Genomic DNA, 72,089 nt, shown 5'->3' with positions numbered 1-72,089 from the left:
ATCCCTTAGGTCAATCCTTAGGAATGAATGAATGAAGGATAATTGACTCTTAGGGTAAAACTTTAAGAAACAGAAGAAGATAATGGGAATGAGTAATTTGGGTTGATTTTCTGATGATTAAATATAATATAATATCTTACTGTGGGATGAAAATCCTATATGGTCACCAGGCTCCCAAGCATGACCCACTCAGTTTTCTTTGTATTATAGGTAATGACACAAGAGTATAAGTTAAAGGACTTGATGAGAGATTTTGGATAATAGACTAGTAGTTGTAAATAATTGTTGTAAGGTCGAATTGTACTGTTTATGCTTTTGGTCTGTATCGGAACATGACATCCCGAGGTTTTATTATTCAATGATAATACATTTCATTAAGAAGTGCTTTGATAAATTCTTATCATATTTTGTTTTGGGAACAAATTCCTCAGCTCTTTTAACCAAAGGAGTACTCTGATTTTATAAAACAAAGCATAAGCAAATCGGTCTTTTCTGGCTGTGAAAATGAGGATGTCATAGTCTAAAAGGTCAACTCAGAAGATCACCATGTCGTGGCCAACCCATGGCCATGTGGTGGCGGCTAAACGCCAAAATAATCATGCAGACTATGCTCTCCACGTCGTGGCGAGCAAACCACCATGTTGTGGAAACTACAAAAAAGCCATCTTAATGGGATTAAGCTCTTAATTTGTTAAGCCTTCTGATCTAACTTTTCGAGATGCTTCTAAGGACTCCAAAGGCTCATAAAAATCCAAAGTTTATGGACATGCATGCCACATGCATGTCGTTCACTCAAACTAGGTCAAAATAAAAATAACCTAATCCACATGCATGTAATACATGTTTCCTAGAATGGATCTGATAGTGCCATATTTATACATATTTTTAGACATTATTTTAATACATTTTAAACTATAATTTGGTTAATTATAAAGATATTTGGTACTTATAATGTTTAAATTATATTTAAAATGGAAATTCTCAAAGAAAAGAACTAAAACCGACAAAAGGCTAGATATTTAGAGGAAGAGGAGCTGAAAAAGACACAAAAATGATGTTGTTGGACAACTTGACCCCTCGTCAGTATTTTAGCCATATCTCATGACTCTTAACTCCGATTGACTAGATTCAAAATGTTCCAGAAACTAGACAAAATTTCGGATAACTTTCATTTTTTGTGAAAAATACGAATTCCTAATTCTCACAACGTGATACCTCTTACCTCAGGACGTGAGAATAAAAAAAATCACCAAAAACGCCCTGTGTCAGTCTAGGCAGGTGTGCTGCCCCCTCCAACATTTTTCATTTTACTTATATACTATTACTTATAATTATAAACCCTATTAATTACTTTTTGCCAAAAATAAAAACTAATCCCAAGCCTAGCGTCTCGCTTAGCCCAATTTCCTTAATATTGTGGTTGACAATTATAATTTGCATATTCAATAACAAATACATCAATTACAATTTGACGAGAGTTAAAAATCATCGACAATTGGCAAATGGACTATATTGCAAATTACATTCACCTCATTTTCTTTTACAAACTTCAAGTTCAAGAAAAGATAATTTCTAATTCTTACTTTACTAGTTAATACATATTTACGTTATTTTTTTTACTTATGATTAATATTATTTTTAGCAATATAATTTGTAATTAATGACAATATTATGATTAGTTGATTAGTTTCTAAATTCTTATAATAATAGGGTAAACCATGTGTAAGAAAATAATTATTGATTTTTTTTCAAACATAAAAAGAAAAATAATTATTGAATTCTTGAAAAAATTAATGTAGTTCCTAGTTATACCATTTTTTTTTGAAAAAAATTAATTTAGTACCTATTTATATCATTTTTTATTTATCATTTTCTGTTTCAGTTTTACAAAGTCGATTATGTTATTTGAATAATTTTTTAAATATATATAAGCCCCTTTTATCCTAAAATCCTAGCTCCGGCCCTGAGTCTAGGAGTTTATATATATATTCGAACATTAGGTCGATTCCAGAGGTTGAAGGCCAGAGGGATGTGATAAATGACGAATAAAAACCCTTCCAAGAACCATGGGAATGTGGAATTCGATTAGAGAACAAGGGATAAAGACAATGGAGCAAGGATCCACACATATTCATTCGGGTTTCCTAGTTTAGTCATGTTTAACCTAGTTTTCCTTTTGTTTATATGTTTTTTCAGCCGTGATTATGGACTAATAACCCTTGCTTTCATTTAGATTAGATGAACTCTTGATTACTATGTGTTGATTTCTTGTTTGATAGATTGATTAAGTTAGTTTTGCTTTAAATATTGTTTGATAAATCTAAACTTATCTTGTTAAAGTTTCTATCTTTATTGTTTTGTTTCAAGATTGTATGGTTAAACTGCAGTTAATTGCATGAAATTGACTTGCCTATTTATTTATGATCATTAAATTGCTAGAGATAGGATTGGCCATATCCTAGTATAGGTGATAAGTTAGTTGCTTAACTGTGTTAGAGAGCAATATTCGATCATAATATTTTCTCAATTACTAGACTTGACCAACAAATAGTAGTCTGTAGATTCTATCATTTAGAGTCCAAATTACCTTTAAAATCAATTTAGTGTCCTTGCATGATCATTGGGGTTAAAGTTGTTAAATTGACTTATGCTAGTTAGTCGGATCAAGATAACTAGTAACTTTTATTTGTTAACTAATGAAATTAATCCATTGTCTTGAAATCAAACACAGGAAAAAGGAGGGATTCAAAACTAAACGAAAGTATCATTTATTCTTGATTTAAAATCATTTTTCTAGTTGTTTACTTTAGTAATTAGTTGAGTATTTTAATTAATTAAGTTAATATGAACTTGTAAAATCAGATAAAACCCCTATTTTTAGTTGTTTTCTTAGTTTAGTTTTTAGTAGTTATTTTATTAATTAAATATTGTTCCCTGTGATCGACACCTGACTTACCTAAACTTTTCTATAATATGACTAGATACATTGGCTATAAGTGTATAATTTAGTAGTGGTTGTCGAGGCCAACAAAATTAATAACCCTAAATATTACACACTAAAATAGTGTATAATGGTAAATGGATCGTATCCACGAAGATTGGTCCAATTTTATAAATCTATGAGAAATCTCTTTGTAAAAATACCTGTAAAATGACAATAAATTAAAAATGGGGGGGGGGGGGGTTGGTCTTTTGAAATACTTGAAATAAACTAGAATTAAACTAAGATTTAAATAAACAATTTCAAAAAAAATAAGAGTTTGATGTAAAATCAATAAGAGAATGATGGTTGACTTAAGGTTTCCTCACTTTGACTTTTGATGAACATATCATTAAAATCCAATGGTGCAATACTTGTTTTAAATCCTCAAATTGGCTATAGTAATCCAAGAAGCTTGAGATTACCTAGACTTTTCTTAGTTATTAAAATGGTTAGAGAAGCTCATAACAATTTCCTTAGTCAAAGTCACAATCTCCATTAAGCATGTGATTAGTGAAAGTCAACTAGCATTAAAGACCAAAAAGTCACCAAATCCAAGAGGAGTCAAATGCTTTCACTACCATGTTGGAGAAAATGTTTTTATGATTGTGTGAAGCAAAAACAACACAAAAATCATTTGTTGCTTGCTAATTTGAGGATCCTTTACTTAATCAAGAAATTAGCCAACTAATCACCACAAACACATTTAAACTCATGAATAAAAACATACAAGTAGTGATAAGATGTTAAAACACAGAAAATTTTCATAAAGATTCAAACACAAGTTCATGGAATCTTCAACATTCAACAAATAGTCAAAGTATTTCACCAAAGTCAACCAAGATTAGTTTAGCCAAGCATGGCTAAACTCAAAGAAACAAAGTTAGAGAAGATCGTACCAAACATTAAACAAGAATCAATAGGTGAAAAGATGATGTTCTTGGCCTTCAAAAGTCTCCAAAACTCTAGAGAGAATGCTCAAAAATCGGATGTCCAAGATTCTCCAAAAGATGGGCACCAACCTTCCTCAAATAGCCTTCCAAATGAATTTCCGAAATTACCCCTATAGGGCCTTGCCCGACCCACATGTTGTTTCGCGGGTGGTTCCTGAAATGGGCTTCTTTGAGGTTTGGGCCTCCATAGCTTATCCCACTTGGCCCAGTTCGAGTCCAATCAGCTCTTAGCCCATTTTTCTTCATGTTTTCTTCATTTTAAGCCCAATTTGGATTCTCTAAATGATCCATAGCTCGTAAACTCGCCCGATTAATGATTTACACACGCTTGAATATTCTCCCGCGTCTTGTAATTTAAAGCTTATTTCTTCCAAGCCTTCAATTTGCAAACCCACTCCAAGCATCAACTCCATTATCACTAAGCCCGAAATTCTTGTTTTCCTTCAAGTCCAATTGCTTCCGAAAGATCTCGGTCCTCTAGTCTCCAAAAAATCTGCAATAATGCTCAGGAAACTAGAAAGTACCCGAAATGGTCATAAATAACAAAAAGGAAAATATGCATGGAAATTAACTAAAATGCGATTCAAATGTGCTAAAATAAACTATAAAAAGAAGTAAATAAAATGAAGCTATCATTTAGATAAGTAGTTAGGTTTATAAATTTAAAGCTAGATAGGTATATAAAGTACACATCAGGATCGGTGAATGATATAAAGGAGTTTAATACATGGTTTTTTGAGGAAAAACATATGCGACGACGTGACACATAGTGTGTCACGACGTGTCATGCAAGATGAAGAACGCATGTTTTGCGTAAGAACCACGATGTTGCAAGACAGTGGCCATGACATGGTGAGCATTGCAGCCCAACCCATGGATGAATAGTTTTTTTTTCAACATGGGCATGTGTTTTAAATTAGACTATGCTTATTGCTAAAACTTCAATTGGTCTTCAAACTTGGCTTTGTCTTCTTTCTAACTTCGACCAACGACACGTCTTGTCCATCTTCTCTCCATAATCTATGCTCCATCATCCAAGCTCCAAACTCCATGCTAGCCTCCAATCGAGGTTGTAGAACTCGTTACCCGGTACTTGTTCGGCCGACTACCGAGTAGTGAGTACTTAGAAGTACTTAGGAGTACTCGGGGAGTACTCGGATTTGGTAATTGATGTAGAAATATTTATAGGAAAATTATATATGTCAAAATCAGAAGTTAAAATCATATGTTGGCTGAAATATATAACAAAATTAGATACATTTGAATACACAAAAGCTAAAAAAATGTATAATGGTCTCACTTTGTGGATAATTACTGAAAATTTAAGATATATATATATATATATATATATATATATATATATATATATATATATATAGTAATAATCACATGTGTGTATTAAATAATAAATCATTAAGTATATTATACATATTAATCACCGAGTTGACCGTGTTTTACAACACTATTCAGTTCAATATGGGGTCGATTGCGGAGTACTTGAGATTCTGTAACTCGCCTCGGTAAGGGCCGAGTAGCGAGTACTCGCAGGAGTAATCGGCCAGCTCAGCGAGTTTTACAACACTACCTCCAATGCTCCAAGCTCCATAATGCCTACAAAATAAGTCAAAAATAGAGAAATATTAGGCATTCCAAATAAAACATACAATTGCACAATAGTTCACTAAAGACAATAATTAGAAAGTAAAATACAATGAAAAGATAGAAACGAATGTGCAAAATATGTGCATAAAATGCACCTAACCAATTTATATTTAATCGTATAAGATAGATTTTGTTTCAAATAATGAAATCCTAATTATTAAAATATATTTATATTTAATTGTGTAAGATAAATTATCAACAATTATAAATTTGATCTATTTATTTAAAAAGTATTTAAGTTAATTTGTTAAAATATAAAAGTTTTTTTTTTGTTTTTATTTTTTTTTTGTTAAAGGGTAGTCCAAGTAGGTTTTGGATTTAAAGTTTGAAACTCAAACTTAAACAAAAATGTACAAGGGCTTTTTTCGTAAGAAAAGTAGATTTTTGTCACAATAGTTTAGTATATTGGCAGGTTTGGTCATTGTCTGGAAAATAAATTACAAAAGTTGTCATTGTAATTTACAGAAAAGATCTCGATGTAACAAATTAAGAAAAAACATCATAAATGGTCCCTGTGGTTTCCTAAAATCTGAAGTTTAGTTTGTATGGTTTAAAAACATCATAGATGGTCCCTGTGCTTTCAAAACTTTTGACGATGGGTCCTTATTGCTAACTCCGTTAAGTTTTGTCCGTTAACTGAAGGGCAATTTCGTCATTTCACTACTACAAGGACCATTTATGATGTTTTCATTATTTAAAAATAAAATGAAATAATATTCAAAGGGGTCTCTCTCTCTCTCTCACACCCCAAACACAACTTTGACCTACACATAAACACACATGGTCGGTTGCAAAACAAATTAGGACCAAATATCATCATCGATTCACTCGATCACAAACCAAATCTCCAAACTAAAATACAAATTAAACTATTGGTTCATCAACCATGTCATCCTTCTTTGTAATCTTCTCCAACTCATGTGCATCCAATCGGATCCCAAATTGGTTGTCTCCTAATTTCATCTTGATCAATCAATTGTGTTTAGTCATCATCTCTTTACGTCTACACCAGATAACTCAAAGGCTCAAACTTAGACAACTCAAAGGCCCAAGATGATTGTTGACGTTTTCCTGTGTATATAACCATGTAACACCAAACCCACATCATACAATTTTACAATTTCAACAACATTAAAAAAAAGTATCTGAGAAACATAACTGATGAAGAAGATGACGACGATCGTGACGAAATTGAAGACGACTTTGTTGGTTTATTAGGTTTTAGGGTTCTCCACATTTGGTATTCGATTCTAGATTTGGGTTAATTTGGAAATCACTGATCAATAACCCACGTCCTACATAATGAATCATTCCAATATTCCAGATTTAGGTTTATGATGGAGTTCGATATAGCTACATCCATTTTCACACACAATCAATACAAAATTTCAATCAAAAGGTTACAAAACCAAACTATAGAAATCCATGTGATGTTTATCGATAGACACTATCATCAAATTCGAAGAAACCAATCGAAATTCGGATCTCAAATGAGTCCCACTCATCTTCTACAGACGCAACAAAGAAACCCTAATCCTAATTTGACATCTTCTCCAAGTCTACAAGAAGCAGTTGTTTCAAGAGGTTCAGTGGAAATTGAATCCGTTTGAAACGACCCAAAAATACGACCCAAAAATTTCGTTTTTCAACATAACCAAAAACCATAATCTGAGTGTCATATCATAAACCATACATGATGTATCTCAAAATCATAATAAAAACACTATGCGGAAAACTGTATCATATCCATGTTATATAAAAATCAAGAACCAATCAACTCCCAGGATAAAAGCTGAAGCTGTGGTGTGTGCGATGCCATCATCCCGAGCTCCTCTCTCTACAAGCGGAAGTACCTGAAACAACACTGAAACTGTAAGCACGAAGCTTAGTGAGCTCCCCCAAACTACCACATACCATACAATACATATAAATCACATACTGGGCCTTGCCCACTGCATCAGACCGAGGTCTGGAACTAGCTGCATCGGACCGAAGTCCGGAACTGACCGGGACCTTGTCCCCTGCATCGGACCAAAGTCCGGAACTAACTGCATCGGACCGGAGTCCGGAACTGACTGCATCGGACCGAAGTCCGGAACTAACTGCATCGGACCGAAATCCGGAACTAACTGCATCGGACCGAAGTCCGGAACTAACTGCATCGGACCGAAGTCCGGAACACATAACACAAATATGCTTGAATCACAAAGACGTCAAGCCAGCTAGCTACTACATCAAACTAAAGACCGGACTACTGATAATTACACGGGCCGGCATTGTGGCCGTAGACCCGATCCTACTGAAGGGAGACTCACCTCGTGAACTGGCTGCTGAGTGAATAGCTCTGAGGGCTAACTGCTGCTGCTCCGGTATCTCCCCGGCTACAAGACCATAAACATACTTAATCAAATACTAAACACTGCACTGGGTAAAATGACTCTTTTACCCCAGGTCAAAGTCAACTCTCAGACAAAGTCAACTCTCGGTCAAAGTCAACCCACAGTTGACCTGACTCGCCGAGTTGGGCCGCCAACTCGTCGAGTCCCTATTCTCACTCCTCGACTTAACTCGCTGCTACTCGTCGAGTATGGCATCGACTCGACGAGTACTCTCCCGATCCAAGAACTCAGACAATCTTCATCCGACTCGCCGAGTCCTATGAACAACTCGACGAGTTGTTCTTGAGCTTAAGAAGATTGCCTTGGACTCGCCGAGTTGTATGAACAACTCGCCGAGTCCCTCCATCACTGAGTCTACTCTCAACTCGCTGAGTCCACTCTCTAACTCACTGGATCCACTCGACACTGATAAAATGAAGGAATCGGGGACTCGCGACCCAACTCGCCGAGTCGTTCTTCCCGACTCGCCGAGTTGCCGCCATGCAACTGATTTTTACTCGATTTTGTTTGAATCCAACACATACAATTGATAGATTTGAGTCCAATAAGCTGATTTACCACGTAAAGTTTCCAACTTTACGTGTACAACCTCATGAATAAGGGAAATAAGGCTAAAAGATGCACAAAATGGGTAGATCTATGGTTAATATGCAAAGTAACTCCAAAAAGGCAGTAGATCTGGGCTCTACAACACCCAATCATTCAGATCTATAGATATCTCGACTTATTAAAGCATCCATGCAAACATAAGGCTTGGAACAAGCATCAACTAGATCCTAGGAGGGCTCTAATGGAGGTTCAAAGCATATAACAAGAGGGAAAATCCGAAAATACCTCAAATAACTCAGATTTGCCCTTGGATCTTTGCACTACACCTCTTCTCCTTGCTCCTTGCTTCTTCTCCTTCTTCAAACCTTCACAAAATGGCACAAAACACTTAGCTCACACAATGGAGGATTAGGGTTCTTTCTCACAGTGTTCTCAGGGTGAGGGAGGCGAGAATGGGGCTATAATGTGACTTAAATAGTGGGCAACCCGGGGATTTAGGGTTTCACCCAGACGGATGGACTCGCCGAGTCAGGGATATGGACTCGCCGAGTCCCCGGCTCACACGTGCTCGAGATCGCGACCCTACTCGGCGAGTCAGGCTATGAACTCGCCGAGTCCCTCTTGCAAAACTTCAAAATGAATACCAAGGAATTACCATACCGGACACGGGTCGTTACAATTCTCCCCCACTTATCTCAGACTTCGTCCTCGAAGTCTGATACGGCTGAATCTGCAAATAACTCTGGGTAGTGCTCCCTCATCTCCTCCTCAGTCTCCCACGTCCACTCAGACCCCTTCCGGTGCTGCCACTGCACCTTTACTAACTGAATTTCCTTGTTCCTCAAGGTCTTGGTCTTCCGGTCCAGAATTGCGACCGGTCTCTCAATATAATTCAGGCTGCTATCAACCTGAATATCCTCTAGGGGAACGACTGCTGACTCATCCACCAGACACTTTCTCAACTGAGATACATGGAAAGTGTTGTGGATCTGACTAAGCTCCTCAGGAAGATCTAACCGATAAGCAACCCGACCCACCCGGGCCAAAACCATGAAAGGATCAATAAATCTGGGGCCCAACTTGCCCCTCTTCCGGAACCTGATGACACCCTTCCAAGGTGAGACTTTCAGAAGGACCATATCCCCCACCTAGAACTCCAAGTCCGAACGCCTCCTATCGGCGTAGCTCTTCTGCCGACTCTGAGCAGTCTGCAGTCTACTACGGACCTGCTGGATCAACTCGGTCGTCTTGAGCACCACCTCGGTGCTCCCAATGACTCGCTGACCGACCTCGCCCCAACAAATCGGGGTCCTACACTTCCTCCCATACAACATCTCAAAGGGAGGTCGATCAATGCTCGCATGATAACTGTTGTTATACGAGAATTCCGCTAACGGAAGATACGTATCCCAACTGCCACCGAAATCTAGGACACATGCCCTAAGCATGTCCTCGAGAGTCTGAATCGTCCTCTCGCTCTGCCCGTTTGTCTGAGGGTGGAAAGCGGTGCTGAAATGGAGACGAGTACCCATCTCGTCGTGGAACCGCTTCCAAAATCTGGATGTGAAACGGACATCTCGGTCTGACACCACCGATACCGGCACTCCATGACGTGCCACAATCTCACGCACATAGATATCGGCTAACTTCTCCACCGATATACTCTCCTGGATCGGGATAAAATGGGCACTCTTCGTCAACCGATCCACTACTACCCATATCGAATCCACTCCACGTGCGGTCCGGGGAAGCTTGGTGACAAAATCCATGGTAATGTCCTCCCATTTCCACACGGGAATGTCTAACGGCTGCATCCTGCCGTGAGGTCTCTGGTGCTCCGCCTTGACCTTCCTGCAGGTCAGGCATCTCTCGACGTACCAGGCGACGTCCCGCTTCATGCAGGGCCACCAATAATCGGGTCGAAGATCTCGGTACATCTTCGTCGCCCCTGGGTGGATAGAAAACCGAGACTTATGAGCCTCATCCATCAACACTTGCCGTACTCCACCCCAGTACGGTACCCACACTCTCCCGTGAAGCGTCAGCAAACCACGACTATCATAATCAAATGAAGCTACTCGGCCCATGATTCTCTCACACTTCTGTCTCTCCTCCTTGAGACCCTCTACCTGAGCCTCCTTGATCCGCTCCAACAACGGAGTGATCACTGTCATCCTCAAACATAGATCCCTAATAGGGGCCGCCGACGCCTTGCGGCTCAGGGCATCGGCCACCACATTGGCCTTCCCTGGATGGTATAGGATCTCACAATCGTAATCCTTTAGCACATCCAACCACCCTCCTCTGCCTCATATTCAGACTCGGCTGATCCATAAGATACCTCAAACTCTTGTGATCCGTATATATAGTACAACGGACCCCATAAAGGTAATGCCTCCAAATCTTGAGGGCAAACACAACTGCCCCCAGCTCCAAATCATGGGTAGGATAATTAGCCTCGTGAGGCTTCAACTGTCTCGAGGCATAAGCTATCACATGGCCTCGCTGCATCAGAACTGCTCCCAAACCTGTGATCGAGGCATCACAATAGACTACAAAGTCCTCTACTCCCTCTGGCAAGGTAAGGATCGGAGCCTCGCACAATCTCTGCCTGAGGGTCTCGAATGCTGTCTGCTGCTCCGGACCCCAACGAAATACCACTGACTTCTTGGTCAGTCGGGTGAGCGGCACTGCTATCTTGGAGAAATCTTAAATAAATCTCCGATAATACCCTGCCAACCCTAGGAAGCTTCGAATCTCAGATGGAGACTTCGGGACCTCCCACTGCATCACGGCCTCTATCTTGGCCGGATCTACCAGAATACCCTTCTGGTTGACGAGGTGACCAAGGAACTGCACCTCGCGCAACCAGAACTCACATTTGGAGAACTTTGCGAAAAGTCTCTCCCTCCTCAAAACTTCCAGCACCTCCCGCAAGTGCTCCTCGTGCTTCTCCTGCGTCTTGGAATATACCAAGATGTCATCTATGAACACTATCACTGACCGATCCAGCATCGGCCTACACACGCGGTTCATGAGATCCATGAACGCGGCTGGAGCATTGGTGAGCCCAAATGGCATCACCACAAACTCGTAATGACCATACCTGGTCCTGAAAGCAGTCTTCTGCACATCCTCATCTCTAACCCGCATCTGATGATATCCGGAGCGTAGATCGATCTTGGAGAACCAAGACGCTCCCTGAAGCTGATCAAACAAATCATCTATCCTCGGGAGTGGGTAACGGTTCTTCACCGTTACCTTATTCAACTCCCGATAATCGATACACATACGATGCGACCCATCCTTCTTTCTCACAAACAGGATCGGCGCTCCCCAAGGCGAACTGCTCGGCCGAATGAAACCCTTGTCTAACAGCTCCTGCAGCTGTGTAGACAACTCCTGCATCTCAGGGGGAGCTAGTCGATACGGTGCCTTGGCTATCGGAGCCGCTCCAGGGACGAGGTCGATCCTGAACTCAACCTGTCTCTCAGGAGGTATCCCCGGCAAATCCTCAGGAAACACGTCCGGGTAGTCTCGAACAATAGGAACATCATCTACTGTCGACTTGCCCTTCTCCCGGGCATCCAAAACGTAAGCTACAAAACCGGCGCAACCCTGCTGAACATAGCGCCTCGCCCTTGCGGCGGAACAAAAGGTCGGTCCTCGCTGTGGCCTCTCGCCCTGAATCACCAACTCTCCCCCACTGGGAGTGCGAACCCTCACTAGCTGAAGCTCATAATCAATCACCGCCCCATTGGGGCTTAGCCAATCCATACCCACAATAACCTTATTCCCTCGCAGGGGAATAGGTACCAGATCCACTGAAAACTGCTCATCAAATAACTGAAGAGAACACCCTCTGTGCACTCTGCCGACCCTCACGGTCCTATCATCCGCTATCTCAACCTCTAATGGACAATCCAGCTCCCCTGGAGCTCTACTGAACCTCTTGCTAAGCGCAAGAGATACGAATGATCGGGTAGCCCCCGAATCGAATAATACCAAAGCAGAAATGCCGTTCACAGAGAACGACCCTGAATAAAACATACAATCATAAGCAACATTTAATCAATAATAATAAAGAGATAAAGGGAAGATACATACCTGTCACCACATCAGGAGTCGCTCGCGCCTCCTCTGCTGTCATCTGAAACGCCCTACTCTTCGCCACTGGCGCATCAGCTCGGCCCTGCCGGCCATCTGTAATCCTCAAGGTAGCAGGGGCAGGTGCAGCCACCTTCCCCGCTGAAGCTAAACTCGGACACTGGGACTTTTTATGTCCCCTCTGATTGCACTGAAAGCAAATCAGATCTGATGCTGCGACGGCAGTAGCAGGGGCCGTACAATCCCTACTCAAATGCCCAATCCGACCGCACTTGTAGCAGCCGGAACTCCCTGCCTTGCACGCTCCCTCGTGCAATCTCCCACACTTTCCACATCGACCGTGGCTCTGCTGACTCCTAGATCTGTGATCCGAAACCTTGGGCTTTTTGCCCGAACCGCCTGAACCCGAAACCGCCTCCGGTTTCCTTTTCTTCTCCATCTCAAGATCAATCTCCCTCTCCCGAGCTCTAGCAATCATATCTTCCAGCGTTTTACAGCTGGACCGGCTCACAAACTGGCGGATATCGCTCCGCAACATCTCATGATAATGGGCCTTCTTCATTTCCTCATCAGCTACATACTGAGGAACGAGAAGAGCCCTCTCCCTGAACTTGGCGGTGATCTCCGCCACTGTCTCTGTAGTCTGGGTGAGGTCCTGAAACTCCCTAGCTAGTTGTTGCACCTCAATGACCGGTGCAAACTCCGCCCTGAGCCTGGTAGAGAAATCAGCCCAGGTCATGGCGTCCAATGCTGCATCATCCCCAATGGCATGCCCGACCTCCTCCCACCAATCTCGTGCCCTGTCCTTTAGAAGGCAGGACGCCAATCTGACCTTGTCCCCCTCGGGACATCTGCTAGTGCGGAAGGCGTTGGCCACATCCGCCAACCATCTGCTGCTCGCTATGGGGTCTCGCGCCCCATGATAGTCCGGAGCTCCACATGCCCTGAACTCCCTGAAAGTAAGGGTGCGCGACCCCATCATGGCCGCCACCTCGGCACGGAAGGTGCCCAATCTCTCATCCATCAGCTCTAGAATCCCCTCCTTGATCGAACCGAAGATCACAGGAGTCTGCTCTATAATGATGCGCGTAATCTCCGAAGAAAGAAACTCTCGGGTCTGCTTACCCATGCGCTCATCCCCCGAACCTGAACCTGATCCCTCCCCGGCACCTCCGCTGCCGGCTGCTGGTCTCGAACGCAGAACCACCATTCTGAAACACATCACAACTACATCAGAAAACAGAAATATCTTGAGGGATCATTGATACTACAACTAGCTTCCTGGTCTTGTCTCAGCCTTTCTTGATTCGAGTACGGATCCTCTGCTTCCAGTAGTACGGGCCCATACTACCTTCCACATCTATCCGTACTTTCTTCAAGAACTGCCCTGACTCCACCAAGTCACTTCTACTACTACTGATCTCTGCTACTCTCATCCTAGGCTTGCCCCAGAGAAACCTCAGACTCAACTCAACTAGTCCTCAGCTGCTGCAGGTCTCCTTATAATGCTAATTAACCATCACCTGAACACCATCACATGTGACGAAGATCAGATAATCCTTCAAGTAAAAGACCCGTCCCTATAACGGTTGGACTCAAACAAGAGCTGCGCAATAGGGCCAGTTCCAGCACTCTGGGATTATTTAACCCTGATCACATGTGGTGTAACGTGTTCACCTAATGGCTAACTTCCATCACTCAGAACTCCCACAAAGCACGAAGCAAGCAGCATTCAGAATAAGGGAACATACTCAGGCAAAACTATTCTCAAAACGAGAAACTGATCTAGCATGCAGTGCTAAGCTCATACTATCAGGCATAACCTAAACAAGCTATCCTACTGCTGTCTACTCAATACTAGCATGCAATACTCATAAAGATGTAACACATAAAGCAGGCACATAAGGCATTCTCCTAGATCCTTAGTCTTATACTAACATGCTGTTCTACTGAAACTGAAACTGAACAAATAACTTGTATGGGTAATTTGGGAGTACTTACTTGAGCTCGGCTGATCGCATGCACCACACCCTTATCTTGTTTAAAAATTTCTTTCTTTCTAAGTGCTTTCAAAATTCTTTTAGAAAACATTTTCCTTTTAAAAATCTTTTTATTTCCCCTTAGTTTGAGTTCAGATACACCCGGAAGTGTATCCGAATCCCTCAAACCAGGGCTCTGATACCAACTTGAAACGACCCAAAAATACGACCCAAAAATTTCGTTTTTCAACATAACCAAAAACCATAATCTGAGTGTCATATCATAAACCATACATGATGTATCTCAAAATCATAATAAAAACACTATGCGGAAAACTGTATCATATCCATGTTATATAAAAATCAAGAACCAATCAACTCCCAGGATAAAAGCTGAAGCTGTGGTGTGTGCGATGCCATCATCCCGAGCTCCTCTCTCTACAAGCGGAAGTACCTGAAACAACACTGAAACTGTAAGCACGAAGCTTAGTGAGCTCCCCCAAACTACCACATACCATACAATACATATAAATCACATACTGGGCCTTGCCCACTGCATCAGACCGAGGTCTGGAACTAGCTGCATCGGACCGAAGTCCGGAACTGACCGGGACCTTGTCCCCTGCATCGGACCAAAGTCCGGAACTAACTGCATCGGACCGGAGTCCGGAACTGACTGCATCGGACCGAAGTCCGGAACTAACTGCATCAGACCGAAATCCGGAACTAACTGCATCGGACCGAAGTCCGGAACTAACTGCATCGGACCGAAGTCCGGAACACATAACACAAATATGCTTGAATCACAAAGACGTCAAGCCAGCTAGCTACTACATCAAACTAAAGACCGGACTACTGATAATTACACGGGCCGGCATTGTGGCCGTAGACCCGATCCTACTGAAGGGAGACTCACCTCGTGAACTGGCTGCTGAGTGAATAGCTCTGAGGGCTAACTGCTGTTGCTCCGGTATCTCCCCGGCTACAAGACCATAAACATACTTAATCAAATACTAAACACTGCACTGGGTAAAATGACTCTTTTACCCCAGGTCAAAGTCAACTCTCAGACAAAGTCAACTCTCGGTCAAAGTCAACCCACAGTTGACCTGACTCGCCGAGTTGGGCCGCCAACTCGTCGAGTCCCTATTCTCACTCCTCGACTTAACTCGCTGCTACTCGTCGAGTATGACATCGACTCGACGAGTACTCTCCCGATCCAAGAACTCAGACAATCTTCATCCGACTCGCCGAGTCCTATGAACAACTCGACGAGTTGTTCTTGAGCTTAAGAAGATTGCCTTGGACTCGCCGAGTTGTATGAACAACTCGCCGAGTCCCTCCATCACTGAGTCTACTCTCAACTCGCTGAGTCCACTCTCTAACTCACTGGATCCACTCGACACTGATAAAATGAAGGAATCGGGGACTCGCGACCCAACTCGCCGAGTCGTTCTTCCCGACTCGCCGAGTTGCCGCCATGCAACTGATTTTTACTCGATTTTGTTTGAATCCAACACATACAATTGATAGATCTGAGTCCAATAAGCTGATTTACCACGTAAAGTTTCCAACTTTACGTGTACAACCTCATGAATAAGGGAAATAAGGCTAAAAGATGCACAAAATGGGTAGATCTATGGTTAATATGCAAAGTAACTCCAAAAAGGCAGTAGATCTGGGCTCTACAACACCCAATCATTCAGATCTATAGATATCTCGACTTATTAAAGCATCCATGCAAACATAAGGCTTGGAACAAGCATCAACTAGATCCTAGGAGGGCTCTAATGGAGGTTCAAAGCATATAACAAGAGGGAAAATCCGAAAATACCTCAAATAACTCAGATTTGCCCTTGGATCTTTGCACTACACCTCTTCTCCTTGCTCCTTGCTTCTTCTCCTTCTTCAAACCTTCACAAAATGGCACAAAACACTTAGCTCACACAATGGAGGATTAGGGTTCTTTCTCACAGTGTTCTCAGGGTGAGGGAGGCGAGAATGGGGCTATAATGTGACTTAAATAGTGGGCAACCCGGGGATTTAGGGTTTCACCCAGACGGATGGACTCGCCGAGTCAGGGATATGGACTCGCCGAGTCCCCGACTCACACGTGCTCGAGATCGCGACCCTACTCGGCGAGTCAGGCTATGAACTCGCCGAGTCCCTCTTGCAAAACTTCAAAATGAATACCAAGGAATTACCATACCGGACACGGGTCATTACACCGTTTGAATCGGAGGCACATAAAGGCAAGAAGGAAGAGGTGAAGATGTTGACGGAAGTTAATGTGTTAGAGAACCAGATGGAGGCTAAAGTGGCTGAAGCAAATTATGCGGATGAACACACACATATACACACACGATCTACATCTTCTCACACATAGACACGAAGAGAGAGAGAGAGAGAGAGGGACCCTCTTTGTATATTATTTCATTTTTTATTTTTTTTTAAATAAAAGAAAACGTCATAAGTGGTCCCTTTAGTAGTGAAATGACGAAATTGTCTTTTAGTTAACGGACAAAACTTAACGGAGTTAGCAATAAGGACAAATCATCAAAAGTTTTGAAATCATAGCGACCATTTATGATGGTTTTAAACCACGAGGACTAAACTTCAGGTTTTAGAAAGCCACAGGGACCATTTATGATGTTTTTTCAAAAATTAATTACAAAAGCTCTCTCTGTAATTTATATAATAAGTCCATGCATATTTTTTTTATAGAAATGATCAATGTTTTTAAATAGTATGCTTTATGGTTTATATGTTTATAAAAGTTAAAAAATGGTCTTTACCTAATAAAAAATTTATAGAACATTGTAAAATAAACATAAATAAACTCTCATCAATCGTGCACCCCCTCTCAACAGGGAAAAACAATTTATAGTTACAATAAAAGACCACTTTTACTTCACATTAATTCTTTTTATTTTTTTTATTTTAGTGCATATGCATAGTCCGCACATATACATACACAAAGACCACAAGTAACTTAAAAACAAGACAACGAATTAACATATTACAGACAAAAAAAATATCTTTCGCATTGAACAAACCTATTTATATGTCGCACATTCTTTTTTTATGTTTATATCGGATTATAGTATTTTGTTTAGTTTTACCCACATTCAAAATGTGTTGTACCATTCCGTATAGTAAGTATTACAATTTAAACTAACAATCTTTAAAAAATTGAAGTAAACTTTCAGAGTATGTTATGAATAGAAATTGATATTCATATGTAAAGGTAAGACATTTATTTAGGTGCTGTTTGTTTTTTGGAAAAAAACTCTTTAAACCTTTTATTGCTGCGTGGCGTAACACACACGCAACACTTTTCATCTTAAAATTGTTTGTTTTTTAGAAGTCTTCTGAGTCAAAAATCTCTGCGCGTGCGCTGTTTGGCGCAACACTTGTGATGCCTCTTTCAACCTCTTACAACCTCTTCTTATTTTTTTATTGCTGAAATTTTGATTATATGTTGTAAAAATTTTATTTCATATTTTTTTTCGTTTATTCTTGTTGAATTTATTTTTCTTTTTTTTTTTATTCAATAATGATAATTTATTGATGAAATATCATTATTTTTTACTAAAATATCTTTATTTTTTTTTTGTTGAAATATCATTATTTTTTACTGAAATATTATTAATTTTTACCGAAATGTTATACATTATTAAATTTTACGTATTAAAAAGCTATTTTCGGTTTATAAAATTAGTTTATTTTAATTTTTTAACGCAAATGTTAAAAAACAAACACGCTTCTTATTACAGTCTGCAGCCGTTTGGTCCACCTCTTCTACTGCAGAGGGTTGCAGAGATGGTCCGCAGACTTCATAAATTTTTTTCTTCAGAAAATCAAACAGTGCCTAATATTCTTATACCTTCTCATATAAGACAAAAAAAAAATACAGCTGAAAATAATAATATTAAAACAAAAAAGTATAATATATTAATAGGAGAGTTTGAATGGGCATTTGCCTGCTTAAGCATGACCAATCGAAGTCAATGCCGTTTTATTGCTTAGATTACATCTTTTATTTGTTGAAAAAAGTTATGAATTTTCTTTTATTTAATCTTTAATAAAATAAAATCTAATTGTAATTTAAACTTTTATAAATAACAGCTGTATTAAATATGACGACATAACTAAATCATCAATATAATCTTCACATTTTTTTAATAACACAAAAATTAAAATAATGCAACATTTGAATACACTTAACTCTTCTGCCCCCCTACAAAATATTTGTTTAAACATTAAAAAGAAAGTTTGATGTGTTTCCGTTGAAATAAGAGGGAAGTGGGTAGCGACATTTTACCCACAAACCTAAAGTATCCTAAGCCACGAAGATCTACTAGGAACACCACCGTTAACCACCGTCAACATATAAAAACCCGGTGGTGCAACATAAATCGAAGGAGGAGCCACCACACTCGCCTGAACCCTATCTTGACCACCACCACTCTCCAAACCCAAACACTCAAGTCTCAACATTCTCTGATTCATCGATAACGAGTGAGTCGTAAACGGTGGTGCATATGCCACCACACTCAAATTCCCGGAATCATTCGTGAGGCCAAAAGTAACATTAAAAATGCGACCGTTTTCCACACCGTGGGCTTTTCGTGGGTAAATGACCATTACGTCCTTTGGCCGGAGATCATCAAACTGTGGGTCCATGTAGTCCGGGGTTAGGGCTTGTAGCCTGAGCTCAGTCGGGTGAGTCACACCGTGCATGATGTACCGGTTATTCGGGTTCCCACCAGCCACCAAGATCCGCCCATCCGGTAACAACACTGCAGACGAATGATACAACCTCGCGATTTTTGTTTTCTTTAACGTTTGAAACCGTTTTCCTGGCCCGTTGTCCGGTTTATAAAGATACGGTTCGAGAGCCGGATCCGATGCGGTACCCCATCCGGCGCACCCTCGTTTTGCACCGTTGATTATCAAGATATCACCGGTCGGTAATACCAACATGTCGCTCATGATCCGTGGGCCCGGCATGTTCTCCATCCGCCACTTGTGGCGGTTTCCGGTGATCACCATTCTTCCACAAGAACGCAAGCCCGTTAGATAACGCCGCCGTTGAGCTGCGGTGTAGGACCCACGGGCTGCACCACCGCATACCATAACTTCAACTTTACCGAAGTTGTCGTTGTAGTCTAAAGGAAGAATTACGGAAGAGCCTGTGCTCGGGTAACTGCGGGCCCCGTTTCCCGGGATTTTTGGGAAGTTTTTTACGACTTTACGTTTTTTATAATCGAAAAGAATCGAATCCCGATTAGCAAAAATGAATAAATGTCCATTGTTTGATAAGTGTAAAATCGGGTATAAATTGTTCCCTTTTGAATTTCGCTCAAACGTACGATGCAAAAACGGGAGATCATATGGTTTATTTGAAGTTTTAGGGACAAATTCGTAACTAAACGCCGATTGTCCCCCGACAACTATAACACTGTTTTCCTTTGGAAGAGATAAACTTGAAGCATACCATCGCCTAACAAACATCTCCTTTTTTGATTCCATCCAATCACATCCATTATTTTGACACGGTTTATAATACCGGATCTTTTTCGACCCGGACCCGTTTCCACCCGTTTGCAGTAAGGTCCCATTACTCAAAAACGAGCCCGATGAGCACCACGTGTCTGTTGCAAGATGTAGGGCCCGCACTTTGTTTTTCACTATATTATATTCCACTGAGTGTGCGTAACACGAGGACTCCCGGGACCCACCCCGGGCCTTGCACTTTCGTAAACGGTATTGAGATGGGCCCGCATTGGTCTGGTCAAATATGACAACTTTATTGTGGTGGGTGACTGCCATGTGCATTGCTACCACACCGGTGTTGTTCATGAGAAGATTCCAGTTCCATCCGTGTTGACTGGATTTTGACCGGGTGGGGTTGGGCCCGGTTTGGCCTAGTTCATGTGGACGTTTACTACATATAACGCAATTCAAAAGTAAAAGAAAAAGTATGAAGCACTCGAGTGGTTTACACGAGGCCCGTGTCCCACCCATGGGAGTATTGATATTGATAATAATGTTGAGGGAAGAGGGTATGGTATTTGTAGAGTGAAATTAATTATATGAATTTATTTTGGTTAAAGAAATGCATATGATACATCCTAAAGTTATGCAACTAATTTACAAGATCACAAGAAAAGCTTACCCTAAGATTTTGCAATTTTTTTGGGGGTATTGGAGAGAAAGAATATGAAGAGAAAACATGGGGGCTGGTGTTTAATAAAGTTTGATTCTGGTGTGTATGTGACTCCTACAAATAGGGCAAAGTTGAAGGTCTGTGCCACATTCGCAACATGTCTGAAAATATTAAAAGCAAAGGAATCATGAGTTGATTTACTAAAAATGTTTATTTATTTGTATTTTGTAGGTTTATATATATATTTGTGGAAAATGTACCTGATGCCCACAGCCGAAAGCCATGTCCTTCCGAGCAGTTATGCAGATGGGGCAAAGCTGCAAAGAATGTGTAAATTAAAGGTGTAATCTCGGGTAAAATTAGTTCACCAATAATTTCTTTTTTCTCTTTATATGTATTTAATCATATGATTTTATCGCAAAAGTATAGGACATTTGATACTCATATTAGTTGTAACACAATATTTTTGGAAGCAAGTTAAAAAAACTAAAAATGGTTACTTGTTTTTTAGGAGAAAGAAAAGAGGGTATGTTTGTATTATATAGATTGACTTACATTATTATCTGAGGTAGAAGTCCCATGGTAATTTGTGTGAGTTGATGATGTTTCTCTTGTTTTAAGAGTTGGTTGGAAAGTAGTGGATCGTGAAGGATTTGGTCCACCATAACGTGGTGGTGGAAGAGAAATCCTATCTATAGCATTTCCTCTACGAGTACTGAGAGAGTACAAGAAATAACAATGTACTTTTATTTATTTGTTTATTATATTTATAGTATATGAAATCTACCCAAATATAGCATCATACTTTAAAAATTCTACTCAGTTATCTCAATGATAATTGCTTTGAATTTATATGATGTTGCTATAATTGGGTAGAACTTTCGAAGTACGATGATGTAATAGGAAGAAATGATAAAGAGTTTTGAGAAGTCACCCACCCTAGTATGTTGAGCTCAAGTGTTGCTTTATATTGTGAAGGTATCTCCATCAAGGCTGAAAGAGCAAACTCTGCTTCCTTCCTAGATGAATCCATGTTCATCGACATAATTTCTGTGAAATTTACAAACTAAAAAATCGACAAAACAAGTAAATATTCAGAATGGTAAAATGGAAGGAAAAAATAAATGAGTAGAAATTTATAAAAAGTTAGGACTCACGCATTTCACTAACTTTATTTATTAAGTTGTTCTTTCTGCATTAAGTAAAAGAGAAATAGTTGTAAAATGGAGTATTATATAAATAAATAAAACTTGCCTGAAAATTGTCAAAAGCTCGAGCAGGAATATTGTCGTCAAATTCCTTCATCATGTCCCATGGTCCATCTCCAACCCCAACTAATACTATTGACAATGGATACTCGCTATATATAAAAAAAAAATTAGTACATGTCAGAGAATTTTCGTATGTGAAAACCTAAAAAATGGTTTGTCTTAAATTTACCTAGCTTTCACAATAGCATCAACAGTTCTCCTTTCCTGTGGACTTAGTTGACCATGGTCAGTATCAACACTTCTTGTGACCTGTATGCAAAGGTGCATTTTAGCAATATAGATAGGTGCACAATAGTGGTAACCAAATAGTTGAAAGTTAGAAAATGAGCATCTTTTTTTAATCAAGATTACCTGGCCATCGGCAATGATCAACAAGACATGATATTGACCACCACTTTGTTCAACAATGGTAATTGCCATTTCAATGATAGGGGCAAATGATGTGGGCCCTGTTTGGATGCAGAAAGGAAGTTCACCACTCTTAATTTTCACAAGAAAGCTTTATGTAAGAAAAGATAAATCGGGGTGTTTAATTACAGTTATATAAATTATTATATACAAAACTAATAAAGTGTAATTTCAACCTGCAAGCCGCAATTGAGGTACTAATTCTCTATACCGTCTCAAAACATCTTCAAATCCATCACAAAATTTGTCATCCGGGTAGAAACTAAACACCTCTTGATCATGAGTTGAAGCTATCAAATCACAAAATCACATATAAGTGGCAATAACTTTGAACAACTCACACAATTTAACCATAAATTTCGATTTAATACCATCTCCAAATCCAAAACAAGGAATTAAATTATCCTCATCAAAGGAAGCTAATGTCCTTCCAATTATTGATATTGCTTCTTCATAAGGGTTCATATCAATTCCAATATGATGTAAGCTTCTTCGATGAAAAGACCTTGCACCTAATAACAATCGATAAAATTATTCTAAATAAGCTCCAAAAATGTATATAAGTATATGAAAAAGTCCAAGATTAAACTCAACCTGTCCACTCGTTGCTCTTGGTAAAATCTACACCAACAATCAAATTTGAAGACTCCAAACCAGCGCGTGCTAGAGCATCAGTAACCTGAGTAAAGTAAAAATGATGAGTTAAACTTTTTTTTAAGGATAATAGCAATGTACTTTTTTTTTTTTTTTTTTTTTTAAAGCCATAATAGCCATAACCTTTTCCTCTTTACTTGAGAGTGAGAGAAGTTTAAGTTAAAATAATGATAATGTTACCTGCTCTAAGTTGTTGTAATTATCATCTATTCTGGAGTATTTTCTCTCAAGGTTCTTCTTAACTGTAGGAGCTTGATCAGGATAGCTTTGATAAGGCGAAGGAGGGTAAGCATATGATTGGGTCAGTGGTGGTTGAGGAAATGGCGATTGAGGATATGGTGATTGTGGATAAGCCCATGGATTTGATGTCGAGCTATATGATGAATACGGCCTTGAAACAGCCCTCTTTGAAAATTTGCAACCCATTAACTCTAAAAACACAAAATTAAACACCAAATTGAGTATCATTGATAACTGCAGGAATAGGAAACAATCAATTGACGAAGAATAATTGTCAAGTTGTTGTAATCGTTAGAAAAAGTGAATTGCATACTGAAATATAAAAACCGAACTTTCTTAAAAAGCGTTGATCGCTGCATTAAAATTCCTAACAAGTTCAACAAAAAGGAACGAAACAGTGTCCAATTTGACCCAAATTCACTGCAGTTTTACTTTTAAAAAGTCAATTCAGAAGTCAAAGTCTTCGTTCTTGTGTTCTGATAAAACGCACATAAACACAAAATTAAACACGAAATTGAGAATTGTGATCAGTAAAACAGTAAAGCATACATCAACAAAACTACATAGAATTCATCCACAAAGACACACTGATCCAGAAATGAAAGTTTCGCTTCAACTATACATATATACATACGAACGAAGTCGAATTTACTGAAGAAAACACTCAAACAGGCGTTACCGAAAGCAGTACGAATCAATCGAACAAGGATTAATGTTAACTTGTTATAATCCGTAGAGAATTGAGTAACCTACTGAGGAATAGAAGCGGCGCTGGAAAGGGTTGGTGGTTGCAGGTGAAACTTTGAAAGTAGAGTGAAACGTGGCAATGGATTCAGATTTAAATATATATAACGACTCCATAAGACTCAGAGAAAATCTGCAACGTTTTCCCCTTGAGAGTTCGATTCCACCACGTTTTGTGTGTTTCTTCGCAATCACTTCGTCTGAGACGTAACACATGACGTTGACTGATTGCAAAAAAAATTACTTGTATTCCATTTTAATGCAATAATCTCTTTTGAGAAAATAGATATAATTAGTTATTTTTTAACCTTTTTTCTTTCAAATAAGTGATAACCATCAACTTTGTATTAATGTATTTAGCTTACTATAAAATTAATATTTGTTTATATTTCATGAACCAAAACTGCATAAAATGAAACTCACAGGACTGCATGTGCAAAAAAACTCAAAAAAGTTGTATCAAAACTGCAACAGAATGAAACTATGAGGACATTATGTGCAAAACATTCCAACAGTTGGAGCAAAATTGCAACGTTTATCAAACCGACAGGAGATTTTTGTAATTGACTTCAAAACACTAAAAAAGTGTCGAAATAATTCAGGAAAATAAACAGATCAGCATATCCGGGTTTAGCATATCCGTTAGATATATTTGGTTCACCGGATAAATCATCAAATTCTCACTCTGCTATCTTTTTTTCCACAACAATGGAGATTCTTGGTGTGTCAGTTTCACCTCTCACCTCAACGCCCTCTAATCCCAGGAACTATCAGCATTACAGTAACCACCGATTCGGAAAAACCCATTTCTTCAACCCGTCATCTTTGAAACACAAACCCCTTCACCAAATTCAGTTTAACTCCAGCGTATGTTTGTGCTCCATTATCGATTTTCTCGCAATTTACAACTTCAAGGCTCTTATGAAAATTGTATCTTGAGTATTTCTATTGTTTGAAAATTCCAGTGCAAAGGGATCATAAAAGCGCAAGCAGTCGATGAAGATTACGAGTTAAAGCAAGTGAAAGATATGGCTGCAGCTAGGAAGAGATGGGAGGCCCTGGTATTTCCACTGAATTAAATTCTTACAAATTTTTTAGTTCAAAATTGCGAAATTTGTATGAAGAATTTCGTTAAGGGTTCTTACATACTATGATGTTGTTGCATAGTTTGTGGAAGATTTGGCATCGTAGGTCAGTTATCGCATTCAGAATTGCATCTTTGTATGAAGATTTAGGTTGAGGGTTCATATGCATACCTTAATGTCTTCTCCTGTTTGTATGCAAAACATGTGTAAAGATTTTAGATAAGAGTTCTTGGATACTCAAGCTTTTGTGGGTCCTATTTATGAATTACTATTACATTCTCAAAGCCAACGATGTTAGGTGGTGATAAGAATGTGCAATACTTCTCTTGTTAATTAATCTTCCATTAACATCAACTCAAAGAGTTTGTTTCATTTTTCCACATGTTTATTGTAGGTAAGGGAAGAGAAAGTAAAAATGCTTACACCAAAGGAAGCTGGATACGCCATTCAACTTTCTGGCAAAACTTTACTTGATGTTCGTCCATCTACAGAGCATGAAAAGGTGAACAAAGTTCATATATGATATATCCATTCTTCATCATCATATACACATGATATACAAGTAGCTGAAGTTAAAATTTCAAAAGCAACATTATTATTTTCTTGTTGTTGATTGTTTTGAAGGCATGGGTTAAAGGGTCAACTTGGATCCCAATCTTTGATGTCGATACTCAGTTTGATGTTGGAACGCTTTCACGAAAGGTCACAAGTTACATGATGGGTACCCATTTAATCAGCTTTGTCAACAATCACATTTAGTCAACTAATCAGTTTATGGGCAAATTAGTAATTTTAGTGAGGAAAGTTGGTTAAGTTTGTTATTTGTAGGTGCTTATTACCTATATTTCTTGTATGACAACAGGAGGTTGGTGGAGTGGCGTGCCTACGCTATCTTATGATAAGTATGTGTTGAGTTGTTTGTAACCATGGATAATAATATATAATCAATCTTGAAAAATATAATCTTTTTGTTACAATTTTTCCTCTATTCAACAGACAATTTGTTTCAAAAGTCATGGAGAAATTCCCAAAAGATACAGACCTTATTGTCGCATGCCAAAAGGGATTAAGGTGAACGTCTTTCTAGAACTCATGCCATGGAGTTTTATACCATTTATTTGATTTATGCTAAGCAAGAATAGTTATTTGCACCATTTATCTGATATTTTTTTACGTATTGCTAAATTGTTGTAGATCTTTAGCTGCCTGTGAGCAACTATATAATGCTGGTTATACAAACATTTTCTGGATTCAAGGAGGTCTAGAGGCTGCTGAAGAAGAGGTAGAAGCTTAATCCTTAATTTCAAAGCAAGAGAAACACTTTAGTCCTGTTTTTTTTTCCCTCACTAAAAAGCATGATTTGGTAGTGTAATTAAGTCTTGTTTGATGCAGGATCTTGAAAGGGAAGGTCCTCAGCCCTTTAAGCTTGCTGGAATTGGTGGAGTTTCAGAGTTTCTCGGGTATAACTTACTATCAAACGTCGTCTCATTTTTCCAAATCTTTTCCTTGTAAATAAATGCTATAAAACAAGAATTTGATCATCATGTGGAATACTTGTCCAATTTGCTGAATAAATATAAAATATATGCAGTTGGACTGACCAACAAAGAGCTCAAGCTGCAAAGGAGGGCTGGGGTTACAAGCTAATGTTTTCTGCTCGATTGGTAACAAGTTTAATTTCAATCTTTTTCCAAACACATTTCACTCAACTATACTTTATAAACTAAAAATTCTCAACATGTCTATACTTCATAGGTGGGGGTTGTTATTGCTGCTGATGCATTGTTTATTGGGGTCCAGCAACTCTCTCATTATCTTCAAGATATAAGGGCTAACTAAAGATCCATTTTTTTTTGTTCAAAGATTATAGATTTCATAGGCGCTTTTTACAATTCTTGTATAATTTTCATGAGGTGATTATACTGCTATTGCCTCGCTAAATTTTGTCTATAAACCGGAACTATGTATGTGTGTATAATTTAGGCTATGTTCTTTTTTTTTTTTTTTCTTCCATTAAGTTTTAGAGTGTGGATAAATGGAAGGATAAAATGTCATTTCCATCTACAAGTTATAAAAGGTTCAGACTTGATAAGGAAAACCATTTTCCTGACTTCTAGATTTAGTATAAAAGAAATGTACACTTTCTTGCAAGCAAATTATGTGTAGAAAGCAACCAATCGGGTGTGATATATTGTGCATTGAGCCTGATGTTAAGACCTACCGAAAGTGGGGGAAGGATCATGTACAAGCTTTATGTAGGGTTTTCGTTGTGAATATATAGAATAGTGTCGATTCATTTAATAGATAGGTTTCTTTCATTTGTATAAATCTCTTTATTTATGTAGTTCTCTCTTGTAACATTTTCCAAGAGCAATATAATTAGCTTTTCCATTTAGCTTGTTCTTCTTACTTGCTTTACTTTGTTAGTTTACCTTGTGAGTTCCCCATTTCTTTATAGTTTATAGCAATATGTAACCCATTGTATCAACACACATATGTTTCTTACACATTATAGCAACATAACTATTTATTCATAATAACAACATACTTACATATTTGTACACATAACAACTAACAAATAAAGAACAATGCCTATAATAGAGACGTACTTACATATTTTATCAATAAAATAATACAAGTATTTTGAGATATGGCATAGCCTTAGGAGGTCGGGTCACACTCAACATGCTCCCTACCACTCCATTAACAACGATTATGGAATTGGAGAGATAGGTGGAGTAGAGGTGGTATGGAGGTTTAGACGGGTAACAGGTTTGGTTACTCCTGCCCGTGCATGTGTGGTCATGGGATGAGATGAGTGGGAAGGGGGGGTTGAGGGGGAGTTTGAGGTGGAGTGGATTGAGGATAGGTTGTTGTAGGTGAAGGTGGAGTATGGGAGGGAGCTATGGGCGTTGATAAAGGGTTGGTGGTGGTGGATGGGGCTTTTGACCGACGAGAATAGGTCAAGATAGGAGGGTGAGGAGATGAGGATGTGGAGTGAGGTGGTGGTGAAGATTGGGTAGGGGTGATGGAATGAGGTGGTGCTGAAGGTGGAGTAGGGTTGGTGGATGTGGAGCAGGGAAAAACATGAAGGGGGATGGGGGGTCATCAAGAAAGTCAAAAGATGTGGAGGGGGTAGGGGTATTGGCAAAGGGAAAAGAGGTTTCATCAAATGTAACATGACGAGACAGATAGACTTTTCCAATAGATGGATCAAAGCATCGACATCCCCAAAAGTTTTCCGGATAACTAAGGAAAACACATTTGACGGATCTTGGTTGGAGTTTATGAGATTGAGTAGATGAGATATTAGGATAGCAAGTGCACCCGAAGGTGCGAAGATGGTCATATGATGGTTGGCAACCATAGAGAGAGAAGGCAGGTGTGGAAAAATTTAGGCGTTTAGTAGGAAGGATATTATGAAGGTAGGTGGCGGTGTGAAGAGCTTCGACCCAAAATGAGTGGGGAAGAGAGGCATGAGTGAGAAGGGTACGGATAATGTCATTAATGCGACGAATCATCCGTTCAGCTCGTCCGTTTTGTTGGGAAGTTTGAGGGAAAGAGAAACGGAAGACGAGACCGTGAGTTTGGGCAAAGGATTTAAAGTCATTATTGTCGAATTCTCCCCCAAGATCGCATTGGAATGACTTAATGGTTCGGTTAAATTGCGTTTGGATAAGCTTGTGAAATTTTGTAAAAGTGAGAAATGTGTTAGATTTATATTTGAGAGGGTATACCCATACATAATGAGTGAAATTATCAATGAGGACCATATAGTATTTGTAACCAGATTTGCTTAAGACTGGGGATGTCCAAAGATCACAATGTATAATGTCAAATGGTGCATAAGTAACAGATTACGAATCATAATAAGGTAAGCGAGTATGTTTAGATAGTTGGCAAGCATTGCACAAAGAAGTTGTAGGTTTATTACAAGAAATTGAAAATTTTGAACGAAGTAAATCTAAAACAGGAGCACCCGGGTGACCCAAACGAGCATGCCAACGATCGTGAGAAGTGGCAAGCAGAGCAGTAGAACTGGAAGGTGTGGTGAATGGGTAAAGATCTCCGGTGCTATCATGACGAGAAAGAAGAGCTCCAGTCTTGAGGTCCTTTATAAAAAAACCAGATGGATCAAATTCAACAGAAGCTTGATTATCGATAGTAAACTTACGAACAGATAAAAGATTTTTAATAACGGATGGAGTAAATAAGATATTTTTTTAGAGTATATGAATGGGAGGGGGTAGTGTAAGAAGCATGACCAGACCCATGAATTGGCAGACTAGAGCCATTTCCAACAAAAATCGATGTTATAGGCGAAGTAGTTATGGAACTTGAGATCTTACCCTGATCAGATGTAAGATGTGTCGAGGCACCGAAATCCATATACCATGCCGGATCATTGGAATTAAGATGAACTTGCTGCATTGTCTGTGCTAAATCTGATGGATTGTAGTCGGAATAACCAACAAATTAAGGAGTGGGAGTAGGCGTCGGACCTGATGGTTGCATCGTAGGTCCATTTGGCCCCTGTTGTGGCGTGGGTCCAGAATATTGACCGGGCCCATAAGTGTGATTATCCCAGTGATTTGTAGATTGATTCGGTCCATGAGACGGGTATGGTGATGGCTGTGGATACCATGCATGCGATCCATTCCATCCTTGATGCCATTGATTTCCTTGGTTCCAATTTTGGTGGCCACGACCTCCACGTCCCCTGAAGCTTCTGCCACGTCCTCGACCAGTAAAGCCTCGCCCGCGAGTGTCTGTACCTCTGCCCGAGTAGTTGCTGTAGGGTTGACCTTGATTGCGTTGACCAGCTACTTTGTTTTGTGGTGACCTGTCAACAGAAGTGGGAGCAGCGAGAACCGTGTGGGTTTGATTTTGTCTAGCTTTTTGTCTGTGTTGTTCAAGTTGTAACATGCTGCGAGCTGTTTCAAATGACGGAGAGCTTTGATTGATGTAGGCCTCGACAACATCAAACTCTGGTGGCAACCCACGAACCATTTGTAAGACCAGTCTAGACTCAGGGACTGGGTTCTCGACATCTCCAAGCTGATCAGCAAGATCTTTAAGTTTTTGGCAATAAGATTCCATTGATGAACATGCTCCCAAAGTAAGACTGGTGAATTCTTGTTCAAGGGTTGCTGCACGTGACCCTTTATTGTTGAGAAAAAGTTGATTTGAGTTTATTCCAAGCGGCTTGGGCAGTGGTATCAGTCTCTAAGATGCGGACCATCAATTCATCAGACAAGGTGCTGTATATCCATTGAAGGACAAGCGCGTCGATTTCATCCCATTGAAGGTACCCGGGATCGGTACTATTTTTTGAACTTGTTATTATTAATAGTGTAACTAATACATATAAATGCATTAAATGAAAAAATAATCTTAATGACATTGTTTAAGGGTGGAGGTGGAGAAGATGTTGATGCTTTTAGCATTAAAATCGTGAATGTCTGCTTGTATATTTTTACTTTGTATATGGTAATTTCATATTTGTTATTATTGTTTTCAATTCAGAATATTAATACTTAACAATTTGAAAGAAGTTGCATATTAATAGTTTAAGGTAGTAGGGTTTCTCACTTTGTATATAAGCTTGTTTAAAGTAGAAGAATTACTTTTCAAATCCAACAAATCCACTACAAACATCTGCATAGGTGACCCATATCAAAATTCAAAAGTATTAATTACCATATTTTTTTTAATAAAAAGTAATAGGAATCATTCAAAAGTATTAATCAAAATCCAAAAGTATTAATCCAAAAAAGATGTCCTATTACTTTTTATTAAACAAGATATTGTAATTAATATTTTTGAATTTTTATATGGGCTACCTATGTAGATGTTTGTAGTGGATCTGTTGGATTTGAAAAATAATCCTTCTACCTTAAACATTTTTATATACAAAGTGAGAAATCCTTCTAGCTTAAACTATTTATAAACAATTTTACAAATATGCAACTTCTTTTAAATTGTTAAGTATTATTATTCTGAATTGAAAACAATAACAACAAATGTGAAGTGACCATACACAAATTAAAAATATACAAGCAAACATGCATGATTTTAATGCTAAAAGCATGAACATCTCCTCCACCTCCACCATTAAACAATGTCATTAATATTATTTTTTTTTCATTTAAATGCATTTACATGTATTAGTAACAATATTAGTAATAACAAGTTCAAAAAAAGTATTCTTATTTTTTTTAATTATAATAATAATAATAATAATAATAATAATAATAATACTAATAATAATAATAATAAGGGTTTTGTTTGTAGAAAAGTCCTAATATTTTTGTTTACAAAAAAGTCCTAATATTTTTTGTTAACAGAAAAGTCTCAATATTTTGGATTAGTTTACGAAATAGTCCCAAATTAATTTGGTAGCTGTTTCAACCGGTCAAAAAGGGTCAAACTGCAAATTTTTGCCGGTTTTCGGGACTTTTTTGTTAAAAAAAAATCTTGGGACTAAAGTGTAACTATTCTGTAAATATTTGGACTTTTCTGAAGATTTCCCTTAAATGTGTATAAAAATATTAATGACTAAATGTGTATAAAATGAGAAATAAATTACCGTATTAAGTCATTTTTACTGGCTAACCTGGAGTAGCCGGTCATAAGGACTGAATGTGTATGGTTTAACAAGCTGAAAGGGATAAACATGAACGAAAAAAAACTTAGTGACCAAATATATACAGATCGGAAAATATATTACGGTTTTAAGTGGTTATCCATTTTATAAGCCCTAATATCGTGAGATCAATTTTATTTATCGCTATAAATGTCTTTGTTCTTGCTTTCATTCTACCTTAGGGAACGTTTATATTGTACTAACTTTTGGTTTATTATTTGTTATATTATTATAACAATCACTCTAGCTTTTAAGTTTGGTCTTTTACATATTAAAAACATAATTAATATTTAATTGTAATATAACTTTAACTTCTATGTCTTTTATAGTTTTATTTACTAACTTCTCTGTCTTCTAATACATAGGGAGTATCCATCGTTAGCATTTTTTTTTCGGACTCATTTGTACGTAACTAAGAACTTTGATTAGTATTCTTTTTTCTTATTTTTCAAAATTATTATGTATTTATATGTTTCTTTTTGGACTTTATAATAGACAAAACCGTCTCCGATAGTGAAAGAAAAGGAATATTTGTTTTAATTCGTTTTTTGTAAGTTCTATCCAAATCAATAGATTATATAATTCTTTTAATAGTGTTTTATTGCTACACTAACAACTAGTTTAATAAAAATATATACCAACAACTTTTTTACACTTTTTCACTGGTTAATCAAGGTCTTCGAACCATAGGTCTTGGACCATCCCTTCATACCAAAGGTCTTTGGACCACAATTCTAACACAAGTAGCTTGACGAACCAAGTGCCTCAAAGGCTCAAACTAGTAGACTCCTCTCAACGGAAGACAACTTTAGAAATTAGAAGTCTTAGATCAACATTGTGGACAAGTTAGCAGATTTGTGTATTTTTGTGGACAATCTTGCAACAAAATTAACCAATCTATACTTGAATACAAAGTAATTTACTTTTATTTTAATTCTTGTTTTCTCGAGAAGCTTCACATATCAAGGAGACCATGTGAACTTCCTATTATCCAACAGTTTCTAGTCCGATTTATTTATTTTGGGCTTTACTAAATGAGAAATTTTCAATAAAAATTTAATATTGTGAGTCAGTTTACATTTAATTTTAACATTTATTTTTTAAATAGAAAAATCTCTATTATCTAACTTTATACGATAATATTTCATTTTTTGTTGAAAAAAAATAAGGAAGATTTTCGTTAACGTCAGCAAAATATAAAATAATCGAGATTTTTCTATTCAAAAAATAAAAATTAAGATTAAACCGAAAACTAATCCAAAATATTACAGAATTTATCGAAAATCTCCCTTACTAAATTTATCTTGAATTTAGATTATTTAATATTCAAACTTTACTCTATGATACTTTATATCTCATGAGCTTACTTTTTCCAAGTTGGCGTAGTATGATTCTAGAACAATTTTAAAGACAAAGTTTGATATGATTTCAGGATCATTAATTCAACAATTTTGGCTTGACTAGGAACTTGATTGGTATTTGAAGACCGACCAACTTATAGATTTGTATATCATTTTTCATCCTCAAGAGTAGGTTCTCCTAAGCCAAACACCTTTGATGATTGGAGATTACATCACACATACTTAGATATCACAAACACTTCGAGTTTTCAAAGACTTTTCAATGTTTGTTTCTCAGTGCATATCATTTTCAACACCATGCCCAGTATTAAGATATTATGTTTTAGCTCTTTAAAACATCGATGTGTTAAAAAAAATGCAAATCTAATGCTTTAATATATATTGTAGCTTTGATATCATTTGTTAGCATAAATATATAAATCATAGATCGAAAATGTTATTGACTCACCAAGATATAAAAGAAATTCATACATTGTTTTTTTATTTTTTTTTATTTTTTAATGCCAATTCATTATAAATTTAATTATCATCGTACAACAAATGAGATGACAAACGGGCAACAAGCTGCGCCGCTACGCCTTTTTGTATAGCAAAGCTCAATCTTTTAAAGACTACATTCATAGAACTAGGGGATATACCATTGCAATGCATGATCCGTTGTACTCTATTAAGAAGCTCTACTGCATCCGGTGCGAGGAAACCAAACGTATCAAACGTAAATGGTATGAACACGTGTTGATTTTCCATGCACGATTTCTCATGTTTGTTGACTTTGCCTGTAGCAGCTTTCAAAGCAGCCAGTCATGCCGTGAAACCCCCCGCCCTCAAGCCCACGAGAGGGGATACCCCTGTAAGGTCCACACATGCATGTTTCCCTCCGACCCATCCAAAAATCAAAATGTCAGCCGGTCTTAGGGTCGACCTTCCTTCTGTCGGGTCAGTCAAGAAATTCATAGGTGCCTCTTTCTTAGCACAAACTCATGCACGCTTAAATATATCGAACAAAACATCTTGACCATATCGTGCCTGTATTTGAACCCCGAGAGTTCTTTACAGTGAACTGCATGCTCTCCAAAGGAGTCCAAACATGCCTTGCGACACACCGGACATATCTCGTCAGCTGGGAATATTAGAATCATGAGTCGATATTTGAGGATAGTACGATACTCCACAGGAGACATATGTTGGCCAATCCCATCTATAGGGATAGCAAGAAGAAAATCTAGGGCATGTGGTGCACATAAGCACTGGAAAACCGCTTTCTGACGGGCCGTCATGTCGAGATGAACTTCCATATCTTGGACAATTTTACGAAAAAGGGCACTCGCCAGCGTACTCTGGGATTTAGGGGGGGGTGTCTTTAGTAGTAAAACTGCTAAGGTCAGAATCTGGAAGCTTGTTACGAAGAGAAGCCAAGGCACCATCATAATCAGAATCCATGCCATATATGCCGCTATCCCGTAAGATGTGGTCTTGCAATACCCAAGTTTGGGCCCTTGAGGCAACAAAAGCATATGAAGTAGCCTCTACTGCCAAGTATAAACCCAAACCACCAAACCTGATGGGTAAGGAAGCAATGCGCCATTGTAGGTCACCAAAGAAAGGGACACCACAAACCACAATGTCCTCAATGGCCCCGCGCAACCCATTGTCAAAGAATATTGCCGCCTCCTCCATGTGAACGAGTTGGCACGTCCTCAGCCCAAAGAAAAGCTTAGCAATACCCATACAAGACCGAAGCAGAAGGAGCTCACTCTGAGGGTCAGACAATTGAGGAAGAAGGCGCATCAAATTCACAGCGTTTTCGGCTCTCTTTATGGCTAAGCTGCTAATGAAACTAGCATCTCTACTAACAGCTCCCCCAAGAAGTTTCACCCCCAAATGTGGCCTCCCGATGTCAGCCGGGAATAGCCCCTCACGTAGCTTCCTACCGTCGCACGAGGGCCAAAAGAGCTCGGTTTTCTTGATATTCAGTTGAAGGCCCAATTTTGGGCCAATCACCATAATGATGTCCAACGCTTTGGCCACCTCCTCCGAATCTCCAATAAGTGTGCCATAATCAAGGTACCATGCATGGAGGAGAAGCTTGCAATTGTTGCTAATATTATGCAAGAGCGGGTGTAACACAAGAGCAAAGATAAGTGGTCCCAAGGGGTCTCCTTGCTGAACCCTAGTAGTGGACCAAATATGTGTGTTGTCAAGATACAACCTTGCTGCTTGACCATAGAGGAATTCTACCCACAAGGATATAGAAGGACATCTCAATCTGACCTCATGAAGCAACGCAGATCTATCAACAAGGTTAAAGGCATTAGAGAAATCCACGGTAAGCATGGAGAGAGATCCGTCATCATGGCGCTCGCCCAACACCCTATTGGTGCTATGTAATATGGCCTCAGCACCACCCGACACCCCGACCCCGAACTGAAAATCATTGAGATACTTGGTCATTTCCTTACCAACACCTTTCATAGCCACCTTGGAAACCAAACGTCTCCATATAGTACCTACAACAATAGGTCGTATTCCCTTGTCAGGTTTTAAGAGCGGTATCAGAGGAGCAAAGGCAACAAATTTTGCTAAACTCGAAGGGCATCTCCCCCAATCCATAGATTAACCACAAATGTAATAGCATGCAGGAGGTCGTTGGCTATAGCCGAACCTTCCCCACAAAGGGCATCCAAAATATGTTGAGCTCTAAACCCGTTTCTCCCACACGAGGTACCTTTAGGGAAGGATTTAATTCCCCCAAGGACATTGTCAACATCCACTACAAGGGGAGGTTCTGAAAATATGGTGCTGTGTATGGAAGGTGGTGGCTTGTATGGATGCTTATCCTCCAATGCCTTCGTGGTATCACCCCCAAATGGAGCAACCCCCGAAGAACATAAAACTTTCACTGCTGCTGTAAAATGTCCATCGGCAACCTTACGAAGACATTGTCTGACATTGGCGTTGCCCGGTGTTCTTCCATCCTGAATGTACTCTTCTTTTTTGCCTTGTTGCTCCAACCTTGCATTGCCAACTAAGTTTTTAACTAGCTTGGCGATACCGTCTTCAGTCCCCCAAGTGGCTAAAGCGCTCAAAATATTACGATGTTGCAAAGACTTCCTGTTTCCAGACCTCCTTTCTTGCCTATTCTTGGGCTTGAACACCTGACGAGTACACCTAGGTAGAATTAACAAAGCAACCCACGCTTCAACGGACCCGGGATGAGCAACCACCTTGGAAAGGGATGCTTTAAAAGCTTAAGAAAAAGCCATGCGACAACTATGAGGGATGCTTTTGACGGTGGTGATAGGGATTCATACATTAACTATGTTGCCTTATTGATGCAAAATTTTGACGCCCAACTATGATTAATGTGATGATATTTCTCAACAAAGATCTTCATTAATTTTTCAACCAATTTTAAAGTATTAAGATCAAGGTTGTATAAAAAAAGTTTGTATGCTTTTTTTTTTATGTTGATAACTAACCATATTTATTCTTAGAATATTCGAGTTTTCATTAAACTTTAATATTATAGGCTTATAGCTATAACATTTAAATAATACTTGCCTTATACAACTTACAAAGATAATTACCACCAAATAGTAAATGATAACATTATATCTTTATTATTAGAATATTCTAACGTAGAGCTAGGTTCAGGTGTTTAAACTAATTATTGTATTATTGTATGCATCAATGTGGGCCAATCAAAATTAAATAATAAAATAAATAAATAAGGGTAATTTAGTAATTTGTTTAATAACTTCCAAAAATAATCCCTATAATCATGGTATTGGTATTGACCTAAATAAATAAGCGTTCCTCAATCTCCCACCCAATAAAGCCCTAGCATTGGGTATTGACGCTTTCAGATCACAAAGAAGGCCGAAGAGAGTGGTTTCCAGGTCGACGAAACCAAAGAGACTAGGGAGACGTGAAGAAACAACGAAGTTTTGCTCGTCTCTTCCGGCTGCGAGTGTGATGTCCAGCTTCGCAAGGAGCGGTGGTGGCAAGGTGAACCCTCTGCGACTTTGTGTTCGATGAGAACATCAGAGAAGGAAGAAAACGAGGGGAAAAGGGGGTCCGATGGTAGCCATCCGTCGCAGGTGAGGAACTCGGTGGTGTTTGCTCGTAGATCACGATGTTTCTTTGTTTTGGCAGTTCCAAATTAACCACAGGTAAAATTTATTTTGGGATTTTTGTTTGTAATCGTTGGGGGTGTTTGGGTTTGCTGGGAACCCAATGAAAATGAAGGGAATTTGGGTTTGTTGATTCACGGGAAATGAAGAAGGAAGAAATTAGTTTTTTTTTTGTTCTAGCAGCCTCTAGCTGCGTCAACTTATGTTTTTAGAAGTAGTGATTTGGGGGGTGGTGTATGTTTTGTGCTTTGAGCGACAGAACAAGAAGAAAACACTACACTAGAGTGTTTGACTTTATATTCTTGGAATTTTGCTATGTAATTCACAAATTGGATGCTGATCTTAAATGTGTTTCACACAAATTACTCAGTTTGTAGTGGGACTGCTTCAGGGACTGGTTAAACCCAGTAAACTAAATTCGAAAGTTTTGATATGTTTGACTTTTTTCTACTTGTTACTTTTGGCTTCTTCATATTTGTCGGTTTTTGCTACTGAGTTAATTTGACTAGACACTAATCTATAATGGGTTTCACCAAAAATTGGAATTGGAACTGTGTAAAATCTAGTCAATTTGAAGTGGAATCACTTCAGGGTAAAAGCTCAAATCTTGAATTCTTGTAGTTCACGAATGCTGATTTCTCTATTTCCATTGGGATTTACTTTTATTGATCTGTGGTTTTTTGTTTGTACTTTTTGGAGTTCAGAATCTTAGATCGATACAGTTGTATTCTTTTAGCTTATTGTTTGAAATCTTTTATTTGTCAATGTAGATTGACTGTTCAGAATCTTGATTGATAAAGTTCTAATCTTTTTGTTTCTTATATCTAGATCCTATCAAGAAAATTCGCCCACAGGTAAACATAATTTGTTTTGTTAACATAGGACTTGAGTTTTTAGTTGGGCTACTGAAATGTCTAACACTATCATTCTCATTAAATTTGTATTGTTAACACATGAGTTGAGTTAGATGTTGCTGATGAAAATGAGCGAGTTTCATCTTGGAATGTATAACAATATCATTCTCATTAAATTGTTTTTTACTTTGGATATTTTTCCAACCGAATGCATACTGTAACTGAATCTTGAATTCCAATTCTATCAGAATGGAATCACGAATTCCAATTCTGTTGGAATGGAATATGAATATTTTTTCACTGATTTTGTGCAGTGGATTTGTTTCCATAGAAGCAGCTGATGCTTGAAGAATGGACCATGAAATTGAAAGTGAATCTTAGCAACATTATTTTTTTAGAATGTATTAGTGTCTTGATTAGATTTTGATTTTTTTCCCCGAATTGAAAGTTCTTTTAGTTTTATTTTTTAACAATAAATGTAATTCTTAACAATTGTTACCTGTATTCTATAAGAATTAAGTAATGCTTGTTTTTATTCTTCAATTAATGGTTCAAGAATATTTTTATTATTTTATGGTTCAAAAATATTTTTATTTTTGATAAATATATTCTGTTAGAATATCCGAGAATTATCATCACTACAGTCAAATTTTTAAAATTAATAGAATCTATTATCCTTAAAATTTGCAATTTTTTTTTAAAATTTATATTAATTGACTAAAATACCCTTAGAATGAAATTATATGGTATTTTGTAATTATCTTTAAATTAATAATATGTATTATTCACTTTCTTAAAATAAATACATTTGATTAACCCACATTTATACATAAATAACATAATAATTACTTTTGAATAGAATAACCTAAGCTTTTCTGAGGTATATCAATTATCAATGTTTTTTTATTTTTTATTTTTTATTTTTTTATTTTATTAAACATAAGAAAATAAGCCCACAAACGGGACGTCCTTACACCTACGCCAAACAAACATGTAGGGACCATCAAACCGGAGTTGCGACGGCGAGAAGAGGAATCCTTTTGCGGACTGCAACTCCCGGAGATTCCGACATATCCAACTCCTCTTCCTTTTCTCCATTACCCAATTTCCAATCGAACTTATACAGAAGAGTCGCTAACAAATTCTCATTCGTAGCCATCGCAAATGCAATTCCTGGGCAAATCCTCCTCCCAGCTCCGAACGGAATCAACTCAAAATCATGCCCTTTGAAATCAATATTAGAACCCAAGAACCTCTCCGGCCGGAACTCCTCCGGTTCATCCCAATGTTTCGGGTCCCTTCCGATTGCCCAAACGTTCGTCATAACCAAAGTTCCCTTACTGATGTCGTACCCCATAACTCTAACATCTTTTGAAGCAACATTAGGAACTAACATAGGCAGCGGAGGATGGAGCCGGAGTGTCTCCTTGATTACAGCTTTTAGGTAACTCATCTTCTCAAGATCCTCCTCCGCGATGCCATTTTTTCCGGCCAAAATCGTCCTCACTTCATCTTTTACTTTCTTCATGATTGTCGAGTGTTTGAGTAGCTCCGCCATCACCCACTCTAGCACGGTGGCAGTGGTGTCCGTTCCGGCGGTATAAGCGTCCAACAGGAGTGCTTTGATATTAGTCTTGTTGAGAATACCACTGTCTTCATCGTCTTTTTGTATCTCCAATAAAATATCGACAAAATTTTCATGCTCGATAACATCTTTCTGTTTCTTCTTATGCTCATCAAGTACTCCCTCCACGAATTCATCAATCTCTCTCGTGATTCTTTCCACCTTACTATCAAAACCATTGATACGATCCACCCATGCGAGGCTAGGGATGAAGTCAGCAACTGCAAACGAACCCAATGTTATGAGGAAATCCCTCAAAAGTTGCTTAAACTTTTTTCCGTTCGCCCCTTCGCCGTACTTCCGCCCTAACACCACCTGACACGTCACGTTGTTGGTGTATGTCACGAACAAATCGCTTAAATTCACCGGCTCGTTGTTTGAATCACGTATAATCTTCAACATGATGGCAGTTTCTTCTTCTCGTACTGATCGGAAAAACCGAACCCTTTTGGTGCTCAGAAGCTGGAGCACCATGATGCTTTTTAACTGTCTCCAATGGTCACCGTAGGGGGATCCGGACACGGTTTTACCATCGTAAAGAAGCTTCTTTATCAATTTGGATTCGGGTCGGCTTGCGAAGATGATGTCATAAGTTTTCATGATCTCACGGGCGGCTTCCGCTGATGAGGCAACCACCGTCGGGACGTTGCCGAGATGGATGAGCATGAGTGGACCATAACGGAGAGATAATGACCGCAGGAATTGGTGGTGGAGGGGGCCGAGTTGGTGGAAGTTTCCGATGATTGGTAATCGGGGTGGTGATGGTGGGGGGTTTGTCGAGGATTTAGATGGGAAGAATTGCCATTTGATGATGAAGAGAATGATCATAAAGAGTGACCAAAGAAATGGATAAGATAAAAAACTCATCATGGTATCTGTGAGTGAGGGTGGCCGTTATTTTCTGTTTTTAAGCTGTAGCGGAGGCAGATAGGCAGCGGCGGATCAAGGCGGCTGCCGGCCACCGTTTAACGACGATACGGATAAAAACTAAAATAGTAAAATTTCGTGACTTGATTTGGTTTCCTTTCGTCTTTCGTTGTTTGTGGTTACACAATGTCGCAAACGTCTATGTTTTCAAAATCTATGTCATAATTTTCAAGAGGCTCGTGTGGACTTTTTAAGCCTCAATTAATAATTAAATAAATAAATATTTTAGGTTGCATTAATAAGCGGATCTCTTACATGTAGTAACGTTTTGGTTTAAAATTACTTATATTTATAATGTTAAGTAGTTGGCTATATTATTGTCAGTAGAAATATTTTAAATACTAAATTAAATTAAATTATTGTATTAAATTATATATAAAGTTTTTTTTATTATTTTTATTTTTTTTAATAATACAGACGGAATCTTTATCATCCATATTTTTCATGATTACTTTTAAAAGTTTTTGGACTCAATGTCCGATAACATCAAAGAATTTACGTAGCTCATTTTCTTGATTTACAATGATTACTTTTAAAATATTTTGGGCTCCATCTACGATAAAACCAAGAATTTTCGTAGCATATCTTTCCTGATTTCCAATAATGAAAGAATTTTCGTAGGATATGGTGGATGTGTTCGGAGCTTTTCAAAGTTTTTTTTAGAGTTTTTAATTTTTTAATTTTATTTTAATCAAAACGTTTTTAATCTAAAAGAAAGTTATTTCAAATACTTTTGAGAGTTTTTATTTAATTTTATACTTTTTTAAACTAACTAATTTTTTGGGATATTTATGCACAAATAATTTTTTTTATTGATGAGTCGTTACTAGATAATGACATTTATGTCGCTCTTTTGAGTCTTTTCCTCAAATTTATCTGCTAGAATCTTGGTTTTTCATGCGGATCAACCCTTCTTCAAGTTCCACAATATTTTGTGGTCTCTCTGTCGCCACGCTATGGTTTTAATTTGATAACTTTCTTCTATACGAAATTATCCCATAATTTTTTTTATTAAAATTGACGAAAATCTAATATAGAAAATCGAAAACAATAGAAATTATTAAATATGTTTTCGTAAGTGGGCTTGTCAAAGGCCCATTTAAGCATAGGCTGATAATATCTGATCCGAAAGATACAATCCTTCTTCAAGCTTTTCCCAGTTCCCGCTCTTCACTCTATAATCTCATAATCTGTATCATCTACCTTTTGCCCTTTGTTGCCATTTTAGGGTTTTAATAGTTGATTAAGAAATTTCATGATTGTCTAACAGGAATAATATAAGAATGAGGATTAATCAAGTTGCTCCGACAGGTTCGTCGATATCTCCCTATCGTCTTAATCTTTTGCAATTTCTTCTTATATATTGTTTATTTTATCTTGCTCCGAATTATAGAATTGAGGAATTAATAGGGATGCTATATGTTGTATACGATATTAAATGTATGAAGTTTGAGAATCATTGATCAGAATTGAGAGAGATTTCGACTGAATTGATTACGCCTTTGCTCAACAATTAGAGTCCCAATTGGTTTAAAAAATCGCACCTACCATTCCCCTTTTCTTTCTCAAGTTCGTTTTCATTGCTTAAAAATACAACTATTGTGGTATAGGGTTTGTAATTACTTATTTGAAGCTTGTGCGATTTTTTGTTGAGGTCTCGATTTTGAAGTTGAGCGATCTGTAAATTGAGTTGTAATCCTTATCGTTTATATGATGACTGTGTTTAATTATGTAAATTTGCAGATAACTGATTGATCAACAGTAAATATGGCTAAAGCTTGGATCAATACAGATGAAACTGCAAAACAATTACTGGCTAGGGTTCTTAAAGAAAGACCATTGTTACTTCTCCCTCAACCCCTTCACAGGGTACCCCTTAGCGTCAACAACATCATTGAGATCATAGGCCCATCTCCTTCAGCCAAAACCGAAATCCTGCTACAAGTTACTGTTACATGTATTCTTCCCAAGAACTGGAATGGAATCCAATACGGAGGCTTAGAATATTCCGTATTGTTCCTGGACTTAGATTGTCGGCTTGACATATTCCGCCTTTCTCAATCCCTAAAGCTAAGAATATCCGAAACCAATCGCAATTCAAATCATCAATTTCAGCATGATGATGACATGGAGTTACTATTTAAAGAATGCATGAAACGAATCTCATACAGCAGATGTTACGATAGTTTTCAATTCCTTTCCGCTCTAAAGGGATTGCATTCCAAACTTGATAAAGAAAGAAAGGAAGATCGGAATGGTGTTGATGTACTAATGATCGATGGAATTGGAGCATTTTACTGGGTCGATCGTGGGTTTTCATCTTTGCCACAGGGGAATCCCAACAGGAAAAACTTTTGTTTTCAAACTGTGTTTGAAACTGTTGTTCTGGAACTAAGGAAGCTCTTGATGATGCATCCTGTTCTTGTTTTAGCTACAAAGACAGTTACAAGTCAAGTCAAAGGATGGTCAAAGAATGAATATCGTGAGTATATGCCATTGATTTGGCAATCGTCTGTTACACATAGAATTCTTGTGAGACCTTCGGATGATAAAAGAAAGATTCATGATCGTGTTTGCTATTTGGCAGAGTGGTTATTGCCAGCCCTAAATCTTTCAGATGAGTTTTTTGTTGGTGATGCTGGAATTCTCACTTTGTTGTAGAGCATGATTTTTTTTTTTTTTTTTTTTTTTTTTTTTTTTTTTTTTTTTGTCATTATGGTAAATTTCTAACAGGTTTTTGGATAACTGGTTTAGGAGTATGGTTTTTGTTTAAATATATATATTTTTCATTAATTTAATTATCATCGTACAATGACTGAGATGACAAACGGGCAACAAAATACGCCGTTAAGCCTTTTTATATGGTAAAACTAATTCTTTTGAAGACTACTTACATATATCTAAGGGATATAACATTGATATGTATGATCCGTTTGTATTTTATTAAAAAGCTCAATCACATCCGATCCGACGTGAGGAAACCAAACATATCAAATGACAAATGCAAATGGTATGAACACGTGTTGATTTTTCATACACGATTTTTCATGTTTGGTGACTTTGCACGTGTTGATTTTTCATACACGATTTTTCATACCCCCAAGCCCATGAGTGGGGATGCCCTTGTAAGGTCTACACATGCGTGTTTCCTTCAAACCCATCTAAAAATCAAAATGTTAACATGTGACATCCATATTTTCAGGGCCAGAAAAAACCGATTTTTTTATTTATGCTTTATAAAAATCAGAGTACTTTTAATAAAAATGTTGCGGAATTTGTTCCCAGTAAAACATGATAAATACGTTATCAAAGCTTTTTTGAAGAAATGTATTTTTATTAATTTTAAAACGTTTGGGATGTCATCGTTAATACAAATACATAAGCATAAACAGAACTTACATTCATTATCACTAGTGATCTATATCTCTTTAATCTCTCAGTGTAATGTGACTTCATATCAACACCTGTGATATAAATAAACTGAGTGAGTCAGGTTGGGAAACCTGGTGAGTACAAAGGGTTTTCATCCCAAAATAAATAAGTTTATTAATTTTATCAAACCAAACAAACCCGATTACCTGTTCCCGTTATCCTCACTTTACGTCCCTAAGACATCTAACGCAAGGGACCTAATCTAAGGACTTTCATCGGGGTGACAACACATGCTTCGGGGGTTCCTTAGCAATTCATGTCAAATAAGGCAACCATGTGGGGGATGGAGTACTTCACACAGATCAAATAAACACACAGTTCAAATAAACACTTACATGTTGCGAGTCTGCTAGCGTTCCACTAGACTGTCTAGAAAAGTCTGTGGTCGTCATCTATACTCCGCTAGATGACTGGATCATCAAAACATCTATATCGAGGCCTCTCGTTATATTATTTGGTCACATAGAAACTATTACATCTATCCATGTTCTACCCAACACATTTTGTAGATATAAAATACATATATAGTTTAAATCATGTAAAACTTGTATAAAATCGTTCATCCAGCATAGATAGCAAGTATACAGATAGTATGCACACATAGCACGTAATTTATTTAAAATACTTCATATCTATGTGTAAGATGAAAGTAACTATGCACTCACTTGATTAGGTGGTGAGTCGGCACTTAGACAACACTTCGTTACTCTTAAAACAATTATCCCTTGACGAAACTGTGACATCCCCATTTTCACGGCCAGAAAAGACCGATTTTGTTTATGCTTTGTTTGAAAATCAGAGTCACATTTTAAATAAAAGTGTTGCGGAATTTGTCCCAAAACAAAATATGATAAAGATTTATCAAAAGAATTTCCAAGGAAATGTATTTCATTAAAATACTTAGGATGTCATGTTTGATACAGATCAAAAGCATAAACAGTACAATATAAGCCTTACTACATTATTTCGTATCTACAGGCCTATATCCGTAATCCCTCATCCCAAAACATCACATCTATGCTCATGCGCCACTACCTGTAATACAAGAAACTGAGTGGGTCAGACTGGGGAGCCTGGTGAGCACATAGGGTTTTCAACCCACAATAAATAAGTTTATTAATTTCATCAATCAACAATAACCCGATTACCCGTTCCCGTTATCCTCACGTCCCTAAACACCTATCATAAGGGACCTACCCTAAGGATCATCATCGGGATGGACACTACTGCTAAGGGGATTCCTTAGCAATAAATGTCCTAAAGGCAACCATGTGGGGGATGGAGTACACTGGTGAACACATCGTTCACAAACACCTACAGGTTGCGAGCCTGCTAGTGTTCCACTGGACTGTCTAGAAGAGTCCGTAGTCGTCATCCATACTCCACTAGATGACATAATCAACAACATCAACATCGAGGTCTCTCATCATTTTATCACACATCCTCTATTACATCTACCCATGTTTCACCCCAACATTTTCGTAGATATAAAATACATATACAGTTTAAATCATTGAAAACATGTATAACAATGTTCATCCAGCATAGATAGCAAGTATTCAGATAATATGCACACATAGCACGTAATTTATATAAAATACTTTATATCTATGTGTAAGCTGAAAGTAACTATGCACTCACTTGAAAGGTGGTGACTCAGCACTCGGACAGTGCTTCGATACTCTCAAAACAATTTTCCTTCGATAAAACCTAGTACCAATACCACTAGGGTTTAGTCTAACGATAACCGCGACAAATTAATAGTCTGACTATTATTATTATTATATAAGTGTTAAATAACACTCAATATAACTCATAATAATAGCCCAAATAATTATTTCAAGGACCTAATAACATTCCTATAATTATTTGAAAGCTATATTAAAAATTGTGTAAGCGTAGCTCACTTACAGCGGATTTTAACGAAAATCGAAACTTTATTTGGAGCAGCGTTTCGAAACCGAAAGGCTCTTTTTCTCGGGACTCCGGGAGCCTCGGGGCTTCCTTAGGGTGCTAGGGTCCTTATCTAGGGTTTAGGAGGGTTTAGAGGAGCTAGAGAGAGAAACTAGTGAGAGAAAGAAGGTGGAAAGGTGCAAGAAAAATGGCTGCCCTCGCTGCCTTTTTATAGCCTGCGAGGCCTCGGTACGCTGGGCGTACCTCGGACCTACGCTAGGCGTAGTCATCAGATAAGGTTGCCAACGAGCCTCCAGCTGTCTTACACTCGGAGCAGATCAGAGCGAGGGTACGCGGGGCGTACAGACTTCGGACGCTAGGCGTAATGCGAGGCGACGTGTCCTTCATCCGAAGCGAGCCGTGATCAGCAAGCGACGGTCAGGATTGAGCCACGCCATCGATCAAGCAACAGATTTCACAAATTGCATTCTCGACTTCTAAAAATCATAACTTTCGCATACGAGCTCCGTTTTCGACGTTATTTATATCCACACGAATTTGGGAACGTACTCTACAACTTTCGTTTAGACTATGTCGGCTAATTTTGACTCGATTTTAAATTTTATATTATTAAGAGGCCGGGACAAAATTGGTCCGTTAAATCCTTATAACTTCTTCATCCGAAGTCCGTTTTTGCCCATCTTTTTCTCGTTACACTACTTTTAATGAGATCTTTGATTCTCGTTTAGTTCGTGTCGGCTAAAAACCGCTCGTTCTAATATTCGAATTTCGGGCTATACATTGCTAACTCAAAACTTCGAAAAATCATAACTTCTTCATACGAAGTCAGATTTGGGAGTTCTTTTTATCGATATTCTTAGTTTAACATACTCTACGATTTTTTTTCTATCGCTAAGGCTAAAACTCGCTCTATCGTAAATTCACTATTTACGCTTCTCGGTGCCGTGCCGGTTTCGTCGCAAAACTTCGACGAGTCATAACTTGTTCGTTATAACTCGGATTTCAGCGTTCTTTATATGTACGGAAACCTTGTTTCGACCACTACAACTTTATATAAAGATATCGGGTTTATCTCACACTTTAATTTTGACGCTTATTTTTATTCTTTATTAATTATACATTTATAATTAAATAATAAGCACATAAACACACATAATTCATATAATACTCAAATATTTCATCTTTATTACTTCAAAAAGAGTTACAATAGTTGACCTAGACTATTACATTGACAAATATGCTTAGCCCTAAAACCCGGGCGTTACAATTCTCTCCCCCTTAGGATGATTCCGTCCCGGAATCATGCATCAACAAACAGATGTGGATAGCGATTCATCATGTCATCCTCTGTTTCCCAAGTGAGATTTGGCCTATTCGAATGTTTCCATCGGACTAGCACTAAGTCGACCATCTTGCGTCGTAACTTCTTAGTCTTACGGTCAACAATTGCCTCGGGCTCTTCGATCAACCTCTTATTCTCATCCATCCTTAACTCTGAGATTGGAATTATGTCGGGAACATCTCCCGTGAATTTTCTCAAATAACACACATGGAAGGTGTTATGAATACCATTGATTTCTTCGGGCAATTCCAGCTTGTAAGCTTGGTTCCCAATCTTTTGAAGAACTTTGAACGGTCCAATAAACCTTGGACTCAACTTCCCTCGTTTCCCGAATCTTATAAGTCCCTTCCACGGTGAGACTTTTAGCAAAACCGAATCCCCAACTTCGAAGGTTATTGGTCGTCTTTTCTTGTCAGCATAGCTCTTCTGACGATCCTGGGCTGCTAACATTCTTTCCATAATCACCTTCAACTTCTCAGCAGTCTCATGGACTATCTCGGGGCCCATAAACTGCTTCTCTCCGGCTTCAAGCCAACAAGACGGCGTACGACACTTCTGTCCATACAAGGCTTGATAAGGTGCCATCTTGATGCTCGAGTGGAAACTGTTGTTGTAGGAGAATTCTACCAGAGGTAAGTGCTCGTCCCAGTTCCCTTGGAACTCGAGGGTACATGCTCTCAACATATCTTCTAGTGCCTGAATCGTTCTTTCGCTCTGACCATCAGTCTGCGGATGGTAAGCAGTACTCAAACACAACTTTGTACCCAACTCCTCTTGTAGACTCTTCCAAAACCTCGACGTGAAACGACTATCACGATCTGATACAATCGTAAGAGGAACACCGTGAAGTCTTACAATTTCCTTCACGTAAGCATTTGCGAGCTTATCCATAGACCACTTCTCGTTGGCTGCTATGAAGTGTGCACTCTTGGTGAAACGATCCACGACTACCCAAATCATGTCGTGTCCGTTCTTCGTCCTGGGTAGTTTAGTCACAAAATCCATGGTGATGTCTTCCCATTTACTCATGGGTACAGGTAAAGGTTCTAAACTCCCATACGATTTCTGATGTTGTGCCTTAACTCTTGCACATGTCACACACTCGGCCACATACTTCGCAACATCGAGCTTCATCGTCGACCACCAGTAGTAGGGTTTTAGGTCCCTATACATTTTAGTGCTACCGGGATGAATTGAGTACATGGTCTTGTGTGCTTCTTCCATCAGAAGGTCTCTTATTCCTCCCGTCTTAGGTACCCAAATCCGATCTTGGAATACCTTCAGTCCTCGATTGTTTGTACCGAATACTAACGTTTTGCCCAAACGTTCTTCCTTTCGGTCATTCTTCTCTAAAGCTTCTTCCTGAGCCTTCCTGATAATTTCCACAATCGTCGAGACGACTTCAATTCTCAACGCTCTTGGCCTTTTCCTTTCAAGGTTGACTTTCCGACTGAGAGCATCAACAACAACATTTGCTTTACCGGGGTGGTAAAGTATCTCATAGTCGTAGTCCTTGAGTAGCTCTAGCCAGCGTCGTTGCCTCATGTTCAACTCTTTCTGATTAAAGAGATACTGGAGACTCTTGTGATCAGTGAACAACTTGCACTTCGTGCCATAAAAGTAATGCCTCCATATCTTTAAGGCAAATACTACCGCTGCTAACTCCAGATCATGAGTGGGGTAGTTCTTTTCGTGCTCTTTCACTTGTCGAGATGCGTATGCTATCACCTTTTCTCTCTGGGTTAGAACACAACCCAACCCGACTCCAGATGCGTCACTGTAAACCGCGAAGTCTTCAACTCCATCTGGTAGAGAAAGTATTGGTGCTTCACATAACTTCTTCTTTAGCTTCTCGAATGCCTCATCGTGCTTCTCACTCCACGTATACGTAGCTCCTTTGTGAGTCAAAGCTGTCAATGGAGCAGCTATCGAAGAAAAGCCTTGGATAAATCGTCGATAATATCCGGCTAATCCTAGAAAGCTTCGAATCTCCGTGGGACTCTTTGGACGTTCCCACTTCATTACAGCTTCGATTTTTGCTGGGTCAACCATTATCCCTTCTTGGTTAACCACATGACCCAAGAATTGGACTTCTCGGATCCAAAAATCACACTTTGAGAACTTAGCGTAAAGCTTCTCCTTCTTTAACACTTCCAACACTTCCCGTAGATGCTTGCCATGCTCCTCTTGGCTTTTCGAGTAGATCAGAATGTCGTCGATGAACACTATCACAGATTTATCGAGGAAGGGTTTACAAACCCTATTCATCAAATCCATGAACGCTGCTAGAGCATTGGTTAGTCTGAACGACATAACCAAGAACTCGTAGTGTCCATATCTCGTTCTGAATGCAGTCTTCTCAATATCCTGTTCTCTTACCTTCAACTGATGATATCCTGACCTAAGATCGTTCTTTGAGAAGTAGCTTGAACCTTGCAGCTGATCGAATAGGTCATCAATCCTCGGCAATGGATACTTGTTCTTCACCGTTGCCTTATTCAGCTCTCGGTAGTCTATACACATTCTCATACTTCCGTCCTTCTTCTTCACGAATAACACCGGAGCTCCCCAGGGTGATGAACTAGGTCGAATGAAACCGTTGTTCAACAGCTCCTGGAGTTGCGTCATAAGCTCCTTCATCTCCGTCGGTGCTAATCGGTAAGGTGCCTTTGCTATCGGTGTTGTGCCTGGTAACAAGTCTATACGAAACTCCACTTGCCTATCAGGTGGTAATCCGCGAAGATCTTCGGGAAAGACTTCCGGATAATCATAAACAACTGGTATATTCTGCACCTCTTTCTTTTCCTTCTTAGCATCGATTACGAATGCCAAGTACGATGCACATCCTTTGGACAAACATTTACTGGCTTTCATCAGGGAGATGATTCCAGAATTCACTCTGCGTTTGTCCCCGTACAACATAAATGATTTCCTTCCGGGTGGGTTTACCCTTACTATCTTCTTTCGGCATTGAATCTCAACATCGTTGGCGCTAAGCCAATCCATACCCAAAACGATGTCGAAACCGTTTAACTCTATGGGTAATAGCTCTTCATGGAATTCGTTTCCGTTTAGGTCGATGACGATGTTCCTAATACGATTACTAACAGGTACGAATTTGCCACTAGCAACTTCTACAATCAGGGCATTATCAAGTTTTTCTACAGGCAATGCTAATTTCCCACCAAATTTATGCGACATAAAGGAGTAGTTGGCACCGGAATCAAATAGTATATTTGCAGGCAAACCATTTACAAGAAAGGTACCTGAAGCGACGTCTGCTGCCTCCTTCGCAGCCTTGAGCGTCATCTGGAAGGCTCTCGCCTTTGGCTTCGGTGGTATGTTGGGTCTTCCTGCCTCCTTCTTCTTCGGGCAGCCCTTCAAAATGTGCCCTTCTTCATTACATCCATAACAGGCCTTCTGGATGAGGGTGCATTCATTGGCATAGTGCACAGGCTTTCCGCATTTGAAACAAGTGACCCCTCCGTCACACTTCCCAGAGTGCTTCTTTTTGCATTTGTCACACCACTTCGCTTCTGATCCTCCTCCTCTCGAACCAGACTTCGAGAATCTACTCTTTTTGTTGGACTTCGAGGATCCATCGAACTTCTGTTTCTCACCAACCTCAGCCCTTTCCAGACCTCTTTCCTTTTGTTGGGTCTCCACGTTTTTAGCTACTCGAACAACTGATTTCAGAGTGGTTGCCATCTTGACTGTTGGGCCAAAGTCAGCCGGCAGTCCGTTTGCGAACTTCTCAATTTTGGAAAGTTCGGTTGGCACTAGGTATGGGAACAACTTCATCTTTTTCGTGAATGCAACAACATAGTCATCGATGCTCATTCTCCCCTTCTTCAAATTTTGGAACTCATTGTTCAGATCAATCATATCTATCTCTGAACAGTATTGCGCCTTAAGTTGTTCCAAGAACTCATCCCATGACATTTTCAGAGCTTCTCCTCACGGAATTGTATCTGCCAATAGCTTCCACCAGCTCAAGACTCCAGTTTTCAATTGTCTCACAGTGAAGACGGTCTTCTGCTTTTCGCTGCAGTCGCAGCTCTCAAACACCATCTCCATATCAGAGATCCAGTCCATAATCTTAACAAGCTTTGGGCTTCCTGAGAGACTTGGTGATTTTGCACCCAAGAAATTTTTGTACATCCGCCCATCCTTGTTGTTTCTTCCTTCTGGGCCATCCCTTTGCTCACCTTGAGTCCCTACTTGACTCACTTGGCGGCTGTAGTTCCCTTCCTCAGATTGCTCGGGAACTGGCTCGGTCGACTCAACATGTATGGTAGGTTCGTCCAGTGTTCGAAAAGGCGCGCCATGGCGTGAAGCGTGGCTCCGCCGTTACGAAAAGCCTCATAACGTTGCTGTTAGGCATGGCGCGTGGCTTGGCGTGATATGGCGCGTTATGGCGTCTTATGGCGCATGTTTTTTGTCACACCCCAAAACCAAGAACGGAGGAAACGTTCTGGGGTGGAGGACGTCATGTGAAGTATCATAACAGTGTAAAGTAGTAAACAAGCAACAACATCATCCATTGCATTAAAGGTAAAGTTTTAATACATGTGTGTTCTTTCATAAAATACAACAATCAAAATGAATAATCAAAATACGACGAGTCTTGACCGTGCTCCGTCTTCTCAAGGCCTGGCCATCGTACCTGTCTAACTGGTGACCTGAGAATACAAGTTATTTTGAAAGCGAGTATCAGCCTAAAGCTGGTGAATTCATAAGTATTTAAGTGTCATTGTCTTGTTTATGAAAATCTGTTATGAAGGCCATGTAAATCTTTTATGTGGAAGAATTGATATAAGTTTGAAAATCCTAGAAAATCCCTTATTTCCTATAAGTATGAAATGTAGTCTTCTACCAAGACCCGAATGTTCTATAAGTAAAATGATAGTTTTTCCTTTTTATTGACTAGTACTAGAGTACTTAGTCTAACTCCTCGTTTATGTGAAAGTATCACAAAATAAAGTAAACAAGAAAAAGTACTAATGTAAGTGTTGTCACTGGGTGCTAGGACTAACACAACATCGCAATAAGCGAAGAAGATAACCTAATGAACATCCAAAGATTGTCCAGAAAAAGTTTAAATGTAAGTGTCATCGCTGGGTACTAGGAGTAACACAACGAAGAAGATAACCTAATGAACATCCGAAGATTGTCCAGAAAAAGTATAAATGTAAGTGTCATCGCTGGGTACTAGGAGTAACACAACGAAGAAGATAACCTAATGAACATCCGAAGATTGTCCAGAAAAAGTATAAATGTAAGTGTCATCGCTGGGTACTAGGAGTAACACAACATCGCAATAAGCGAAAAATATAACCTAATATAAATAGTAACCATAGACCTCCGTAGATGGTCATCGACCACTGGTGTTAATCAGATGGGATTCGGAATGGTTAGTCCCGCCGAGTTATCGATCTACCTAGTATAAGTAGTAACCTTAGACCTCCGTAGATGGTCATCGACCACTGGTGTTAATCAGATGGGATTCGGAATGGTAAGTCCCGCCGAGCTATCCCATTGAACCGGGATAGGAAAGATAATTTACACAGAAAGTACTAATAAATCATCCTCGTAGTTCTAAGTACAAGTATCCAGGTAAGTGAATACAGGATAAGACACCTATGTAGAAGTGTTTCCTGTATGGTATTCGTGTAAGTGTGTTCATGTAACAGGTAAGTATATGTAAACATATTCATGTATCATGTATTCCTAAGTACGTGTACTCATGTATCATGTAAGGTATTAGTATAGACTCATGCATGAACTGACTCTTGTGTGATTCCTTGTAGTAGTAATAATGTTTTGTTTCTTCTAACTATCCCTATGATAATTAATTGGAAAGTAAGTGATTGTTCAAGTAAATTTATGCACCCTCGATACACCAGGGTGTGTGAAACTGAACGAAGGATGAAAACTATAATCTCTAACATATAAATGAACATATGCGCATAAGTATAGTTTGATTCAAGAAGGTAAAATAATGGTTTTGCAAGATATCTAGGAGTTTTGAACAATAATTAAGAATGGCTTGATGTCATTTTAATAAACATTTCAAAACTAATACTTTTGTTATCAAGGTATTTTAAGATAGAAAACCACTTCATGTGTCACCTTTTGAAATATGTGAAATCTACTGAGTGAAAACACAGTTACAAAATACATAAGATTGATTTAATAACATACTGTTTTCTACTTGTACCCCCCCCATTAAAACGTTTAAAATCATTTAAAACTTTGATTAAGGGGTATGAACTCACCTGTTGTGAGTGGTTCTAGCGGGTACGCGTGTAGGGATGAGAAGTTCCACGAATGAAGTCCCGAGACGCAATAAGTCCTAAATGATATTTAAGGACACATAATGACATGAATATAGTGTTTAAAACAACTATACGAAAGATAACACCTTCCGGGACTAGGAAACACCTTGACCAAGTGTTGGAATCACATGTGATTCAACATAGGAAGGTATAAGGGCACACTTATGAGTTTACTACCATGAGTTCACGGCCCAAGGGAGTTTACGGCCGTAAACTCATGGTCACTCATGGGTTTGTGTAAGTATGAAAGCTAGGGAATGATTTAGGGACATTAGCTCTAGCATAGGATGAGAAAGACCACCTTCTTTGGAGTTTTTGAGGTGTTCACTGCCCAAATGAGTTTACTACCGTAAACTCATGGCCAAATATACTTATGGGGGTCCTAATGGTCATAAGGAAGCATTCTAAATTCATGCCTAAGCCCTTGGAAGTGTTTGTGGCATCAAAACACCCCTAACTTGATTTTACGGCCCATGGACCATTTGGTCATGTGTTTTCGACCGTAAACACTTGTGGGTGTTGGTATTTTGGTTGTTTTGGGTCTTAGACACATCAAGGTAAAAAGCTATGCTAGTCTCTTGGCTTAAGGGTGGCATTTAGGGCATTTTGACACCCTAAAATGGAGTTCACGGCCCAAGAACTTCCTTGGCCGTGAACTCACTTTCAACCCTTGATTCTATTTGTTTTGGATGTCTAACCATGTCATAGGTAGTCTCAAGGTTCATTTCCAAGGCTTTGAGGGTCATTGGGACACTTTTGGCCCTTAAAATGGAGTTTACTCTCCAAAAGGAGTTTACTCTCCAAGAGGAGTTTACTCTCCAAGATGTTCTTGGGGAGTAAACTCTCAAATCTTGTTGTTTTGAGTTTTTTTTCTGTCCCTAAACTCATTTGTGTACAAGTCCAAACTAGTTTCATGGCTTAAGGAAGGACTAGGCCTCATTTGGCTTTCGAAAAGGAGTTTACTCTCCAAGATGTTCTTGGGGAGTAAACTCACAGATCTTGTTGTTCTGTCGCGATTTTGATGTTATTAAGCACAATCTAAGCTATATAATACAACTAGATTGAAGTACTCATGTTTTGGGATAAAAACCTGAAGATCTGTGAGAGAGAATTTGGCTTTTCTCTAATTGGAAATGTAACTAATGAATTATTTGGTTTAGTTTTCTATTTATAGTCCTGAGATATTTTGGTAGAAAATATTTTTATTCCCGAAATGATTTCTAATATGACAGAGTGTTGGAATAACAGTGTTGCACGAAACCCTAGTGCAACCACTCTCCTGATATCTCCTTAAGTGTAAATCCTGAAAAACTGCCAAACTTATACCCGAAGTCTGGAATTTCACTGAAACTGTTCTAAGCTCTATTGTCTTGATATGGTTTGTTCAGAATGGAAATTTCGGGTTGTCACATTTTTTCATTTGAGACACAGTTTTTTGCTCTTTGTTATGTCTTTTCTAATTGGAGATACAGGTATTGTGGTTTTCGTTAAATTTTGTTACTAGTTATTGATCTAACACTTCTAAAAAGTAGTTATATTTAATATAAATTTATATTTATGTGGTAATATAATTTTAAATTAATACAAAATCGCCGCCTTACATCACGCCTTGAAAAACGCCATGGCTCGTTAAGCTTGAGGCTTGACCTTGCCGCCACGCCATGCCTCACGCCATTTAGAACCTTAGGTTCGTCCCTATTTTCGTGGAACATCTGCCTCATTTCTTCCCTTTGTTCAGCTAGCATACCCCGAATCATGGCTTGAACTCTAGCCATGGTGACTGGCTCAGGTGCTACTTCTTCTACAACAGGTATTTGCTGAACCACTGGGGGTTGGTTCTTATCTCCATTTGCGTTCACGTTTCCGCTATGGGTCCTTGCCATCTTGATCTATACACCGAATAAGGTGAATTAAATCTTTATTTAGGATAGACGTTTAAATCATACTTATCACTCCAATCCGTTTACATGCTAGTTCTAATATCGTAGTCGTACGTTTAGAATCCTAAACACATAAGGTTTCCAGATCCGGTCGACAACAGACCATAGATCCGAACAAATAATAACATGTCAGGCACAAAGCATTTAGCATATAAAAGCATTTTAGGCATAATTCCTAAACTAATCTAGTGCTCACACCTCACAATCATCCCTTAGCATTCTAAGTTTAAGTCTAGAAATCCTAAAAATTCCTAGTTCGCTTAAACTAATGCTCTGATACCAACTGTGACATCCCCATTTTCACGGCCAGAAAAGACCGATTTTGTTTATGCTTTTTTTGAAAATCAGAGTAACATTTTAAATAAAAGTGTTGCGGAATTTGTCCCAAAACAAAATATGAAAAAGATTTATCAAAAGCATTTCTAAGGAAATGTATTTCATTAAAAGACTTGGGATGTCATGTTTGATACAGATCAAAAGCATAAACAGTACAATATAAGCCTTACTACATTATTTCGTATCTACAGGCCTATATCCGTAATCCCTCATCCCAAAACATCACATCTATGCTCATGCGCCACTACCTGTAATACAAGAAACTGAGTGGGTCAGGCTGGGGAGTCTGGTGAGCACATAGGGTTTTCAACCCATAATAAATAAGTTTATTAATTTCATCAATCAACAATAACCCGATTACTCGTTCATGTTATCCTCACTTTACGTCCCTAAACACCTATCATAAGGGACCTAGCCTAAGGATTATCATCGGGATGGACACTACTGCTAAGGGGATTCCTTAGCAATAAATGTCCTAAAGGCAACCATGTGGGGGATGGAGTACACCAGTGAACACATCGTTCACAAACACCTACAGGTTGCGAGCCTGCTAGTGTTCCATTGGACTGTCTAGAAGAGTCCGTCGTCGTCATCCATACTCCGCTAGATGACATAATCAACAACATCAACATCGAGGCCTCTCATCATTTTATCACACATCCTCTATTACATCTACCCATGTTTTACCCCAACATTTTCGTAGATATAAAATACATATACAGTTTAAATCATTGAAAACATGTATAACAATGTTCATACAGCATAGATAGCAAGTATTCAGATAATATGCACACATAGCACGTAATTTATATAAAATACTCCATATCTATGTGTAAGCTGAAAGTAACTATGCACTCACCTGAAAGGTGGTGACTCAGCACTCGGACAGTGCTTCGATACTCTCAAAACAATTTTCCTTCGATAAAACCTAGTACCAATACCACTAGGGTTTAGTCTAACGATAACCGCGACAAATTAATAGTCTGACTATTATTATTATTATTATTATTATTATTATTATTATTATTATATAAGTGTTAAATAACACTCAATATAACTCATAATAATAGTCCAAATAATTATTTCAAGGACCTAATAACATTCCTATAATTATTTGAAAGCTATATTAAAAATTGTGTAAGCGTAGCTCACTTACAAGGGATTTTAACGAAAACCGAAACTTTATTTTGAGCAGCGTTTCGAAACCGAAAGGCTCTTTTTCTCGGGACTCCGGGAGCCTCGGGGCTTCCTTAGGGTGCTAGGGTCCTTATCTAGGGTTTAGGAGGGTTTAGAGGAGCTAGAGAGAGAAACTAGTGAGAGAAAGAAGGTGGAAAGGTGCAAGAAAAATGGCTGCCCTCGCTGCCTTTTTATAGCCTGCGAGGCCTCGGTACGCTGGGCGTACCTCGGACCTACGCTGGGCGTAGTCATCAGATAAGGTTGCCAACGAGCCTCCAGCTGTCTTACACTCGGAGCAGATCAGAGCGAGGGTACGCGGGGCGTACAGACTTCGGACGCTAGGCGTAATGCGAGGCGACGTGTCCTTCATCTGAAGCGAGCCGTGATCAGCAAGTGACGGTCAGGATTGAGCCACGTCATCGATCAAGCAACAGATTTCGCAAATTGCATTCTCGACTTCTAAAAATCATCATAACTTTCGCATACGAGCTCCGTTTTCGACGTTATTTATATCCACACGAATGTGGGAACGTACTCTACAACTTTCGTTTAGACTCCATCGGCTAATTTTGTCTCGATTTTAAATTTTATATTATTAACAGGCCGTGACAGGATTGGTCCGTTAAATCCTCATAACTTCTTCATCCGACGTCCGTTTTCGCCCATCTTTTTCTCATTACGTTACTTTTAACGAGATCTTCGATTCTCGTTTAGGTCGTGTCAGCTAAAAACCACTCGTTCTAATATTCGAATTTCGGGCTGTACACTACTAACTCGAAACTTCGAAAAATCATAACTTCTTCATACGAAGTCAGATTTGGGAGTTCTTTTTATCGATGTTCTTAGTTTAACATACTCTACGATTTTTGTTTGTATCGCTAAGGCTAAAACTCGCTCTATCATAAATTCACTATTTACGCTTCCCGGTGTCGTGCCGGTTTCGTCGCGAAACTTCGACGGGTCATAACTTCTTCGTTATAACTCGGATTTCAACGTTCTTTATATGTACGAAAACCTTGTTTCAACCACTATAACTTTATATAAAGATATCGGGTTTATCTCACACTTTAATTTTGACGCTTATTTTTATTCTTTATTAATTATACATTTATAATTAAATAATAAGCACATAAACATACATAATTCACATAATACTCAAATATTTCATCTTTATTACCTCAAAAAGAGTTACAATAGTTGACCTAGACTATTACATTGAAAAATATGCTTAGCCTGAAACCCGGACGTTACAAAAACCTAGTATCATTACCACTAGAGTTTAGTCTAACGCTTGACGAGACTAATTTAATAGTCTAGCTATTATTACTATTATATAAGCATTAAACAATACTTATATAACCCATAATAATAGCTCAAATACTCCTTATAAGGTCCTAATAACAATACTATATTGAAACATAAGCTATACTAAAGATAGGATAGGTACAACTCACTTACATCGGGTTTTCTCGAAAACCGGGCTTCGCTGGAGCCGCGTTCCCGAGTGGAAATGCTCTTTTCTCGGGACTCCGGCAGCCTCAGGACTTCCTTCGGGTGCTTGGGGGTTTACCTAGGCTTTAGGGGGGTTAGGATAGGCTAGAGAGAGAGTGTAGAGAGAGAACGAATGTTGGAGAGGTGTGAAGAGAAGTGAATGCCCGACACCTCTATTTATAGGAGTGCTGACTGATGGACTTGCCAAGTAGGTGGACCTACTCGTCGAGTTGGTGCATGTGGCAGCCTTCTGGTGGTGCCACGTGTCCAATTCTGGTGGTGCCATGTCACCCCCTATCGCGTGTCAGCCTTCAAACTTCGAAAAATCATAACTCTCGTATACGAGCTCCGTTTTTGACGTTATTTTTTTCAACGTGTAGGTAAAATCAAGATCTACAACTTTCATTTAGACTCCGTCGGCTAATTCTCGACTGATCTCAAATTTAACAGTAGGAGGCGTTTAGACTGTTAAATGACCGCGAAGAATTCGTAACTCCTTCATACGGAATCCGTTTTCATCCATCTTTTTACCGCTGAGTTCCTATTAATGAGATCTTCAAATCTCATTTGGGTCGCGTAAGACAAAAACCGCTCGAACTAAAATTCGAGTTTCGGGCCGTGCACTGCTAAGCCGAATCTTAGAAAAATCATAACTTCTTCATACTAAGTCAGATTTGGGCGTTCTTTTTATGGATTTTCTCAGTTTAACATATTCTACGACTTTCGTTTAGATCACTAGGGCTAAAAATTCCTCTATCGTAAATTCACTATTTACGCTTCCCGGTGCCGTGCCGGTTCCGTCGCGAAACTTCGACGGGCCATAACTTCTTTGTTATAACTCGGATTTCGGCGTTCTTTATATGTACAGAAACCTTGTGACATATTCTACAACTTGGTTAAGATTATTTATTCTAAATAATCTTTTGTCGAAAAGTCGTTTTCGACCCCTATTGCCTGTAAATTGACTAGCCCGGATCTGCGGGCGTTACAATTATCTCCCCCTTAGGATGATTACGTCCCGAAATCATCAACGAAACAGGGCAGTATAATGACTCCATACGTTATCTCTTCATCCTAGGTAATAACTGTAACTTCTATGTTGCTTCGAACGAGTATCTAACTCTTGGACTCTTTGACTACAGGCGGTGCTCGGTCTTGCACCTGCTCGTTAGACTTTCAATCATAACCTTCGTGTCACAACCTCTTTCTTTATCAGAGACTCCTTCTTCTTCTTAACAAACTTAGGATAAGTTAATTTGATTACTACAATTGACCGATGTGTCATATTCTAATGACCTATCATCGTATGTAGCAACGCTTAGACTCAGGTCTCTTAAAGTCAAATTCCGGAATGGAATATGCCTTCCTTCATCGTCTAATGTTATATAATCACATTTTAACATGTAGTATTTCTAGCTACCAACCTCTTTAACAACGAGCGCGATACTTCTATTGATCGCTTTGATTTTAATCGTTTGGTTTAAGTCAGACGCTACATCAAACTTGGTTCTCTGAACCACGTAACCTACTCATCGTAGTCGGACTCAATGTGATATGACCACTAGGGTCGGGATAACAACAATATTCTTAGTCTTTACCGAAACAATGGTAACGACATACTTGAATAAAACGAAATCAATTACTAGTTTCTTGGTAACCTTGTGACTTTCCCTGATCCAAGTGTGAGTCCTGTGCTTCCGGTAGTATAGGCCTCTACTACCATTCACACCTACTCATACTCGTCCCAAGTATTGTCTCGCAGTTTTCCAAGTCATTATCACAAAAAAAACAATTTTTAACACATATAAATGTTTCCAAACAATCATAAAAATTTCCCTAGACTCTACTAGGACTTCTTCCATGCGTATGTTCAATCATTAACTCTACTTCAACTCGGTTGGTGGTGGAAACTCCATACGATGGGACAACTTCAGGAATTACACCAATCGTTCCATCATCCCGCCGATCGAAGGTGTACTTTGGACGTACCGTACTCTTCTGAACACACTGTTATTTTACCATACATATTCTAAAGGAAAGATACCACTCTTACGATATCTTTCGATAGATGTCATTTACTATCATAAGCCTTTTCATTTCCACCATTTACACAATTTGCTACCAGCCTTCACCATGACGTTACGTTCACGGAAGCATGCATTCAGTGCATCAAGACGAGAATATAGATAAAGAACATTTAGACGTGTAATCCTCCTTATTACTCCGAAAAGTTACATGTCAGTTCTAATATCGTAATTAAACGTTTAGAAACCTGAGCACATAAAATTTCCAGATCCGGTCGGCAACAGACCATAATCCGATTATACATTTAGCATCATAAATCATTTAGCATGTAAAAGGAATTTAGGCATCATTCCTAAAATAAGCTAGGGCTTATGTCTGTTCAGGTGTATTACCTAAATCTATTGGACACACTCCTCACAATCATTGCTTAGCATTCTAAGTTTAAGTCTAGAAATAAATTCCATATTCCTAGTTCGCTTAAACTAATGCTCTGATACCAACTGTGACATCCCCATTTTCACTGCCAGAAAAGACCGATTTTTTTGTTTATGCTTTATAAAAATCAGAGTACTTCTCTTAATAAAAATGTTGCGGAATTTGTTCCCAGTAAAACATGATAAATACGTTATCAAAGCTTTTTTGAAGAAATTTATTTTTATTCATTTTAAAACGTTTGGGATGTCATCGTTAATACAGATACATAAGCATAAACATAACTTACATTCATTATCACTAGTGATCTATATCTCTTTAATCTCTCAGTGTAATGTGACTTCATATCAACACCTGTGATATAAATAAACTGAGTGGGTTAGGTTGGGAAACCTGGTGAGTACAAAGGGTTTTCATCCCACAATAAATAAGTTTATTAATTTTATCAAACCAAACAAACCCGATTACCCGTTCCCGTTATCCTCACTTTACGTCCCTAAGACATCTAACATAAGGGACCTAGTCTAAGGACTCTCAGCGGGGTGACAACACATGCTTCGGGGGTTCCTTAGCAATTCATGTCAAATAAGGCAACCATGTGGGGGATGGAGTACTTTACACAGATCAAATAAACACACAGTTTAAATAAACACTTACAGGTTGCGAGCCTGCTAGCGTTCCACTGGACTGTCTAGAAAAGTCTGTGGTCGTCATCTATACTCCGCTAGATGACTGGATCATCAAAACATCTATATCGAGGCCTCTCGTTATATTATTTGGTCACATAGAAACTATTACATCTATCCATGTTCTACCCAACACATTTTGTAGATATAAAATACATATACAGTTTAAATCATGTAAAAATTGTATAAAATCGTTCATCCAGCATAAATAGCAAATATACAGATAGTATGCACACATAGCACATAATTTATTTAAAATACTTCATATCTATGTGTAAGATGAAAGTAACTATGCACTCACTTGATTACGTGGTGAGTCGGCACTTGGACAGCACTCGTTACTCTTAAAACAATTATCCCTTGACGAAACCTAATATCATTACCGCTAGAGTTTAGTCTAACGCTTGACGAGACTAATTTAATAGTCTAGCTATTATTACTATTATATAAGAGTTAAACAATACTTATATAGCCCATAATAATAGCTCAAATACTCCTTATAAGGTCCTAATAACAATACTATATTGAAACATAAGCTATACTAAAGATAGGATAGGTACAACTCACTTACATCGGGTTTTCTCGAAAACCGGGCTTCGCTGGAGCAGCGTTCCCGAGCCGAAAGGCACTTTTCTCGGGATTCCAGGAACCTCGGGGCTTCCTTCGGGTGCTAGGGGGTTTACCTAGGCTTTAAGGGGGGGGGGGTTAGGATAGGCTAGAGAGAGAGTGTGTGTAGAGAGAGAAAGAATGTTGGAGAGGTGTAAAGAGAAGTGAATGCCCGAGACCTCTATTTATAGGAGTGCTGACTGATGGACTCACCGAGTAGGTGGACCTACTCGTCGATTTGGTGCATGTGGCAGCCTTCTGGTGGTGCCACGTGTCCAATTCTGGTGGTGCCACGTCACCCCCTATCGCGTATCAGCCTTCAAACTTAGAAAAATCATAACTCTCGCATACGAGCTCCGTTTTGACGTTCTTTTTTTCAACGTGTAAGCAAAATCAATATCTACAACTTTCATTTAGACTCCGTCGGCTAATTCTCGACTAATCTCAAATTTAACAGTAGGAGGTGTTTAGATTGTTAAATGACCGCGAAGAATTCGTAATTCCTTCATACGGACTCCATTTTCGTCCATCTTTTTACCTTTGAGTTCCTATTAATGAGATCTTCAACTCTCATTTAGGTTGCGTAAGCCAAAAACCGCTCGAACTAAAATTCAAGTTTCGGGCCGTGCACTGCTAAGCCGAATCTTAGAAAAATCATAACTTCTTCATACGAAGTCAGATTTGGGCGTTCTTTTTATGGATTTTCTCGGTTTAACATATTCTACGACTTTTTTTAGATCCTAAGGCTAAAAAGTCCTCTATCGTAAATTCACTATTTACGCTTCCCGGTGCCGTGCTGGTTCCGTCGCGAAACTTCGACGAGCCATAACTTCTTTGTTATAACTCGGATTTAGGCGTTCTTTATATGTATGGAAACCTTGTGACATATTCTACAACTTGGTTAAGATTATTTATTCTAAATAATCTTTTGTCGAAAAGTTGTTTTCGACCCCTATTGCATCTAAATTGACTAGCCCGGATCTGCGGGCGTTACACAACAGGTCTAAGGGTTGACCTTCTTTCTACCGGGTTAGTCAAGAAATTTACAGATGCCTCTTTCTTGGCGGAAACCCTGACATGTTTAAATATGCCAAATAAAACATTCATAACCATATCGTGCATGTATTTAAACCCGTGAGTTCTTTACAGTGAACTGCATGCTCTCCAAATGAGTCGAAACATGCCTTGCTATACACTGGATATATTTTTTCAGATCAGAATATTGGAATCATGAATCGATATTTGTGGATAGTACGATACTCCACATGAGACATATGTTGACCAAGTCTTATACTTCATTATGAAAGTAATCATTTTGCCTTCATCTTTTTCAACCAAGTCTGAATTTAAACACAATTTAGTCAAATTATAAAAACACAAAATTACATAAATGGTCCTTGTGGTTGGCAAAATATGCCACCATAAGTCCTTTTGAAAAATTTTGAACGCGGATTCGGTCCTTATGACTGACTGTATGTTTTTGTCCATTTAGTGTATGTGAAAACTGAAAAGACACTTTTACCCTTTGTTTATTTATTTATTGTTTTCAAAATTATATTTTATACCCTAGTTCGCTTTCCATTCTTCTGCTAGACTGGTGTGACAACCGACAAACTTCTCGTCAAAGTCAAAGTCAAAGTCAAGTCAAGGTCAACGGACCATCTGGTCAACTCAACTAGTGCTTATATGTTAGGAAATTCTTTATGTTTCCTAATGTTCAACGATAATTCCTAATGAAAAGTAACACTTGAAAGTCTTAAAAGTTCAAAATTTAAAACCCTAATTTGATTTAGGGAAGCAACAACTTTATAAAGCACTATTGAGTACCCTCCGGGGGTGTATAACACTCAAAATAGAATGTATCTAAGTCTAAGGACCTTGCACTACGAAGAAAAACATTAATAAAGGCTCTCGACAAAGTCTCTCCCAATCTCTCCTACTGTATCTCTCTCTCTCTCTCTCTCTCTCCCAAATCTCTCCAAGAAAATGAAGTCTTTTCTCAAATCTCTCCAAGAATATCAAATCTCTCCCAAATCTCTCCAAGAATATGGAATCTCTCCTAAGTCTCTCCCAGTATGTGAAATATCTCCCAAATCTCTCCAAGTATGTGAAATCTCTCCAAAATCTATCCACGTATAAGAAATCTCTCCCAAATCTCCCTATGTACCTTCCTCAGTCGAAAACAGCCCAAAACCGGAGGAGAGAACCGAAAAGGACCCCCTTGGTTCGGATTCCTCTTGATCTGGAACCCTTTTGGTCCGGAACAATCTTGGTCCTGAACCTCTTAGTCTAGAACCCTCTTAGTCCGGAATGCCTTCTAAGGAACCAAGAGGACACTCCTGACTTCGCATCCAAGGTGTGCTTTGGACCTTCTCGCATGACTCCGGAAAATCTCATATAGGGCTGCTCCGGAAACGTCTATACTTGCTTCGGAATCCTCGGTCCGGACCTGATGGCGACACTCCTGACTTCGCATCCAAGGAGATGCTCCGGAATTGTGAACCTGACTCCGGAACCTTGAACAGAGCCTCCGGAACTTCCCTCAACCCTTCGGACCCTCGTAGGAACAACACTACACTCCGAATTTTCATCATTTTTGGACCTTTTCACCATTTTAAGGCATTTTGGCACCGTAAATCACACCAAACTTGTATTTTTCATGTCCTAAACCCCTGAAACTCCTATTTTATGCCAAAATTAAATATTTTAAATATATTTATATAAAATAAAAACCCAAGATTTTAAGGGGATCCTAAGAAGATAAAGGGGTTTGACTTTATGATGTGATGCTACTTCCTCATTTTCCATGCAAATCTCAAATAAACACACATTATCCATAAGAAAAGAAGCTTTACCCACCAGTTTTCCATGCAAGTGTCAAGTCACTCCCTTATCCTCCCCTTCAAATACGTGAATCTATTTTCCTCCCTTATCCCATTCTCACTTCCTCTTCCAGAAAACTCTCAAGAAACACTCTCAACTCCTTCAAGCTCCAAGCCTCATCTCTTCAAGGAAAATTTCCAGAATCTTTGGTAAGTGTTCATTCTCCTTGAATAGAGATTTTTCCTCACCATTCCTAAGATTTCACTATACTTACACATAAAATTTATTCTTAGAATCATTCTGAAGTCCCAAGAACCTTTCAAGTGTTGGGAAACTTGGAAGCTCCTCATCATCTCTTCAAATCTCCAGCAAACTAAAGCAAGGTGAGCTTCATACCCCACATTTTTCCTTAGTTTTTATTGATTTTGGGGGAGAGTACAAGTCACCTCTTGTTCTAAATTCTTGAATGATTGTATGTGTACGTGTGTTTAATATGTGTGTTGAAATATTATCATTTTTGTATATATAACTCTCTGTGAACGTGAGGTCTCACAGAACCCATGAAAATAAATAATATTTTAATCATTATATGAGTAATACAAATTACAAAAGGAGCCTCCCAAGTTTTTGGGGGTGTTTAACATGCATCCTTGTATCCATGCTCTTCATAATTAGAGATAAAAGTTGTTGAAATAGACCTTGAAAGGTTGACGCTAAGTCTAGAACTTCGAAATTTGAACTTGGTGTTCCATAAATGACTATTTGCAAACTGTTAAGGGGGTTATTTACAAAAATTGAAGATAAGTAATTTCACCTAGAATATATGCAAATAGAGCCTTTATGACAGAAAATTTTGCATGTCCTAAAGCTACCGTCATAATTTCACAGAAGTCATAAGTTTTACACAAATCATAACTTGACATTTCCCCGGTAAATGGGTCACACTCAGTAATATATAGAGATGAGACCCATTTTAGCCGACTTCGCTAATATTGAATCGATTTGATAAATATTTAGAGCGGATCATTTTCAACAAATGAAACGAAATGGAATATCTAGTCAACAAGTACAACTAGTATTAATTATTTGGTAAATAATGAATTTCAACGCTTTGCGCGGAACTATTAGTATTCTAGTCAGACAAAATCTTCACAGTACATATATTATATACAATTTTGTACACCCTAAGTCCTGTAAGAGTTATAACTAGAGTCTCCTGGATCCTGGAGGGATAGCGGGAATTTGTGTATAAATCTATACGGGGTTGATACCCCGCACCTTCGTTGTTCGCTACAGCTAGACCGACCAGTGTAGGGTGACAAATGTCTTGAACAAAACCGACGCCTGAAGAACGTCATAACAGGCACTCCGTCATATTTGTATGGTTATAACGACTCACTAGAATATATCAGAAATGTATTTATACAGATTTCATCTTCGGTTGAAAATCAACTATTTTGACTACCTCAATGAGACTTTTCCACACCAGTTTTATGTTACTACCAAAATTACTATTTTATACATCATAAAATATAGAATTTTCTGGAGAAAAGATTCGTACGATTTTGGAAAACGATGAATTAAGACACACATGCAACTATACTCGATTTGAAACAAGAATTACAACCACTTGATAAGAAAATATTGGATTTTATGGATTTCTAAACTATCATCAAAGTATTTATACTCAAATGCTTATGAACTCACCAACATATTTTATGTTGAGGTTTTTCAAACGAATTGTATTCTCAGGAAATCAATAAGCAGGTTATAGATTGCGGACTCAAGCTTATTTTGCTGTATTTTGGGAAATTTGCTTACTGATGTTTCTTTTGTGTACACATGAAACCATAAACATGATGGAAAACAATGTAAGCTTGTTATATTTATGTATGTTGTTTGGATTTGCTATGTTTCATTTATATGCAATTATTATGATACTACACAATGAAGTCACCCGCCTCTGGACATTTCCGCTGTTCTGGTCTCGGGGTGTGACAACTGGTTACTTGAATTAATTATTGACTTTTACTTATTGATTTTTGTATTTAAGTATTTTAAGATTGAATAATTTACCGATATTTGAGGGATATAATGTGATTAATCATAATTGAATGGGATAAAGGCTTATTGGTCTTGTACTCTAGTTGAATTTTGACTTGAACATTTGGTGCACATAGTCTCATGAACCAATATTGACTTGAAATCGATCTGAAGTTGTGATGACTCGGTGTATTGCATTGTAGCTTTGGTTTGATGATGTTTCGTGTATCAATGTATCTATTAGTTTGATGTGGTTCATTTTAGGCTAGATGGACATACCATGGAAGATAAAATATTTTACTTCTAATTTTAGTGTTGTGGGAGGAAAAAGAAATATGTGTTTTTGTTATATCTGGGAAGGAGGTGGGAGAGAGGTTTTAAACTCTTACACCCCGTTCTCAAGTTCAATTTAACGAGAGAAAAGAAAAGAAATGTAAAGAAAAAAAATGATAACGTTGTCGAAAATACAAATTTTATCTGTGAAAAACAAAAAAATATTTTTGAACTTTTTTAGTTTAAAATATTCAAATACCACTTTAGTAGAAATTAAGTTTTTAAAAGTCTTAAATCTGATCTATAAACTCTTACACCCTGTTCTTAAGTTCAATTTAACGAGAGAAAAGAAAAAAAAATGATAATGTTGTTGAAAATACAGATTATATCTACGAAAAAAAACATTTTTGAATTTTTTTGGTTTAAAATATTCAAATACCACTTTAGTAGAAATTAAGTTTTTAAAAGTCTTAAATCTGATCTATAAAAATTCAAAAAAAAAAAAAAAACAAATTTTAAATGTTTCTTGTTAAAAATCTTCAAAGAACAATTAGAGCATCTAAACCTATACTACCACTTAATATTTTTGCCACTTTATTATTCTAATAACTTTGACATGTAATTAGATGATTTTCCAATGGTTAAGTTTTTTTAATAGTTTTTTTTTCATAAATTTAACTTATTGATTCTTATCTATCTAAAATGTTCCATAAAACTTTCTCATTTAGTTGGTTGTTTTTAAACATATTATACTTTAATATGAAATATTTAAAACTAGATAAAGACCGTCCGGATTTGAATGGTTAGGAGTTTAAAAAAAAGTTTTTCTTACAACAAAAATTGAAGAAACTTCATGCAATACCAGTAAAACGTTAATATATATATATATATATATATATATATATATATATATATATATATATATATATATATATATATATATATATTACATCATAATTTGAAGAAAATCCAAACAATATATGTTTTTTTGAGCTTAGTGTATGTTTTTTTGAGTTTGTAGGTTTAATTTCTAGTTTTTATTTTTATTTTATTTTTTTTTATTTTTTTTAAGTTTGTAGGATTTTTATTTGGGCAATGGAATGTAATGTTATTTTTATTTTGAAGTAATGAAATGAATGATTTTTATTAAAATTATAGTTTTTATTTAGTTAAAAAAAACTCAAAGTGTGGCACCACTCCTTAGGTGTGGTATGAGACCACACATTTGTGATAAGGGGTGAGGTGACGCCTACATGTCACCGCGATTTCATGAAGGAGCGCGGCAACACTCCCTCCAGCTTTAAAAGCTAAGGGTTGAAAGAAATCGGAAAGTAAATGTATAATAGTCATACTTATAAAAACAGCTATTTTGATGTTGACAAAATTGCAAAAATGGTCCCTATGGTTGTCAAATTTCTGCAGTTTTGGTCAAAAATGAAATTTTTGGTGCCCGATTGGTCCAAAATTGGATCTTTTTAGTGTTTTTGGTCCCTGTACACTTAAAATGACTATTATGCCCTTCATATTTTTATTTTTTATATTTATATTATTGTTTTTAATTATTAAAAGTCTCTCTCTCTCTCTCTCTCTCTCTCTCTTAAGAACACCCTCCAGATGCTACCCTCTCAAGAACATCCAACATATCCCACCACGATCCGCCTACTACCATTTTCGTTCGCTACCACCATCCGCCTTTAATCATCGCCGTTTACCACCACCATCCACCTGCTACCATACTTGTTCTCCACCACCCCCTTAAGAACAAATACAATCATTCTTTCTCACTCCTCCTGCCATTATCTTCATTCGTCACCACCGTTCGCTACCGACTGCTCGACCACCTCCATCTCCCCCACCATCACCTCTCCTTCCCTAACTTGATAACCACTCGTCACCACCATTCACCTGAAAAATTAAACCAAAGCGTCGAAAAATCGATGGATTTAAAGAAAATGGTGGATGTTGAACCACATATCCATCTTTCTCCATAGGCGGTCTTGAACTACAAAATTGTTCTATGCGTTGAAATGTGGATTGATGTCGATTTTGTTATCGAATGGCCGATGTTGCAAAAGGTAGCTTGAAGGGAACAAGTGAGGTTGATGGTGGTGACGCAATTAGAGCAAAAGAGAGTTGAGGGCCAGGGTTCTACTTCCCCGACCTCCTTCTCCCAGATCAACTTCTACTTCTTTCGAACAAGATGAGGATAAGAGGATACGAAGTCAATTTAAGTCAATTTCAAGGATCTGAGATTGAAATTGCCCTCCTAATTCGAGCTAAAATCAAACAATGGTGTAGAAATCGAGTAACCGTGGGGAACGTGACGATCATCGATGGTGGTGATAGTCCGGTTGTTCCGGGTGGTCGATGTCGGCGAATTTAGGGTTCTCCAGTTGAATCTTTCACTTGATTTTGTGATTCCAGTTGTTCAAGCCTAAGTTTGTTAATGACATCTAGATGTCTCGCCATCGTATCATGTATCTTGTTGTGGATCTCACAATGGAAGCCGCCACTGGAGCTAGGGTAACAGAGTCGTCGTCGGAGTGGTGGTGATGGTGGTCTTATTTTAGGGTGTGGTGGGGTGTAACTTAATTGGAATGGGTGGTCCGATGATGGTGTTGAGAGAGAGAGAGAGAGAGACAGAGTGGTGGGTTTATTTTGCTTTTGTTTTTTATTTTATTATAAGAATAAAAAATAAATAAATTAAATTAAAATATAATTATTTAAGGGGCATATTAGTCATTTTAGGTAGGATGTGGACCAAAAACACAAGAAAATACAATCATAGGGACCAAAACCACACAAGGTATTTAAAATTAGACCAATAGTGCACCAACATTTCGTTTTGGACCAAAACTACATAATTTTGCTAACCATAGGGACCATTTTTTGCAATTTTGTCATTGATGTTTTACTTAGGGTATCACTACTAGAAAATTGGAAAGGATACAAAGTTTAAAAGAAAAACAATTCTAGTCCTTAGCTGTCTTAGAGCTTGCAACCAAATTATTTAAAGTTTTTAGAAGCTTGAATTATTAGCTTTTAAAATAAAATAAAAGTCAAATCTATTAAAAAGTTTTGTTTGTGAATACGTGGTTAAAATTTTTAATTTAAAATAAAAGTCTCACAATCCTCACCTATTATAACAAAATTATAAATTGCTTTTAGAAAATCACGTATAAAGCTATCATTTATATTTTTCAAAAGTTCAGAACTATACACTTTATCAATATGAATAAAACGAGGCCTGATAATCGTGTCGGGTTGGCGTGTCGTGGGTTGGCGGGTCAAAAGATGCCAACCCAAACATGACCCATTTAAATATACAGGTTACGGGTTGGCGGGTCACAGGTTGACGGGTTTGAAACATAAACCCATATATGACCCGCCAACCCATTTATTTATACGGGTTCACAAGTTGGCGGGTTCGTGGGTCAGATTTGGGTTCGTGGGTCAGCTTCCATAAATAAACTTGACAATTAAACATGATTAAATTCTTGATGGTTGATGCAAACATATCCGAATTTTAGACACTTAAGTCTTAAACATTCAAATGAAAATAAAAATATTCATAGAAACATGTTCAAACTAAACATTAATACAAACATAGATAATTCAAGTGGTGTATGATCAATGGTATATATATTATATAATACTTATTAAATATTAATACTTGATACATAAATACATTTAAAAATAAAATATAATTTTTTTTTATTAAAAATATAAACGGGTTGGCGGGTCAACCCGTTAATTTTTTGAGAAACTCATATATGACCCGTTTAATAAATGGGTTGACGGGTTAGCGGGTTGAAAAACTCAACCCAAACCTATTTATTTCGTGTCGTGTTGCGGGTCGTGTCGCGGGTCGTATCGAGAATTGTCAGCCCTAAATAAAACCTACTCTTCAAACTACCAATTATTTTTATTTTTTTTTATTTTTTTTATTTTTTAAAACAACGTACATCTTAAATAGTAATTTTTAGTTATATAGATATAACTGTTTGACAAAAATAATTCCAAAATTTCCAAAAAAATATAAATTACACAAAAGACAATCATTACTTAATTTTTTTAAAACCTATGATTTTGTTATAGCAAGTGTTGGATTTTTCTTTAAACGATGCATTAAATACATTACAAGAAATATGAATATTATCGGCGACAACCACTGTTAGCAGCGACAACCAAAATTCGCGTTGGTTGTCACCACTAATAGTGGATGTTGCCGCTAAAGATATCGCCGTTAATACTCTTTGACCATGATCTGCATGAAAGTCTGAGATTACACTTTATCCGTCGATCTTGTTGCAAAACATTAACGACAGTACGCAGGTATTAGCGGTGACATATAGTATTAGCGGCGACAAATTGCACATTTGTGACGAAGCAACAACGACGACCATTTTGTGACGACCGCACTCTTTAGCGACGACCCTTGTCGCCGCAAATTATCACATTTCTTGTAGTGATACATTTTGTAT

General features: G+C 38.1%; 4 protein-coding genes and 2 pseudogenes across 4 annotated transcripts; 2 read left to right on the top strand and 4 right to left on the bottom strand.

Moving 5' to 3' along the window:
- Positions 1–18,789: 18,789 nt before the first annotated feature.
- On the bottom strand, positions 18,790–20,659 carry LOC145082427 (aldehyde oxidase GLOX pseudogene; annotated as a pseudogene).
- A 60-nt stretch (positions 20,660–20,719) lies between these two features.
- Positions 20,720–24,317, bottom strand: LOC145082443 (E3 ubiquitin-protein ligase RGLG2-like). Its single transcript, XM_079023316.1, has 12 exons — positions 24,128–24,317; positions 23,315–23,565; positions 23,075–23,159; positions 22,852–22,992; positions 22,657–22,770; positions 22,424–22,521; positions 22,242–22,321; positions 22,056–22,161; positions 21,740–21,867; positions 21,357–21,516; positions 21,062–21,118; positions 20,720–20,962 (listed from the first exon to the last, which is right to left on the bottom strand). Exons 2-12 carry the CDS (start codon positions 23,558–23,560, stop codon positions 20,882–20,884), a joined length of 1,296 nt encoding a protein of 431 aa, XP_078879442.1. The 5' UTR covers positions 23,561–23,565; positions 24,128–24,317; the 3' UTR covers positions 20,720–20,881.
- A 414-nt stretch (positions 24,318–24,731) lies between these two features.
- Positions 24,732–27,205, top strand: LOC145082411 (Rhodanese/Cell cycle control phosphatase superfamily protein). Its single transcript, XM_079023315.1, has 10 exons — positions 24,732–24,985; positions 25,084–25,179; positions 25,598–25,705; positions 25,828–25,924; positions 26,066–26,105; positions 26,200–26,274; positions 26,398–26,485; positions 26,596–26,663; positions 26,795–26,867; positions 26,959–27,205. Exons 1-10 carry the CDS (start codon positions 24,827–24,829, stop codon positions 27,040–27,042), a joined length of 888 nt encoding a protein of 295 aa, XP_078879441.1. The 5' UTR covers positions 24,732–24,826; the 3' UTR covers positions 27,043–27,205.
- Positions 27,206–34,554: 7,349 nt separating this feature from the next.
- LOC145053454 (uncharacterized) lies at positions 34,555–35,661 on the bottom strand. Its single transcript, XM_079001507.1, has one exon. It carries the CDS (start codon positions 35,659–35,661, stop codon positions 34,555–34,557), a length of 1,107 nt encoding a protein of 368 aa, XP_078857633.1.
- Positions 35,662–39,080: 3,419 nt separating this feature from the next.
- Positions 39,081–40,934, bottom strand: LOC145082379 (cytochrome P450 736A117 pseudogene; annotated as a pseudogene).
- Positions 40,935–41,169: 235 nt separating this feature from the next.
- Positions 41,170–43,493, top strand: XRCC2 (homolog of X-ray repair cross complementing 2 (XRCC2)). The gene is made up of 2 exons (XM_079023313.1): positions 41,170–42,059; positions 42,492–43,493. The coding sequence occupies exon 2, from the start codon at positions 42,516–42,518 to the stop codon at positions 43,407–43,409; it is 894 nt and encodes a 297-aa protein (XP_078879439.1). The 5' UTR covers positions 41,170–42,059; positions 42,492–42,515; the 3' UTR covers positions 43,410–43,493.
- Positions 43,494–72,089: the final 28,596 nt, after the last annotated feature.

Source organism: Lactuca serriola, chromosome 1 (assembly GCF_051521515.1).
Source record: "Lactuca serriola cultivar US96UC23 chromosome 1, Lser_US96UC23_V15, whole genome shotgun sequence".
Classification (NCBI taxonomy): domain Eukaryota; kingdom Viridiplantae; phylum Streptophyta; class Magnoliopsida; order Asterales; family Asteraceae; genus Lactuca; species Lactuca serriola.
This window is presented reverse-complemented; position numbering and strand designations above follow the sequence as displayed.

Excerpts from the sequence above, each read along its gene's own strand:
- LOC145082443 (XM_079023316.1), bottom strand. The coding sequence starts at position 23,560 with ATGGGTTGCAAATTTTCAAAGAGGGCTGTTTCAAGGCCGTATTCATCA. Across the intron at positions 23,160-23,314 it reads ATTACAACAACTTAGAGCAG|GTTACTGATGCTCTAGCACG; the intron begins GTAACATTATCA and ends TACTTTACTCAG. Across the intron at positions 22,993-23,074 it reads CAAGAGCAACGAGTGGACAG|GTGCAAGGTCTTTTCATCGA; the intron begins GTTGAGTTTAAT and ends GATTGTTATTAG.
- LOC145082411 (XM_079023315.1), top strand. The coding sequence starts at position 24,827 with ATGGAGATTCTTGGTGTGTCAGTTTCACCTCTCACCTCAACGCCCTCT. Across the intron at positions 26,486-26,595 it reads TAGAGGCTGCTGAAGAAGAG|GATCTTGAAAGGGAAGGTCC; the intron begins GTAGAAGCTTAA and ends TGTTTGATGCAG. Across the intron at positions 26,868-26,958 it reads TAATGTTTTCTGCTCGATTG|GTGGGGGTTGTTATTGCTGC; the intron begins GTAACAAGTTTA and ends TATACTTCATAG.
- LOC145053454 (XM_079001507.1), bottom strand. The coding sequence starts at position 35,661 with ATGACCAAGTATCTCAATGATTTTCAGTTCGGGGTCGGGGTGTCGGGT.
- XRCC2 (XM_079023313.1), top strand. The coding sequence starts at position 42,516 with ATGGCTAAAGCTTGGATCAATACAGATGAAACTGCAAAACAATTACTG.